The 72,089-nt window shown below is 31.9% G+C and overlaps 8 protein-coding genes and 2 long non-coding RNA genes across 15 annotated transcripts in view; 7 read left to right on the top strand and 3 right to left on the bottom strand.

The window, feature by feature from the left end:
• Positions 1 to 455: 455 nt before the first annotated feature.
• On the bottom strand, positions 456 to 4,041 carry LOC149487908 (dynein regulatory complex subunit 5-like). Its single transcript, XM_089695908.1, has 6 exons — positions 3,757 to 4,041; positions 3,498 to 3,665; positions 2,863 to 3,421; positions 2,524 to 2,651; positions 1,277 to 1,418; positions 456 to 703 (listed from the first exon to the last, which is right to left on the bottom strand). Exons 1-6 carry the CDS (start codon positions 4,039 to 4,041, stop codon positions 507 to 509), a joined length of 1,479 nt encoding a protein of 492 aa, XP_089552034.1. The 3' UTR covers positions 456 to 506.
• Positions 4,042 to 4,595: 554 nt separating this feature from the next.
• Positions 4,596 to 11,397, top strand: LOC149487909 (uncharacterized). Its single transcript, XR_016315770.1, has 3 exons — positions 4,596 to 4,914; positions 5,523 to 5,583; positions 11,044 to 11,397. It is a non-coding gene; the product is annotated as an uncharacterized LOC149487909 (long non-coding RNA).
• Positions 11,398 to 11,634: 237 nt separating this feature from the next.
• Positions 11,635 to 13,086, top strand: LOC149487910 (uncharacterized). The gene is made up of 3 exons (XR_016315704.1): positions 11,635 to 12,104; positions 12,231 to 12,292; positions 12,367 to 13,086. It is a non-coding gene; the product is annotated as an uncharacterized LOC149487910 (long non-coding RNA).
• Positions 13,087 to 19,736: 6,650 nt separating this feature from the next.
• Positions 19,737 to 27,757, top strand: LOC149487911 (uncharacterized). The gene is made up of 3 exons (XM_089696616.1): positions 19,737 to 19,826; positions 26,233 to 26,424; positions 26,865 to 27,757. The coding sequence occupies exons 1-3, from the start codon at positions 19,806 to 19,808 to the stop codon at positions 27,477 to 27,479; spliced, it is 828 nt and encodes a 275-aa protein (XP_089552742.1). The 5' UTR covers positions 19,737 to 19,805; the 3' UTR covers positions 27,480 to 27,757.
• A 2,769-nt stretch (positions 27,758 to 30,526) lies between these two features.
• LOC149487912 (uncharacterized) lies at positions 30,527 to 35,039 on the top strand. The gene is made up of 2 exons (XM_089695823.1): positions 30,527 to 30,583; positions 31,178 to 35,039. The coding sequence occupies exons 1-2, from the start codon at positions 30,527 to 30,529 to the stop codon at positions 34,931 to 34,933; spliced, it is 3,813 nt and encodes a 1,270-aa protein (XP_089551949.1). The 3' UTR covers positions 34,934 to 35,039.
• Positions 35,040 to 35,092: 53 nt separating this feature from the next.
• Positions 35,093 to 36,293, top strand: LOC149487913 (uncharacterized). Its single transcript, XM_089695824.1, has 4 exons — positions 35,093 to 35,159; positions 35,354 to 35,464; positions 35,599 to 35,723; positions 36,054 to 36,293. Exons 1-4 carry the CDS (start codon positions 35,093 to 35,095, stop codon positions 36,291 to 36,293), a joined length of 543 nt encoding a protein of 180 aa, XP_089551950.1.
• A 1,461-nt stretch (positions 36,294 to 37,754) lies between these two features.
• Positions 37,755 to 41,489, top strand: LOC149487914 (phenoloxidase-activating factor 3-like). Its single transcript, XM_089695909.1, has 9 exons — positions 37,755 to 37,863; positions 38,047 to 38,158; positions 38,655 to 38,798; positions 39,115 to 39,170; positions 39,475 to 39,564; positions 39,727 to 39,818; positions 40,134 to 40,419; positions 40,788 to 40,975; positions 41,265 to 41,489. The coding sequence occupies exons 1-9, from the start codon at positions 37,755 to 37,757 to the stop codon at positions 41,487 to 41,489; spliced, it is 1,302 nt and encodes a 433-aa protein (XP_089552035.1).
• Positions 41,490 to 41,535: 46 nt separating this feature from the next.
• On the bottom strand, positions 41,536 to 43,479 carry LOC149487915 (uncharacterized). The gene is made up of 3 exons (XM_089696625.1): positions 43,462 to 43,479; positions 43,151 to 43,306; positions 41,536 to 42,787 (listed from the first exon to the last, which is right to left on the bottom strand). Exons 1-3 carry the CDS (start codon positions 43,465 to 43,467, stop codon positions 41,846 to 41,848), a joined length of 1,104 nt encoding a protein of 367 aa, XP_089552751.1. The 5' UTR covers positions 43,468 to 43,479; the 3' UTR covers positions 41,536 to 41,845.
• A 5,167-nt stretch (positions 43,480 to 48,646) lies between these two features.
• The window catches only part of LOC149487916 (cytosolic carboxypeptidase 1-like), a 64,220-nt gene continuing 40,777 nt past the window's right edge, over positions 48,647 to 72,089 (top strand). For 2 of the 5 annotated variants that reach the window (XM_089696617.1, XM_089696620.1), the window contains exons 1-19: positions 48,647 to 48,786; positions 50,142 to 50,276; positions 63,077 to 63,159; positions 63,235 to 63,325; positions 63,489 to 63,569; positions 63,990 to 64,157; positions 64,745 to 64,876; positions 64,964 to 65,095; positions 65,340 to 65,483; positions 65,858 to 66,055; positions 66,305 to 66,569; positions 66,650 to 66,897; positions 67,295 to 67,490; positions 67,563 to 67,691; positions 67,895 to 68,015; positions 68,513 to 68,720; positions 69,184 to 69,356; positions 70,265 to 70,402; positions 71,407 to 71,585. In XM_089696617.1, the coding sequence (XP_089552743.1) occupies positions 50,150 to 50,276; positions 63,077 to 63,159; positions 63,235 to 63,325; positions 63,489 to 63,569; positions 63,990 to 64,157; positions 64,745 to 64,876; positions 64,964 to 65,095; positions 65,340 to 65,483; positions 65,858 to 66,055; positions 66,305 to 66,569; positions 66,650 to 66,897; positions 67,295 to 67,490; positions 67,563 to 67,691; positions 67,895 to 68,015; positions 68,513 to 68,720; positions 69,184 to 69,356; positions 70,265 to 70,402; positions 71,407 to 71,585 (2,813 nt within the window). In that variant the 5' untranslated portion in view covers positions 48,647 to 48,786; positions 50,142 to 50,149. Of the gene's footprint in view, positions 48,787 to 50,141; positions 50,277 to 58,419; positions 58,592 to 63,076; positions 63,160 to 63,234; positions 63,326 to 63,488; positions 63,570 to 63,989; positions 64,158 to 64,193; positions 64,365 to 64,744; positions 64,877 to 64,963; positions 65,096 to 65,339; positions 65,484 to 65,857; positions 66,056 to 66,304; positions 66,570 to 66,649; positions 66,898 to 67,294; positions 67,491 to 67,562; positions 67,692 to 67,894; positions 68,016 to 68,512; positions 68,721 to 69,183; positions 69,357 to 70,264; positions 70,403 to 71,406; positions 71,586 to 72,089 lie in introns of those variants that run through there. The other 3 variants (XM_089696621.1, XM_089696618.1, XM_089696619.1) reach the window with 3 other exon arrangements.
• nw (narrow) overlaps positions 71,854 to 72,089 on the bottom strand; it is a 14,314-nt gene continuing 14,078 nt past the window's right edge. For both annotated transcript variants that reach the window (XM_089696627.1, XM_089696626.1), the window contains exon 6: positions 71,854 to 72,089. This exon is cut by the window's right edge and continues 977 nt beyond it. The gene's annotated coding sequence lies outside the window, so the exon portion shown is untranslated.

The raw sequence follows: 72,089 nt of genomic DNA on the forward strand, positions 1-72,089 counted from the left end.
AGCATCGTGTGGAAAGGTTAATTAATGAAACTCATTAGGTTTGTAACCTCGTATAAGTATACAGTATTATTACATATAAATTACTTCATGAACATACTGTTAATTTTATTATTTCTGACATCATTTAAAGATAAAAAAATGTCTCGTACCTGCTTCATAGCAGGTACGAGTAGATAATGCGGTTTTTATTATAGGTATATGTATATATTTTAGAAATTCTTATTTAGAATGGGATAAATAACGTTAAAATATTTAAATAATCACGTGTAACGATATCATTTCGTTAAATTGTATTTCCTTATACGTATGTAAACAAGATCGTGACAATAATATTTACTTGAATATTTTTATTGATGAAAGGTAACAAATAATTCCATAAAATATGAATTTAATTAACATTTTTTTTCATATAATTAAAAATGTTTACAAAATAGATACAACAACACATTTAGGAAAATTATCGTAGTTCAAGTAAACGTTACAATATAAAAATAGATATGTATACATTATATTTCCGGGACTCTCTCTGGATATCGTCCAGGGATATAATCTGGGTTATTAGGATTGTATTCCCAAATGAGATATTCAGGCTCGTTGAGATACAACGGTGGTATTTCGTCGCTGGCCTCGGTTTCTTGACCAATCAAATTTTTGTTACGCTCAAGCAGTTCGTTTACCTTTTTCTGTGTCTCTTCTGAGATGTCTAAAAACAAAAAAAAAACATTTTATAATAGGTTTATATTGCATAAAGTAAATTTCATTTTATATAATCCGTTTCGTATCATTCTGTCCTATTTGTTCAACACTACGTTACGTGTTAGATATTTCTCTATAATTACAACATATTTTTTGAGAAAATTCATTCCTTTTCTCTGAATTATTTTAAATTTCGTTTTAATATCAACTATTCTTCCAGATCAGTTTTCTAACGGAAAGCGTTGCATAGTATTGCACCCGCTTTACGATCATTATCCGTTTTATTGTTTCAAATGCGTAATGTAGAGGCAAAAGAAAGCGTCAGATAATGAACTCTACTATAGAGTTGCAAAGCTTTTTGCATAAAAATTCCAGTCACCCTTGATTGGATTTTGAAAACCCAAAACGTGACGGTAAACAAAACAGTTAAATATTAAAACGATATCGATAAATAAATATGACATCTTTTTTATTTTATTTTGTTGAAACAACTTCCTAGTATAACGTTGATATCATGTTGTTTATATCAGAATATACAATTACGCGCAAACAATATTTTGTTACACAATTGAGTACTTACGAGTCCTTCGCAAATCGACTCTTAGCACCTTCCTATTTTGCTCAAGAGCGCGTATCAGCGTTGCCTCAGCTTCACCAGACAGATTGTTCGCAGCCATATCTAATCGTGTTAGACCACGATTTAGGCTTAGCAGACCAGCCATCTAGATAACAAATACAATAGAATATACTGTTTTATCTACGCTAATCTTAATTTTTATCTACTGCCATAACATTTAAATAATTGACATACATATTGTGACGCTATTGTCGAGTCGAGCAATAAATATCTCGAACATTATTTGTAAAGCTATTTTGAAAAGGACTTGAAATAAAAAAAATGTGTGCGTGTACTAGTTAGTGTACACTGTACACACGTAAGAAGTGAAACTTCTTTATGACCTTATTTAAAAAAAAATTACTATATGCAACTTTACAGAAATACGTCGAATCACGCGTGGTAGGGATAAAAAAAAAATGGCGCGTAACGGAAAAATGTCACGCGTAACGAAAAAATGTTACACTAAATATTTTTCCAACCCCGATACAGAAGTTTCACTTCAATTAGACGTCAAGCTACGTTGGAGATCACCCAATCCACAACTCAGATTGACGGCGCTTTCCACACTTGCTGTTGTTTTCAACAAATTACAAGTTCGGTTATTTGGGTCACTACTAAATGCGTCACATACATTGATTATCCTATAACTGTCGTTTTTTTTAATAAATAAACATAAATGAGTAATACATATATAGATACTAATGATACTTTAATCATTTATTTTTAACAAATTTTCCAGCAATTGCTTTTTCGTCAAGGACATTAAACGTTTATCGTAGATATTAATTTATTTGTATTTTATTGTATCAGCAAAAAATTTATGTAATTGTTCGAGAAACCAAAGATATATCGTTACGTGACTTTTATCACAAATTTGTTATAAAAACCACGAGATAATCAAGATAATTAATCATGTAGAGCATTCTAGAGTAGAATTTCCTGCAATTAAAATGTTCATATGATATCATGTAATAATGCAAGTATTTCGATAAATAAGCGTCATATGTGCTACATATTGGCAGTGCTTGCATAGTTCCCTGAACGTATATTGCTATAAACATATGACATGCTCTCAAAGTCTAGATTATGAATCCATTTGTGAATATTTTTTCATTAAACATTTACACAGAAACACCATTATACAAATGACTTCAATTATGACTAGCTAGCCTTCACCACTGCTTAATAAAACAGGAAAATATGGCGACCTTCTCAGCAGAGGCGCCGTGAAATCCACACGAATTGACGATTAGCGTTTGAGGTTTTTCCTTGCATCGAACGAATGCTGCGGCGAAGATCGTCGCACATTCCAGCGACATTGGATTTAAACTAAAGTCTGGAAAATATAGAAAGCATCATACCAGAATTAGTTACAGTTACGTAACATTAAAATCTATATAATATCATTTGGTGTCTATAATTTTAAAGGCCTTGAAAATTATAAACAGAAAGGCTCTATCGAGCCTCTTGGTCTGGTTAATTACTTATTAGGTACACATTTGACTTGCTCACATTTTTGTTTATCATAATGCGTTTTTTATCATTACCTAATAGTTCTATTGGAGCCGCAGGATTCATTTGTAGAGCATAAGCAATTCCCTGAACTCCGACTTCTTTGAACCTGTTGTTTGCGATTCTTACTCTTTTCACGTTCTTGTGCATATAAATGAACCCCCCCAGAGCTTTCATCCCATAATCTCCAATTTTACAATGATTGAAATCTAGTTCTTCTATGCTATCTTTCTTCACAAGATGTTGCAAAATAAGTTTAACTTTTGAACAATCTAAATTGCTGCGGTTGATTCTAAATATTTTAAGATGTTGTAAGTACTCCAAACCTCGACACATGGACTCACAGTCGCTTAAAGAGAACTCAAAATATCTTGTCAAGTAACCATCTTCTACATTATTGATTCCAAAAACTAAAGATATGTCTTGAAGGTTAAATAATTTCATAAGAACGGGTTCGAGAGGAATGTGATCGTACACTTTTGGAACGCTGAAAATACATGTATCTTCTATTGAGTTCTCTGAAGGTATTGGTGGATTCGGTTGTCTGACCATTTGTAATTGATTCAATCTTAATTCATAGATGTATGGGCTCACCTACAATATACACTTATTAAATTTCACATAGAAATACCTAGGTATACGATAAAACGAATTATTTTAAATAACTTGCCAAAGAAGCCAGTTCAACCGCATCTTCTTCGATAAATACATCTGGGTTTACATTTTCCAGGTAATCTTGTAAGCAAGCTGATAAAAATTTACCTTTCCAAAACGTGACACCTATTTCTTTGCGAGATGGAAATTTTGCAGAGAATGATCTTTTCCAATATTGCTCATCCTTAAAGTAATGTTTTTTTTTATTATTTCTATAGATATAAAAATGTTTAGGATATAATATATAGGTACACAAACTGTAAGCAATTAATTACCTTAATATGAATAACGCTATATTTCAAAGGTATAGTAGCAGGATAGAAGTCCATGAGAATATCGACATCCTTTTGTAATATTTTTTTGAGTGGGTTAATTCTATGGAAAATTCTGGATAGTTCTAGAGCAGCATAATATGTGAGAGGTGCTGGGCTAAAGTTGTCGTCCCATTCGAAATCTTCAGCTATAATTTTACGCCCAGCTTCACCTGCTGAAGCTTTCATAAAAGGTGCAGTTGTATAGGCTTCGCGCGCATTCAGCGATACTACATAAGGTATCTTCATAATTTATTTTTAAAGATGTTTTTCTAGTTATCAGTAACTGTTTCAAGAGTAGTTGTGGTTCTTGTGGTCTTTTATAGCGTTATGACATTATATAGGTAATTGTCATTTTACGACATGCGTACAATTAAAACTCATTTAATTGTATATCTATTATCTAATGAGATTTAATGTAAAACTCATACTGAAAAATAGTGGTTTCAAACAAACCACTATTTTTAATTGCAGCTTATTTTTTGGTAAACATAAATTCACACATACTTAAATTATTGAATCTTTCTTCAATATTTTTATTTACTTGTAAAACAGGAAAGTACCAGTTTAAGAAGTATGAATCAATTAAAATACAATTGAGAATTTTTAGTTTCGTATTTAATTCATGTTATTGATACAAATGCACCATGTTGTGTTACGGGTCATAATACAGATTACTAAATAGTTGATAGAGTCAATAGTTAGACTTGTTGATGGGGTACAAAGTCCAATGTTAGTAAACAGAAGTTCGTGCGTTTCCGCGCAACTTCGGGTGCCATCGTATCAAAACAAAGCTGGCTGACTCGCTTTGCCGCTCGTAGTTGTACTTTGTGGCAACTGTTTAGCATCAAGCGTGGACCGTCACAACATAACACAATTCTTTTATCAGATAGTAAGCTCGTGAATATTGCAATATTTAATTTAAATTTTAACAGAAAGTCTTTAGTGTGTAGTTTAAAGATAGCGTCATGGATTCCGCTAATAAAACTGACTCCAAAACCATTAATAAGGTTATAAATAATAATAACTACAATCCTTGGAATTTATTATTCAACTCAAGGCAGAGAACGGAGAGTGAGAACAGTGTCACGTCTAATTGTTCTAATACTTCAAGTGAATCGGGTAAGCGTTTTTTTATGTTCTATAAAATAAAATGATTAAAATATTTTTTTCTTTTAGAAAAATTAATTATTTTAAAGTGGTAGGTACCTATGTGAATGTAGGTAAAATGGAACATTATACATCATTATATTATAATATTTCACACATTTAATTTGTATAATAATTTCTATGGATTATGATGTTATAGGTGTAATTGTTATAATTTTATGTATTTTATTATACCTACATTACAGTGCATTTCTATGCACTTTCATTCAGAAAATACTTCATAAATTGCTTTATTGATGCCATGACTCGACAGTCGACACGCATTCTTCGATATGCGTGTCGCTTGTCACGCATATGCAGGTAGACGGAAAGAATTTTTACCTCATTTTTAACTTTAAAACTAGACACATAAAGTTCAATTTAACATTTTAACTTGGTCAATACAATGTGACAATGTGTTTATTCTTAAAATTATTTACAATCAAATTATAAATACCAAATCCTGAAATACGAGTATTTTAATCGAACGAACATATACAGCATTAAAATTGTGGTTCAGTCGTTTATTTTTTCATCGTTAATGTACATTTAATTGTAATAATAATGTTATTTTCGTTTAGGATCACATTTTGGTCCAGTTCAAAGGCAGACCAGTAAAAATGAAGAATATTTGTGGATGATGTGAGTATATTAGTATATATATTAAAAAGCAAAATATAGTACCTAACTAGTTAGTTAATAGTTAAAATAAAAAAAAGTTTCAATATATTTTAATGAATCAATTTGAAATGAAAAAACGTTTATGAATGAAAAATTTCATTCATTCATTTTTTTATTTCACATGGTTTGTCTATCGTTGATAGGAATAGACAAAATTATTTTTTTATCACAATACTCGCTGCATTTAAACAGTTCATTGATAACACATTTTTATGGCCATAGTTGTGTACGTAATATTGCCATGTAAAATGTTTAATCAATGGGTCATTAACAGGAATGTTGCTTGTTCAAAATATATACCTACCTAGGTAATATCATGCTTATAAAATGTCAAGGCGAGTAGATCTACTATATGCATGAAATACGATAACACTCTACCTTTCTAAATTATTATAATTCGTACATAGTCATGTTCTTAGTTCTTGTTTTCATGACGTTAGCATTGGTGATTTATAATTCTATATGAAACAATTAGCAAGACAAAAAGAGTTTTTATAGTACCTAATAGGATATTCTTTAAGTATTTTTTTTCTACTTAAAACTGACTGTTACTTAATTTTATCGCTTTTTTGTTATCGTTATCTAATGATTTTAAAAGATTAGGTAATCTGTTATCCTATAATCCTTGTAGGTATGTGCCTACATAATTTACAAGTCGGTAACGTACCTATTTGTACTGTAGTAAGGTTAGTAAAGCGGTCACTGAAATTCAATACGTCATTATATTATGTAAACAAAAGAAATAGGTATATATTTAGGTTATATTTGGACTCATTATTACAAGTATACTTTACATTCCGGTATTAAAATAAATAAAAAAGAAGTAGAGAGTAGAGACCTTTGCATAAATTAGATTTTTTTTGTATTACATGTACATATAAATGTAAGTTATTAAATTTATTATCTTCACATTATCATTCAGCCTTGTAAATCCCTGAATAAATATTAAATAGTTAAATATATTAATTTTGTTTTATGAACTCTACATTGCTAGTCGATAGATGCTCTATATTTATGCACGAAATACGCAACGTAATCATACCAAAAAGTATTTCTAACAATTCTTATTCAATCTTTGGTCTAATAGTATTTGGTGTAGGTTATAAGGTATAATAAAAAATACGATTAAACTGAAATTATTACAGTGCAAAGAAAATATAGTCTTATGTAGATAAATAAATAAATTAGCTTATTTAAACTGCAATTAATGTGATTTTATACCAATTAATAAGTCAAATAAATCAGTAAAAATCAATTTAATTTTGAAAATTTTCCATCATAATAAAAAATTACCTACGTTTTAAATGCATTTGTCACTCGAATTGTTAATTTTTTTTTTTTTTTTATTAACAATAGCCAGGCATTTGACTGCATCCTACCTGATGGTAAGTAGTGATGCAGTCTATGAATGAGCATGCCTGCCTAGAAAGAGCCTATTCACTTTTACCCTGAACAGATCCGGATTATAGGTTTCTGGAAAGACAGATGCGGGCAAGGCGTTCCAGTCCCTCGCTGTTCGGTTTATAAAAGAGTTCTGAAACCGTTAATTAACATTGAAAAAGCCTACATAACGCACAAACGCTACACTTCAAATGTGGCTCAAGGGGCCGATTGCAAAAGTCGAGCTTAACAGCAATAATGGTGCTGCAAGAAGGTCAACCACTAGTGCAACGTCTGTTGCAGCGTGCGTCTCGCTCATATACACCTTCCAACAGCTGAGGGAGCGAGACAGACTCAACTGGTTGGCTCTCGGTGTTGCAACCTTATGTTGCGTGCGCGCCACGCTATGCTGATCCGCTTACCGCAGTACACATTTAGACCCTACTATAACTTAGTATTGTGATCAGTTGAAAGTGACAGTGATATTACGATTTGAGCACGTGTTCTGTGACCTCTGGATTTATAGGATTACCAGCGAACGTGTATGCATCGGTTAGCATTACTTTTTTGTTTATATACCAACAAAGGATCGTAAAATTGCACAATTGCGGCATAAGTGTAGCGACATTAAGAGTATATTAAACTATAATATTAAATGAATGTAAAATTTTAAATGTATATTGCTTTTCTTTAAATTTTTATTGAGCATTAAAAGTGAGTGAAATGTTTAGGTATCCACTATTTACATCACGATAAATATTTTAAGTTTTTATATCGAAATACATAAACAAAGACAATGTTAACATCGTGTAGGTATGTGAAGCGGAAAATAACGTCATGTGAATTAATTAACCGTATTTCGCATGTGTTGCTTTATACATGTAATATTAGATACCTATATATTTTTTTGCAAAAAAATACCATGTTTTCCTTTTAAAATAAATAGGTTTACTCAAAGTTATAGGTAACCATGATAATATGATAATAACTATTAGTGTATCCGAATATTCAGGAGGTTGTGTTGGTTGTAAAATTCGAAAACGATAAAGCACAAAGTTTTAAGAAAACACATCAAATATAGACTTAACAATGTGTAAATAATAAAGCTCAAATCAATCAAATTATTAAATACATATTGACAATTATCCCCATAAAGATTGCAATTTGCGATAGGTGCACGAAAATACAAAGCTGATTGATGAAAAAAGGCGAATTTAATGAAAAAACATACACATGAAGATTAAATTCATATATTTGTTTATCTCAGTGCTGCCTTCTCATATGCATATATGGCGAAATATTAATCTTCCAATGTCAAAAAACGTCACATATGTTTATTTGCTAATATTGTAAACATCGACTCTAAATAAATATGAAAACATGTAAAGGCTCTATGCTTGCTCTATCATCTTTGTAAGTTTAAGTGTAATCTCTATATGTATATCAATATTTTGATATTCACAGAACTTATTATCTTTTATCTACTGTAAGTATTAATGCGAAGGCACTTACATTATTTTACATAAAAACTTTCTTTGCTTAAAATAAAATACTTCTGCTATACTTACCATTCGTGGCCTGCGACATCGTCGGCGTAGTTCTAGATTGCGTAGTCTTATATTCAAATGTAAAACTTCGTCTACAAAGTTTTATCTAAACCTTTTAAGTATTTTAAAGCTCGCAATATTTAACTTCTATTACATTCATAGGATTACTATATGCAGTTATAAATAGATAATAATTGAAGTAGTGGCATAGATATCGTCATGCATTGTTCGATTGTAGGATATAGTTTTTATGCCAAATACCAGGAATAGATTTCACTATTTGGCTGCAATCCATACATCACTTTTGAAATGCAATAATGTCGATAGAGTTCGTTTGTGAGTTTCGTTCGTTCGTAGTGTAGGTACCTACTTAAAGTTGCTTTGAATTTTCCCATAACTTTTTCGTTCAAAAGTTCTATTTCGCTTTGAGCCCTTGCTAGCGTTTAGCTACTATTATATTGTATTCTGTGCTTTAATATTGAAAACGCAGACTTCCTATTTGACATTACAATTTTCAAAACAATCATTTATTGATCACCATAATAATAAAATTAAATGATAAGTGTATTACCGTAATTAGAAATTTTGTATCTACAGTCAAAGCCAACGTTATTTATATTTGGATACATAATATTATGATTGAGTATTTAGCAGAAGGTACAAATTATACATAGATATACCTATTTCAAAAATAGTTAATAGTATTTTCTTAAAATAAATGAAAGTTAATATGTGCTTTAACGTGTAAATGAAGGTATTTAAATATTTGTTAACAAGTTACATACTTATGTATTTCAGAAATATAAATAGGTACTATGTATAAATATCAAACAATGTTTGCCTTTGAAGAGCTGTTGAAGCTGTTAACTGACCATTGAACTATTAGATAAGTGTTAGACATATTATATAATAACTAAGAAAATGATTAGTGATAACAGTGTCAAGTAACTGATAACGTCGAGTATCGAAACGAACTGTGCCAGTTTTGTTTATAAAACAATGTTATCGTGAACTCAGCCTGCAAATCATTGAGATAATATTATATAGGTTTTATAATATTATTTTAGGGTAATTATATCGAGAACATCGATAAATACAATTAAATTATCATCCAGGGGTCAATGAGCTTTTCTTTCAATATTTTCTTTTAAGAGCAAAATAATAAACTTCGTATCTGTCTCGAAGTTTACAAGAGAAGTTACTAAATGTTATTTCCTAAACATTATACATTTACAAATAAGAAGCTTGTTATATTAGTCACGACACGAGCGATTTCATCTCATTTCTTAATCGGTACAATAAGATCGATTCACGATTTATCTTTGTCTTATGCTGTAGGTATAATACAGTATTCTATGTATTTAAAAATATAATGAATATATAGCTAAATGGTTCTACGAAATGTCTTGTCCTACTGTAAGCGACTTATTGTTTACCGATTCTTGGGCCGTACCTAATTAAATATCGGTCATAACTACTGCTTAGTGAAAGCGTAGCGAACTATATAGGACGAGCTTTTTAGAGAATTTGCATAATATATGTAGTAGGTACTTTTATGTATATATAACTGTTTTTAAGACGGTGTAAGATAATATCAATACATAATATCGATAATATTTAACTACTTATAAATTGTTATTTAATTATTGAATGTCATATTTGAGTGTCCTTTGAAAATTAATAATAAATATTAAATCAGTGCCGTCTTTAGGATCAACGAGGCTATGGGCCAAGGTACTGGCTGGGGCCTATGTAAGGGATGGAAAATCCTTAAATTTTAACTTTATCATTTTTCAGTTTACAATAACGCAATAGGCTAAATCGTAACCCCGTCTCTTAACACCCCACATATGAGAGTTCAATAAATGTGTGATAAACAAGTGTGTGATTTGATATTTTTCTTATTATGTTATAAAATTTGTTGTTGTATATCGAAAATTTTCAGAATTGTGGGGCCCCTGCCTACCTCGGGGCCTCGGGCCAGGGCCCTGCGGGCCCTGCCTTAAAGACGGCACTGTATTAAATCCATGTAAAACATAATTTAAATACTTTATCATGCATAAAAATAGATTGAATAATATTAACTTCAATTAAATTCATCTCGTTGGAACTTTTATATTTGAGTTGGAAATTGACAAGTAATAGATTGCGGTTAATGTGAAGTTATGCTGGTGGCAATGCTATTAATATTCTGAGAACTGTTAAATGAAGAGTATTTGTGTTACGAGTTCTGAAAACGATGTTTCAGACTATTTCAAATGCATACAAACACATTTATCATAGTGGCAAATATGTAATTTATATTCTTTTAATTAAGGAAAACAAAGTAAAATATATTTCTAAAATAAAGAAAACGTAATTCTTTAAAGAAATCTTAAAATCTTAAATTGAATTGCTTCGCGCAAGAATGAAAGCTGAACATTCTTCATTGACAATAAATACGTTTTAAATGTGCTTCTTTGTTCACAAATAAATAATCGATTGTCTTTTACAGATGGCGTTCATAGTTGCACGCGGATCGGATGCTGCAAATAGTTCGTTTATAAAAAGTTCTAGATTTTACTACGCTATAGTTTAAAATGAACTTTGTGAGGACACATCGATAATAATGGAACAAATAGCGTTTCTGCCGACGTGGTTCTTGATGGCGTGGCTCGGATCATTCATACTTTTCAGCCCCTTCGCGGTATTTTTAGTGTTCTGCCTCCCGCAACTCCCCCTTCTAGTCGTAAGGAGGTTATGTTATATACCTTTTGAATACATTTGAGATGTTATGATGTAGAAAGTTTGTAAATAGCCTGTAAATAGCCATAAGTTATGAGTAAATATATGATTTGTGATAATTGTATTCCTTGTTTATCTCCTTATAACTTTTAACTTTTAACTCCTATAGAATATCGTAAGAAGCTTTAAAAACAGATGCTATTGTAAACACTTTCACTATTCGTAGTTTAAAACCATATATTAGAAGATCGATTTAAGGTGATGAATTAATTTTTCTAACATTTACGGCCCTTTTTAAACCTTCGTAATTTTTATATTATTAAAGTTATCGCGATGAAAATTCTTGACAAGAAAGTTCAACAGTAACACAATACGTCTACCGTTTTAGAAACATGATTCCATGATATTTTCTCGATAGAAAAAAAATACAAAGTTCTCATTGTTATTTTTTTATAATCTCTGGCATCTTCAAAATAACAAACGTAAAGTTACGACTTTTTGGATATTAACTATAAAATATACAACCTATACGTCTACCGATTTAGAATTTTGAAATATGCGATGGTTTTGAAATAAACAAGAAATACTTGAAATTAGCGCGCGACCAGCCAATATAGCGAGAGCCGCCCTGTACCTTCCTACCCCGATCGCTGCACGAGTCATTCCCGCTACGGCCGTCACACGGGGAACTTGTGTCGCTCGCGCAATCGTAAAAAAGGGTGACAACACGATAAGACAAAATGAGACAAATGGGGACAATAAAGAAAATAAGAACAAGAAACATAAAGGTTGGAGGAAAAAGAATGCTTACAATTGGAACAAATTAATGAAGTAAGTTGGTTTTATTTTAAATTTGATGATAATTGTATTATAGACGATGTTTGATATGTACCCCTGTTTTAAGTACATAACGAATGTGTAAGATTTTTTCATTTATAGCATAGATAATCTTTTCAGAAATCCGGAATCCAGAAGGAAAATAAACCCACTGATTGTTCACAATGTGAACCCACTCCTTCGTAAGTACCTTTATTCAGTCAAAAATGTATGTTATCAACGTTCTACTGGTTTTATCGCATGATTCCATTTTTAGCAAAAAGCAACAAAGTGCAAAGAAATAAAAAATCATGGTGAACTTAGTGGAAGTATGGTGGACATAATATGGAACAGGAGCTCATTGGAGTAGTATTATATTTAAAAAAAATACGAAAAAGTTTCAAGAATTACATTTCTTAGTAGGTGGTAGATAAGTATGTTGTATAAAGAATTTGATGTTGATATTTATTTCATTTATACTTACTACACCTGTGCGGGAAATTGCTTAGTACTAAAACAGGTTTATATTCATATTTACATAGTAATGTGAGTTTTCATTTCGAAAAATAATATGTATTAGCTAATATTATGTATTTTTGTTGTAAACTTAATTTAATGTTTATAATACATTATTATTGGTATAAATAAGCCAGTGTTCGTCTCACATTGCTGTACCTGCCTACCTACCCTACCAGAGCCTAACTTTGTTCTGGCTATTTTATTTTGATTATTTGTAATGAATAATTACAATTATAATAGAGTGCAAAAAATAAATACATGCGTCAATATATTTTGTGTTTTTTTTAAACAATTTTTTTATTTAAAAAAATATCATTCCGACCGCGGCTTTGCCCGCGTGGAATTAGGTTATATCGTGAATCCTGTTTTATCCCACAGAAGTGTTCAGTTCGGATAAAAAGTATCCTATGTGTAAATCCAGGCAATTAGCTATATTTTATCAAAATTAGTAATGTAGTCTTGACGTGATTAAGTAACAACTAAGTAACAAAAAAATATACAAATTAACATCCAAAGTTTCGCATCAGTTTTACTGTATTAGCGATATCTTCCACTCTTGACTTTGACTGAGAAGAATTAGGGTTTATAACTTCTTTCAGAAATAGTACCTTTCATTTCTGGGCATGATGTAATATCTACGTCAGCATCAAATTCTATCTAAATCAATTCAGTAGTCCGCGTTATTGAGTGTCTAAGTAGTTGTTGGAAAGAAGATTATTTGTTTATAAGCAAGAAAATAAAACCAATAAATCAACAATAATTGAATAAATGTATAACAATATTATAACCGTATGACGACTCCATACATGCTTGTCCCGAGTCGGACAGCGGCAGCGCGGCGAGTTTGCAAGAATGACTTAACGCACACCCGCGTTCGCGATAGCGAGCTATTAGACTCCGCCCGCCAAGCAGTGGATTTTTTTTTGTGTATCGTCTTAACGAAAGTCATTTGGCAATGATCTTTACTTTAATTTAATTGGCTTTAATTCGATATGTCTGACTAATAATAACTTGTCATTGTGAACAAGATTATAATACAATTTGAATTGTATAGTTTGAATATCTAAATATATACATTATACGTGTAGGTGCAGTTAGGATCTTATTTTTTAGCATATTCAGATTTAACTTCATTTGTGTTGGAGTGAGGCAAATGCATTTTACTTTTTTACAGTACGGATTTCAAATACAAAAAAGTTGTTCACTTGACTTTTGTGCTAGGCTTCCCTGTGACTGAAAAGTTTTATATTATTTATGAGTCCGAAAAAAAAAACGATGGACATCAAGGTAGCAACGCTTCTAACTAATGTACCATGAAAAGCGATGTAGTTTTAATGATAAAATTAGCTATTAAATTTCGCAAACTTGGTCCTTCAGTAAGAGTAACTTTTACACATACCGTATTGACTTCAACTGTATAATGGCAAACCGAACTTCTAAAAGTTTATCCATCCACAGATGTTACCTAGTTTTCATATTTTCTCCATTCGAACTTGAGATTTTATTTTACACTCATTCAATATATCATGCGAGTAATAAAATAATGTTATCAAAACAAAAATGATGTTACCTTTTTCATACATAGGTAGATGATGAAGAAGAAGAAGACTTTTTGAAGTTATTAAAATGAGCTTATACACTGTTAACAACTTCATCAAATCCCAGACATCAGACGTACATTTTTATGTCATTTATGAGCCTTATATTGGAAAAGTTTTAAGGGTATAAAGGGCAGCGTTATGAAAATATAAGTATCAAGAGATATTTAGGAATTGGGTATTAACTGAATTATTACCCAATTCCTATATATAAATTCAAGTTTATGACCGCTATTTTAGCAATTTGAACTTGGTAGTAGGTAAGCAACATGTTCTAGAAGTAGAACATTTCAATTATCGATGACTAAAATAAATAGACAACAAACTCCGAATTGAACTATAAATTAGAAATGACGACAATCTTCAATTACATACTATTACAGCATCAATTTAAGTCTCGTGCCATTAAAGCTCAGAGTACAAACAGTTGCGTATGTGAATCAGATATATAATATGTATATAGCTTTAATGAATGGTTTGAACTGGCGTCAAAGTCTAGAATCTAGATGATTCTTCCAGCAGTATGGACGAACTATTTGTATAAGTAACTACTATACGAGTGTAGCAACTATTTTATACTATAACGACAGTATATAAAGTATTTTGGAACAAATGAAAAACTGTTGTAATTTACGTGGAATATCATCGTACAATTTTATTTTTTTTTTCTGTAAGAGAGATTATTATGAAACTTTCTTATCTGGTCGACAGTCATTTTAAAATTTTAAACACGTTACTACCTACATGTTAACGGGGTTGAGTGGATATGCAGCTGAAGTTATATTTTTTTCTCTGTAGTCTCCTAGTAGTCTCAGAGGCCAGTATTACTCCTGAATTCATATTTTAGTTTATTGTTTCTACTCTGGTTTGATGATCTTCGTTTGTCAATTTCTTAAGACTGGGTAGATACTAGATATAGGTACTTATGAGTTATGACCTTAATACAAATCTGTGAAGTTTTTGTATCATCTAGCAAATTCGATACAAGTATCAGATATACAATTTATTTACAAAGAAAATGAAGGTACGTATATGAGGATTGGCTTATGCCGTTCAAAGTGAATGCAAATATTTAAATACACGTGACAAATTAAGTAATTATTCAAAAATTATTTTCAGATTAATGATATAATACGGAAACTTTTAATATTATGCAATTAATTGAGTAAAAGGTACACGTGAAATACAACGTGAAAACAAAAATACTGAACCAGTTTATATCCAGCTTGATGCGAGGAATGTGGTCCTCAAAATGAAAAGTCAGCAAAACATTTTTGGTTTATTTATTAGGCATTTCGATTTCTATGTTTTTTATAGTTCAAGGTTGTAAAAGTCTTGCCAACTCAACTATCTTTGATGGGAGTGCAAGTCTCTAGATATCTTGGATAGAACAAAGCACACTTTGCCTATGTATAGGATGTAAGCAGACAATGACTCTCGTCTTGTCGCGAAATCGAGATCGATTAAGTGATATTTTAAATGAAAGATGTTTCGTGTTAGCCAGTTTTTAAAGTGGCATTTGTTAATTATAACTATTAAGTACGTGTCTTAGTCCTTAGAATGTTGCTGAATAAGATTGATAAACTAATTATTTACAATGAATGATTAGCAGATAATGTTTTTTGTTTCTTTAGTGTCCTGAACCTGCCTCAAAAGTATAAATGGCAATGTAGGACTGAATACAACGTAACATATTAGATTTGATCCACATTGCACTTTCACTTTGGACTCGTATTTGCAACCGCATCAATCACTGAATAACTTCATGCCGAATGTAGAAGCTTTTTTGCGTATAAGCCTTCCATTTTACAGAGAATATTATTTTCTTCTTTGAGAAGCAACTGAGGTACCTTCTATAAAATTGATAGAAACTGCTATAACAACACTTTTTTAAATTTTATTCAATAATTCATTTATCAAGGAAAGATTCAAGAAAACGTCTAGTTCAATGTTATGTATAATTTATTGAAATTTATGATTCCTAGATAAATTCATCATTGTTTTATTATTTTTACCTTGCAAATACCTAACTAAGAATACCGATAATTACATTGAACTTATTTAACGGCAATTAAACATTATAGAAGTATTTGATAACCTTTGTTTCTCTGCAATTAAATTTAAATCAAAATAAATGATTATCTAATATTAACATTATTTATATTAACTATAGGTCATTTGGATTGACCTACACGTGATAGTCACAGCTTGTTACATAAACTATATAGATAGATATATATGGATAGTTTAGTTCTAGATATGCATTTTTAACTTATCACGTTTAAGGAGAAGAGAGTCAACGAAATAGATACCTAGTGGACAAAAAACTTCCCTGAGTGTGTAGATTCTTAGTTCGATGAATGCAATAAATATAAGCTAGTTTATCCGGAATGCATTTGTAAGATTAAAATTTAAACCAATTGCTAATTTTTGATAATGAATAAATAACTTATGAGGAATAATTTTTGAGTTTGTTTGTTTGAACTTTGAAATATTGGGTAGATAATTATTATAACAACTTATATTTTTCTGTTTTTTTTTATGTCAATAATTTATTAAACATGAATGGTCTTACCACAAAACAATTTAAACACAGTCTAACTTTAAACCAGGAATCTGTCACTTATTAGTTGCCTATGTGAAATACGATAAAACCAGATTAAAGAGAACCGCGGGCTTAAAGTTAAACCCTGTCTAAAGTTTTTTGTGGTAAGACAGTAACAATCCCGAATCTAATATTCTTCATGAGAGTTCCATTATAAACGCATTTTTGTTAGATGATACCTTGATGATACTTAGACATAGATCGATGATACGTTGTTGATACTTGAAGTCTGTGCTTGGAATATATTTTTTAATAATTTACTAATTATAAATACAGTGCGTACTCTGCCATCTAGTGAATATAGCTGAAACGACTACATTTTGTAAAAGTAGTGTAAACAACCTTCTAAACGTTTAACATTAACTTAAACAATATCCGATAGATGTCGCTTTAATAAAATGTTAGTGCAATTAATTGAAGCTATCAAATATTCCCAATTAGGCACATAAATATATGTATGTAATATAGATGGACATTTAGATGTATGAAATTTACATATTAATAAATAAAAAATATTATGTTAATTTGGCGTCAAACGTATCTACTTCAGCCTGCGTCGATTCATTGGATAAACTGTGTCAAAATAAATACCTTTAGTAATATCGGCATTCCAGTTAATAGATCTACCGAAAGTTGAGTCAGAGGATTAAAAGATGCATAGGTATATATTTTTACATATATATTTCAAATCTATACTAATATTATAAAGCTGAAGAGTTTATTTGTTTGTTTTTTTGTTTGAACGCGCTAATCTTAGGAACTACTGGTCCGATTTGAAAAATTCTTTCGGTGTTAGATGGCCCATTTATCGAGGAAGGCTATAGGCTATACATCATCACGCTAAGACCAACAGGAGCGGAGCTATGCTGATAAAACCGCGGAGCACAGCTAGTAATAGATTTACGGAATGCAGGTTTTGGTGGTGTGTCACTGTCTCGACTGATCTATAATACAAAAGAAATAAAAAAAAAAATTATTCAATTTCCTTTATTTTGAATCAAATCAAACAAATATTATGTAATATGTTTTTGATATTAGCAATAGGTATTCGAGAAAGTTACATAATAAACCTAACCTGTAATTTTAATAACAGCTCCTTAAATAAAATAATGCTGGCACTATACTAAAAATATTAAAAAGTATTGGTACTTAAGAGTTACTTAGTTGAAAATGAACACTTATAGATATTGATGAATAATGAATGACAATGATGCAGATGATGTATGATGACCATTTAAGTGCATTTCTTTGTTGTGCTTGTTTGTTCAGAAATCAGAATATTACCTATAATTAATTCTGGCTGGTTCTGCTGACCATGGGATAGAAACAGAAACATAAAATATTTCTTATGTCACTCGGAAATCATGAAGCTCTCTTATTGTTAAATCTTCTTATATATAAAATTCTCGTGTCACAATGTTAGTCTGCATACTCCTCCGAAACGGGTGGACCGATTCTCATGAAATTTTCTGTGCATATCGGGTAAGTCTGAGAATCGGCCAACATCTATTTTTCATATGTACCACGGGCGAAGCCGGGGCGGACCGCTAGTAATTTATAAAATTGATGGATTTCATTAATAGTAATCACCAAAAAATCCCTTACGATATTAGTTTAGATATCTGGATGGAGGACTAGTCTGAATATAGATTAGCCACTATGACAATTATAATTATCATCTTTGCTGATATAGGTAGGTAAGAAGGTTACGGTGTGAAATATTTCATTGATATAGGAATCTCCTTGAAATACGCGGGCAAAGCCGCGGGCCCTAAGCTAGTATAATATTATATTATTATTACCCTGTTGTGGCCATGGCAGTTAGGTCAGGAGAACTATGTATTACGTTGGAATTTTCACTTTGACCACCCGTCACGATTTAGAATTAAACTAACATGTTTATTAATTACCTTCGCTATTCGAATCACGCCCAATTAATGAATAAAAATAATTTATCTTAAAGTTCAGAGAAAATCTACCTATAGGTATACCACTGACTGCGCTTCACTTAAACATTTACAAAACTCTAATTGTTTGAACGGCCCATTAACTACATCGTATACGGACTTAAGATCTTTAACAGTGTTATCGTAATATCCTACGCAATGATTAAACAATGGCAAATAAGATTTAGCCTCCGCCAAGAACATTGTCTTTTATATAACTCGGAACGTTCTCACATGGTCGAAGGCGCGATCATTGTAATTCGCAAGCCGTGGTCACCTGCCCAAAAGGGGGTAATTGTATCTAAGAAGCTTATCAGTTAACTAGGACAAAGCACGCCGTTGCATTCGCCCTCAAGGACAAGTGGTATGAGTTAAATTTTCTAGAACCGTCTTTTTAAAATTGGATTTTAAGTGATGGAAATATAATTTAATACAAGTCAACTTTAAAGATATTTTATTGTTTGGGATTATCTCAATTCATTATTGAAAGTAATAAATAATGGTGAGTTTGAGGTTAACAGTGTCAAGAGAGCTTTAAAATTTGTATCAATATTATTGAAAATGCATTATGACCTTTTGGTTTTAAGGTTAAATCATTTGTTTAAAGTGATTATTTAAAAAACCGAAAAATATATTTTGTAAAAACAAAGTAAGAAGAAAGACATCTTAAATGGGCGAAGTTTTGCGTAAAAATAAAAAAGAAGTTAGTTTGTTTTGAATTCCGTATAGTTTACATGAGTTAATTCTATTTAAAAAAATATTACTTTCTCACGCAACAAAATGACATAAAACAAACGGATACCTAGCCAACGACTGCGTGCCATCCGGTACGTAATTTGCAATAAAAGTCCTGTGTCCATAAAAGGTGGTCCATACAAGACAATTTAATGTCACGGCCTTAGAACGGCAAGGAATATTGTGGGATAATTTCTCAGAAAAAGGAAAATTATGTTTACTCAGTTATTCTAGTACATTTAGTTCACTGTTGACAACCGCGGTGCGCGAGCGCAAGCACACCACTCCACGACCATTCGCCGAGGCGGACGCAATGGCGGCCAGCTATTTACTCGTAAGTTTACATTTATTAACATACTAATGGCTAATTGGTCGATTGATTTGTTATTTAAAAGTTTCGCAGTACACATACTACCCTAAAGTTATAGTTGAAAGTTTACAATAAATATTTACCTAACAATTTCACACTATCATGTCAGTGTCATTAACACGCGCCAATTTAACCATTAATTACCATCAATAATCGAAACATTATAATAATTTATATTCAATGTGTTTTTAAAAATGTTAATTTAGCTGGTTTGTTGTTAATAATTTTAATACGCTTTGTTAATTAGTAAATCTATACGAAGTAAACAGATACAAACAAGACTTGTTTTATATTGTTGTTACCTTAGTCCTATTAGATTTCAATGACTTACAACTCTTTGTATAAAAGCTAATAGGTACCTATCGGCTATCTATTTAACTCCTTCGTTTGATTTTATGTGTGTTAATAAAACTTAGGTATATTTAAGATTAACTTATCATTAATTATCTTAGTAGGGTGTTGAATAACTGATAAAAAATAATTACCTAATTATTAACAAATAATTATTCGTACTCATATAATTTTAAATAAGTGAATAAGCAAAATAAATTATTAAAAATTAGTTTTATATTAAGTATGCAGTTTTTATCTGAAATTAAAATACAATACAATGTTGGTTAATATTATTATTAGTTAGGATATATTAAAGTGCTTAACATTAGATAACTATGTCGTTACTTCATAAAGGTTGGTCCCTTGGCAAAACGACAATGAGGTCATTGACCCAGTGTTTGCTACGAATGCACAATGATGCAGCCTTAAATGTCGCAATGCTATCTTTCCGTGATGCGTTCATTCTGAACAACGTATAATCTTTTGAAAGTCTTGCGACCAGCATATATATTGCGAATGTGAATAATTAAAATCGAATAAATTTCGTAAATGCAAACCGCATTTGGCCTGATTGATGTTTTTACGATGCAAAGAATTTGATGTTTACTTTAATAGCTTTATCCCGCATATTAAGCCAAAGTTCAGCTAATCGTCTAAAAATATTTTATTAGTACCAATTTTTTTAATATAGCCTAAATTCTTGTTTCTATTACCAGTATTTTTTTAATATTTTATTTTACTAAGATCTAAGGTACAGCATATTGATATGATCACGTTTGCACGAGTATAATTATCACCAAATTATTTCGTTGTTAGTTTAAAAAATTGCCTATAGTATATTATGTACCAGTCCTAAATATTGTCCAATATATTATTATAATATATTTTCTATTGAATAGAATAATAGAATAAAAAATAATGATATCACATAGAAGGAATAACTACAGCCTTGATTTCGAGCATTTTAATTATTAAGCAGGCTTTTTTCTAACCTTTGAAATGTGTCTATCTTCTGGAATTGCATAAGCTAATTCGGACAATTTAGAGTTCCGTTTGGAGTTTATTAGCGAACACTAAACTGTTTTACAAAACAGCCGGACATTCATCTCGCATTGAATATTATAATTATTGAAAATAAAGCCCGTACTAATTGATCAGGTTTATTCGACTTCGACCTTAAACATTTCATTTCTTAGACCTTGGCCAGCGACAACACGCCCGATGACTGTGACATTGTACTCGATATGATCAGTGGCCAGTCGACCACTTCCGGATCCTACATGTACATACGTCATTAGTTTTAAGGGAATTTCTAAAGAGATTCCTATACGTAAAAGTAGTTAGGTCATTAAGGGATTTTCAAGAAGAAAGGCGAAACGTCTGTTTTGGGTCTCATTTCGCGTTAAGGGCATATTTTTAAGGTGATTTCAGATACGCGATTCAGTATAGTAAGTTTGTTTTAATTTTACATGTTAATTCAATGGTATTGTCAAAAATTATGTTCAATTTTCAATAAGTTATCTACCTACATAAAAATAAACGATCACATTGGATAAAATCTGGAATATTTAATCAATAATTTTGTATTGTCACCGTGAGACAATTTCGTTATTCATATTGATTACAATTGCGTGTAACTGAAACAAAAACTTATTATCTAATAACCGGAAGTTCTAATACTTATACCTTCTTAGATATTAAGATACCTTTAATCGGTTCCTACATAGTTTTAATTTACTTTCCTATGATTGAGGTTACTAATCCAGATAGTTTGAAATTTCACCTAAAGTGTAAAATTATAATTAATATGACTAGACGAAAAGTTATAGGCAATTTTTAAGGCTCATCTTTGTTTACTCTACACACGGCATTTAACATTTAAATATTATTTTTCAGACAAATCACTAAAATTATTACAGTACACGGTCATTGAGAAATAATTTTCATAAATCCATCGGAAATAGTGACAAATGATACCAATCAATCATAACACAGCTTATAGTTTTGAGATGTAAATTATGCGTGCAGAAAATATTATTTACGGTTGGGCAAATGATTGCGAGATCTCGGCAATGACCCGGCGCCGTCTGACCGTGTGCATTCGGAATATTCAAACAATTTATTTATGGCCTTTGACTTCTTGCAGAAAGAGTATTCATTTTACTTAAGAGTTTACTTATGAAACTGTTTGTCACATTTTCTTTAAGTCTGTAAACGGTTGAACTGGTACCTAAATATTAAAACGTAGGAGGTTTTGAATTGGTTCGCTTCGCCCATAAATAGTAGATTGTATGAAGTGTATGATTTTTAAAATAGTAAAAAGAAATACCCCTTAGGCCTTAACACAAAACAAAAAACAAACTTCCATGTTACACTGTGAACAAAGGGCGATAACAATATTATTTGCGTTGAAGCCGGCTATCAATTACAATAAGCATGTTTCGTGGAAAGTTTTCCAACAAGTCTTGCTTGAAAAATTTTCATATGGTCTATAAAAAATGCAAAACTGGGCATGCAAAGTGTGTCCTGCACAATATCAATCTTCTTTTGAATCAAACCAATAAAATTGAAGTAAGTACCTACCTATTCAGCTGGTAATAAATTGAAAATTATATCTCATCTCTTACTATATTCTTTGATCTTACCAACAAGTATATAATCAATATCGATTTGAAACAAGACATCTAATACTATGTTAGTGGCCCGGGAATATTTGGCCAATTAGCAACACTTCAGCTTCACTGCGTCTCAGCTATCCCGACCATTGTCCGCATGACAAATCAAAAACCCAAGGTCCGATGTAATTGAGAACGGCTTTGAAGTGGAGCTTGAAATTCATATTGACGAACTATTACGGCGAAGCGATCGAACCTGATTCTAGGTAGTAAAATGTGTTTCATCATAGATAAAATCGTTGCAAAGCAGATAAAGTTAGGTATGCTAAACTATACCTAGGTTATGATGGAGAATATAGGTATGCTGAATCCGGTGAACAAGGATCAGGAAAAATAATTAGTTACAAAATTATACGTAACAATCGTCAATCATACGTTATCGCATTTATAGCTTTTACGCAAAGATACCTCAAAAAGATTTGTTACATGGAAATTATTATGTTTAATATAATTTTATTTAAATGTTTTTACAACATTAAATGCATTAAAACAATATCACAGAATTCTACTTCAAACTTAAAAGTTATATACAACAAGACATAAGTACCTACCTACCTGCCTACATACCTACTTATGCTATTTATTTACTTAGGTAGGTATATCTTTAATTGTATATTTACTATAAATATAGTAGTTTATTTAAGTTAGAACGTGTTTTCGTTATCTGCCATGTGTTTTTGTCTATGAAAATTAAACAATTATTATTCCATATATAATATTTTACTTATAATTTATAGTTTTGTGATATTAAGGGCCGATTTTTCAATGCTTGGATAAAACTTATTCGTCGAATAATGTATAAAACTACCATTTTAAAAACGTATTCTAATTGCCCGAATTTGACAGTTTACGTGACATTTTTATATTATCGTGTTACTTTATTGGACGGATAAGTTTTATCCAAGCATTGAAAAATTGGCCCTAAAAATATTACCATCGTCGTGTTTTCCTGCACTAACAGATGGTAATTCATTTGACATAGTGATTTTCATATTACTATGGAAATTCATTTTAAAATTCATCGCATTTACAAGTCAATCAATGTTTATTACCTAACCACTGTATTATGTACAACAGTAGCGCTATTAACCACATTCTTATGTGTTTATGTATCATTTTTAATACCTACTTAGCACTAAGATATTAACGACCACAGTTAACGACCGACTACGGCTTTCCTCTAAATAAATCTCTATTAGCTGAGACTATTTTCTTGTTTCGTACGTCCGTGACGTTTTCGTAGTCGGGTTTTAGTTTTTAACCTACTTATATTTTTATTTAACTGTTTTTGGAGTTACGTCAATTCATGTTAGATCTTTACATATTTTAAATGTGCTTAGAAAGCTCTTTATTGTGGCTCTTTCATTTGAAATTTCATTTGACACAAGGTTTTTTTTTATTATTTATTGTAAGTCCCCTATAGGGCGACGTAACGTCACAGAATACCTATAATATACATAATAGCACTTCATGCAATCTTTAACCAGCAGACAATGCAATCTATACAGGTCAAAATCATAACTCCTCCTTTTGTTTCGCGTAGTCGGGTAAAAACTAACAAAAAGACTGCCTATCCGGGTGGAGCAAACCGCTTCTTTATTTTTAAATATCAGTATGAAATTACATTATATACCTATGGGTTTTGCGCAGTTGTATCATGTTGTATTATTGTTTACAAGAGTATCTATGTCGGGTACCTACTGCGGATACATTTCAAAATATAATTAATACCTATAGTACCTACAGTACCAACTTGTACCTAATAAAAACGTTAGTTATTGTGTATTAGTTATAAAAATAATAAGACTTAGATATATGTTAGAAAGCTTATATAAATTATAATTGACGCGAAGCAAAGAAGTTTATCTCATTATTTTTCAAAGCTTCTGTTCTCGGCTTCTTTTTTTTTTGTGTATCGGCTTAATTTATTAATTCCCCATATAAAATTCTACGATTTGTCAACTAAGCTTCAGCAAAATAATTCAACCGGCCAAAAACCTAAATCAGCACATTAATAGGTTCACTTCTAATATTTTAAACAGGTGTCGTTTAGTAACAAAAACAAACGAATAGGCATTTCAATATAAATATTTAGGCGTGGTCGATTCGGTACTTGCCCTAAAAAACATACCGAATGACATTTTAAACTCGCTTGACCAGCATGTGACATATCATTAAAGTCTATTATCAATATATCGAGTAGTTTTAACAATGGATACAATAAATATATTAACAATAACTATAATAACAATCAATATATTATTAAGCACTTATGTGACGCGTTTTTTGCAAAACTTCATTGGACTAGCTCCAGTCAATGTCGATAATTAAGACACAATTGTAATTATGCTTTAATAATTATTTATTAATAACAATAAAATTAACGTGATGATATAATTTTGGTAGTTAGTTCGTATAAAAACAAAGAGATATTACTCTAATTATGTACCTAACTAAAATACACCAAGATCTAAATATGATCCAGAAGCTTTCATGAATTCATTAATTTACCACTGGTTGTATCTGTGAAATGATAGTCGTGTAATAATATAATTTTGAATTTTAACTATTTTCGCCACAAAGATTCAAAACGAAATCCGTTAACTCACCCAGATAGATACATGGCACGTAAAAATTATAGTACCCCGCTTAAAAATATTTATGTAAATAACATTAGTTACTTATATCTAATAATAATAATTTAAATTATTTGTATTTTACCTGATTAAATTAATAACTAATTCACATACTAAAACTACCTAATTAAGTAATTACAAAAACACAATTTTTTTTAATTAACTTTGAGTTAAAAAAAACATACAATTAATTTATAATTTAATGTTTATCTGAATAATATTTTATTCGCATAATAATATATAACGATTATATATCTCAAGGTGATACGTGTAATTGTTCTTTTTGCTGTTAACTATTCATATAATTCATGCAACTAGTTCCTCCTATAGAGACTTTGAAAATTATACACTATCGATAGTAATGATACCTACTCTACTCAAGAATTAAGTTTTTTTCAATACATTTACTGCAGCAGAAACCTTTAGAATGAGTAAAAAAATGTTTATATCATTGCCATATCGATTAGAAACTGTTATGTATATTATTCATCAATTATCTGTTTTACTTCATAAATTAACTTATAATATTATGTGATTAATTCTTTTATTTTATTTATTTTGTAGTGAAACCATAAATACTATCTTATCCTAATAATCCAATTGTATTATTCATTGCTCATTGCAATTAAAAATTTAAACTACGTCACTACAACGTGATTTTTATGAAATCTACAAAGTAGATGGTAATTAGTACATTTATTTATCTACACAACATTGATTTTTCAGTTGCTGTGTGTAGTCGCAGCCTATGCTGAGCCGACTCCAGGCAGAATTCCAAAGGTGTACAATGCTCTCATCACGTCGAACCAAAACTTAGAACCCAGTAAAGCTTATCCAGTGTACCAACCAGTATTGCGCAGTGCGGCCTTCCCTTTCCCTTTACAATCTGTCTTCTACGGTGACTTACCATTGACAAATGTAAGTGCATGTCTATTGTCTATACATAATTCATGTAATAGTTATGACCTTAGTTATGACCTATTTTCTAAAGCTAATCTTGTTCTAGAATTTGACTGTATTAGGAGTTATTTTGAAGTCTCAAATAAGATTTTTTTGGAAAAGATCCCACAAGTTCGCATACCTCGGCATTTCTTAATTAGACCGGTGTGATGTGTCATCGAAACCTCTTACCATTTAACCTTACTAGTTACTGCAAGCTTTTGGAGGTTGTCTCCATTCTAATAATTATAAAAATGATTTAAAACTCTACCGTATTTGTTTCCTTACAAAAATGCAAAGATTTAGCAAATTCAATTTGATGTTAAATTGAGAAAAGCTAAGAGAACTGTGTTATTATTATAATATGTGTTAATTGTTGTGTTTCATGCATTTACATATTTTGTTTCTTATATTTTCAGGGTTTTCTACCTCCAGCTGCCCTAGCACCATCGGCTTTTCCGAAGGAATTAACACCAAACGCTGAACCTGTTCCTGCTGCATCGCCTTCATCAGAGAATCCTCAGGAAGCTCCTTCAACAGAAAGTCCACCAGCTTCTAGCAGCGCGGAGCCAAAATCGCCAGATTCAACAAATCAATCCACAGAATCCCTGTCTTCTCCACCAAAAACCGAATCTCCCATACCGCTTAACCAATTCGGACTACCACCACAAGTCATCCCACTCGGAAACTTCGGATCTGGCTATGAATTTACGCACATCAATACTTTCCCTTACCCGTATCCTGGACTTCGATTCTACGATGCTTACGATCCATTCTTGTTCAATCCTTACGCTAGCTTCCCATTATACCGGCCATATACGAATTTTCTAGCTCCATTACCAGCTGGTCCTGGCCCTATCGCCCCGGAGAATCCTAAGCCAGCCTCTTCTCCAGAAAGCTCAGAAGCATCTTCTACTCCCCCACCAGAACCTAGTGATCTTAACATTCTTAACTACTCGTCTAAAGATCCTGCTATACCTAATGTGCCTCCTCCGCCTTTACCCCAGGGAGGTTTGAAAACTGACGACGCGTAGGCTTCTATGAATATAATCTAATTTATGCTTTTGATAATTACTTAATTATTATTAAAATATGTGATATAAAAAAATCTCATTATAACGTATAATAATACTCGTTTATATAAGGACGGAAGAATTTGTATTCTAAAACAAAGTTCCTCGTTGTGATTATAATTTTTTTTGCTTTGTTTTAATATGTAATTCAGGAAAACATTAGATACAAAGTAAACGTATAAGTTTTTATAGTGACTAGTATTGATGATAAAAATATGTTAAATAAATTATTTTGTAAATATTGTTGTTTATATTTAATTAGATATACGTATTACGTATAAATAAGTATTAAGTAACAGGTTACTGTCGCTACATGACGCATTTTGCAGTACGAGTTAGAAACCTATTCAAGAGGGAGTTTTCAATTGTAGTTACTAGCGTAAGGGCAACAGTAGTTGTTAATTACATTTTTTTATTTATTTCTCCGTCAATACAATCGGTTGTAGTTAAGGCGACAAACACCTTCCAATTAATTCACATCCTGTTTGCGCGTGGCAATGTCACATAATTCTATTATACATATCAGTTATGGACTAAGAGCTAGTGATATAAATCCCACAAATATTTAAAAAGTAGTTTATGATTAGAATGTCATATCTAGGGTTATATCACTTGAACATTACGATCGATTCTCTATTGTGAATGAGCGTGAGAAGAAAACCTAACAAAAAAGAAATGTATCTTATAATGGTGACCTATTTATGAACAATTATAAATGGCCGCATTTTATTAATCAACTTGTCTGAAGTAATATAATATAAGTATTATAATGTAGTCTAATCAATGTTAAGGGATTAAAAATGGCAACTTCGAGAAGTAACGATTATATTGTAATAAAAGGAATTATTGTAGTTATTAATATATTTAGTATTGTACTACGTCAGTGAAAGGGATGCGATTGTCATTAATTATTTTCATACTGTCTCATCAATAATTGTGAGAATATTTTCTTAAATCGAAAAAAAGTATTGTAATTATCTACGCGCTTTAGTGACAATCAGTTACCTGCGCTTAAGATGCTTGTTAGTGATCGTAATAATGTGCCGTTAACCGAACATCTAATGATATGACCATAATAATACCATAATTTAATATTAAGGAAGTGTTTTAAGTACCCAAAATAATGATTAAGAAAGTTATTACATTGATAACGAAAGCAATAATGACAAATTTGTGTGTATTGAGATTTGAGCTGTGGAAAAATCTAATAACAGAGAGTCATATACTCAATATTTATTGACAGAGCTAAAAGCGTTATCAGCAGATTCTGTACTGATAAACTATCTTCCTGAATACAAATATCGGTGAAACTCATATGGATACAGAATCAATGTGTATGAGCTTTACGATATCCTATCGAAAGTGTTTTTTTGTGTGGGTAGGTGTCATGGTTGTTAATAAACTGATTACAGTTGTTACACATTCTACAGGATGTGCAAATTATAATTTGAGTAAAAAAAAAAAACAAAAAAAAAATAACCCGAGATTTTAAATCATCAATCATAATACGTATCTATCGTTACAGCGGATACCTTATTTATTTTGATGGATTGCCTTATAAAACGTGTGTTTTAATTTTAAACGGTAGAGTTAATGGAAGTTTTATTGCCAGACCAAGTTTGGAGGCCCATAAAAGTATAAATCCCAATTCATTCCACCGATGAAGTCGAGAGGTATGTACCACTCATAGTAAAAGTATTTATATCGATGTTTCGAATGGCAATACGTTATTCTTGGTACGCAAATTTGAAAATTATACGTTGTGCTTCTAAATAGATCTTCTTCGAACGCCATTGCTCGGAGGATGATGCAAGTTGGCATTCTGATTATCTTCAACCATCCCTAAAATGCAAGGAAATGGTTTTAAAGACGTTATTGCATTGCAATTTGCAATAATAAAAAAAGGTGGAGATAGGTTATCAAAACTACATTCTATTCTCAAAAACAGTACACTAACGCACTCTAAAAAGAGACAACTGAAGTAAAATGTGGCTAATTAGCCACATTTGGCGCTTTCTATTAATCTATCTATACTCTTTTACTTATAATATCGTTGGTTACATAGGACAAGATGCTTAACATCATTCATATTGATAAATGAGTAAGTTCCTAATAAAAACTTCAAGTACTCACTCGAACAATTACTTTTCCTAAGATTTCAATGTGGTCCTTGTGTACGTGAGCAAACAATTTTAAATCACGCCGTTTACAATTCCCAAAAGTGTATTCACTGTGCATTCGAACTGAAAATATTATGAAGTTTTCTATAAATTATTATTAGCTGTCCCGTCGAACGTTGTTCTACCTTATTATTTATCACTTAGGTATTAGGGGTATAAAAATGATGTTGTTCGATTTTCAGACCTACCCGATATGCACATAAAATTTCATAACAATTTTATATATAAGATTTATAATTAGAAATATACGTACAAACATAAATTATAATATACAAAAATAAATTTAATAATCGTATAAATTAAATTAAAAGTAGAAATTAAAATTTATTTGGACATACCCGGTTCTTTATCTGATCCTGTTAATGTTAAATCACCAATTGCTGTAAAATATTGCCAAGATGCACTTTTGGCTACTGAAAAATAAATTTAAATTCAGTGACACTTTAAAAAGTCCAAAATTTTTGTTTAGCAAAATTTGCCAATTATTTATAAAAGGAAAATAAAAATGTACACCGCATTAAATATAGGTAGATGCTGCCAACGTTACATGAAATAAACCTTACCTAAATTCAATAAGATATGTATATAAATTAATTTCATTCGCATTGCGAGAACTTGAATGATAACAGAAAGTCAAGAAAATTATAAAAGATTTAACAATCACACTCTTGTTTATATATTGGAATGCGTAGTGTAAAAACTCATATTATGATGAATGAAGCACAATATTTATAAATTAATTGAATTTTGTTTACTAACATTTCTTAAATAAGTTTATATAATAATTACTTAACTTATTAGTCAAGACTGAAGACACATTTTGAACAAATGAATAATACACACATACATTTTGAACAAGAATCAGGCGTGAAAATTCATGAAAGCGTAAGTAAATTCAGAGTATGTTCAATTTAAATTCAGATCTTCAATACAGAAATTATTACACTAATTGATAATTGCTTCAAGAATTTTTAAATTATTATTTGGATTTTATAGAAGAAATAATTAAGAACTAAATTTTTCGCAGGTATTTTACGCTTCCAAATTGAACACCATGTATTTGTACGCCTATCATTAATATTTACATAGGACTTAAAATAAAAGCAGGTCTACAAATCTCAGTTTGTTGTTAAACGTATCTGAGTTTCAATGTTCTGTGAATAAAATGAAAAATGTTTATATTCCGCTATTTTGTTCTGTGGAGCATAATTATTACATTATCAATTTTTTCGAGCCCCAGTTTACAGGTATAGTGATTTCAATAAAAACAAAATGTTGTAATATTTGTTTAGTGTTTATAAGTAACTTTACCGGGTTAAAAAGTAGCCTATGTCCTTTCTCGGATATCAAAATATCTCCATACCAAATTTCATGAAAATTGGTTCAGTAGTTTAGGCCTGATTGAGTAACAGACAAACAGACAGAGTTGCTTTCGCTGTTCGCATTTATAATATTATAAGTACGGATTTGTGATTGCAGAAATGTTCAGAAGAAGTGACTGAAAAAGGAATAGCTGTGCGATGGCCTGAAAGTGAAGAAGGCACTGACATTAAATCTGACCCCGTGTGCTACGATGCGCATGATATAATCACAAGAAACTGTGTTAACAACACTTGGATACCTACCACTAATGATCTACGGCCATGCTACGAAACCCTAATTATTTCAGACTTAGGAAGAATATCATCACTATGTCCGCCTAGTTTTGAGAGAGTATCCGATAATAATACCGATTATTGCTACCAACTACATCGTAGTTCGCCATGGAATTATCCGTGTTTAAAAAACGGAGGTGCTTCAGTTATTACTGAACTGAGTGACTATGATGTCAAATCAATTATCAATTCTCTTAAAGAAAAAAATATATCGAGATACTTTTGGTTGCCAGCACGCAGATCAAGACTTTTTAGTCCTATAGTGTGGTATACACCGGGACATATGTGGGGCAGAGAGGTCGAAGGTTACAACAATTTAAAGATGCAAACGTCTGTATTCAAAACTTGTCTTCTACTAGATATAGAGTTACAAGTAATAACGACAGAATTATGTCTCATAGAATATCCAAGCTTATGTTTTTATACAAATAATATTCATTATCCAGCAAAATGTCCAGAAAATTACCACGGTGTTAGGTTTACTTCCGATGCAAGTATTTGTTTTGGTATAGAAACGTCTTCTGAAAACTTATCATTTGAAGGATTTCCAAATGATACGTGTACTCCAATGGGTGATGAAATGGATAGTGATTTAAGTAGATATGTTTTTAAAGAAATAGCTAACTCTTATGATCTAGCGGTCAATGAATGGTGTTGGTTCTCGACATCATATTATGATCTCAAGGATCACGGTGACTTAGGATTTCTAAAGCCACTTTTTTCCGATTTCCGCGTAGCCGTTAATGATTTAGGGTCATTAAAATTAACAAGAAGGTCATCAGATACTAAATTACGTTGTATGGCTTGTCGAACTCAAATGTTATATGAGGAACCCCAATTGGATTTTGAATACAATGCCATTGACAATATAATATATTTAACTATTTATAATCCAACAAGCTTATGGAAATACCACATAAACGATACTGGTGTTCAGTGCTTTACAGATGCAAAAGGCTATGTACAGGTTATTGATGTAAATGAACTTCCTTTCATAGAAATAAAAGACAATAGTCATTCTATTTCACCCAATGACTCTTTAGTTATTGAAAAAATTGTATACATAATTGACCTTATAACGGAACGGTCAGCACAATATTGGTGTGAAGGCCATTCAAAAAACTTTTCGTTAATATCTACGGATAAAATTATTGTTAATCCTCAAGGCAACGATGTGCATGTATTCTCGTTGGCTATAAAAGTTTTTCTTAGTAACGCTGATGTTCAAAATGAATTAGATTCAAAGATGTTAGAGTTACGCAAAAATATAACAATTATTTTCAATGCTGATAAAGTACTTTTAATGGAAATTTTAGATTATGCTTCACAAAAGCTATTAGTATTGTTACATTTACATATTCCAATAGAAAATACGTATGAAGATAAAGGAGAAAATATTAAGGCGGTTTATGAAAAATTACAGAATATTGCCAAGAGTGAGTTACAAAATTATAATTACACTTTTGTTAATATATCAAGTTCAATGTATTGTTTGCCTTCCACTTCTTTTTCTGATGGTATGACTCTGGAATGGGAATTAACAATGATCGGCCACATAACGGCTCCTAAACAGTTCTGTTTACAAGCTAATGGATTGCCAGTGAAGAGACGATGTCTTGGATCTTATATTCTTGGTAGCGAATGGGGTCGCATTGAAGGAGTCTGTAACCAAAATTATTCTCCATCTCCTACTACCACATTTTTGTATGAATTTTTAAAAGGAAGGATCCCCGAGAACGTAACATTTCGCTTTCTTACTGTGGGTTTAGGAGAAGCACTTGAAGACGTCGGCTTATTAATTCCAGCGGATATATACTATTTATCAATTTCTCTAAAACACATTTTGACCATGGCTCATACTAATGAAAGTTCTATAGATATGGGTTCTATTTCAAATACTGCCTGGATCATGAACAGGATCATGATACTTGATAATGCATATCTTAGATTAGCTCAGACACTTAATTCCACAAATGTAATACTAGACGCCATTGGTGGAATAATTGAAATGTTAGCACAAAGAGGCGCTCCCAGGCTTTTGACTGCAACTAACACAGCATTTGAAATAGCAATACAACCTCATTTTGTAATACAAATATGTCATCCCTCCAAAAACAACATATCTGGAATTGCCATCCAGCATGCAAATGATTCCAGTAGTTTTATGGACATAGAAGTTATACCTTTATATAAAAACACGACTTATGAAGAAGTGTTGCAAATTAAAGATCTCGAAATTGCAACCTGGATTCCGGAAGATGTCTTAAATACGTTAAAATGTCTTAGAAACGATAGCGATAATAATACTTCTGTGGAGAAAGATATTCAAATAATTATTAATATTTATCATAGTGATGCAGTGTTTCAAGCACTTGATCCTACTTATTATGTTGTAAATAGTCGCATAATAGGTATATCAATACCGGGTTATTTGCCAAATTTAGAATATCCGATACCTTTAATATTCAAAGATATAAACTCTTCTGACTACAAAAGATCTTGTGGTTACTGGGATTTCGATGTTCATAAAATTATTCCTGGATTTTGGTCTAATAAAGGATGTTATTTATTACAAACAATAAATAAAACTAGCATATGTAAATGCTATCATCTGACACATTTTGGTCAATTAATTAATATCCGAGAGCGGGTTAATTCTGATGAAGATCCGAGGAATAAAATGAATACTACTCCTTTAAACATCATTTCATTAATTGGAAGTTTTTTATCGCTATTGGGAATTGTCGGTATTTGGATAACAGCATTTGTTTTCCATGCATGGAGAAAAAAGGCTGGCACAAAAGTACTATTGCATTTAACTGCAGCTATTGCGTTACCTTTAATACTTATAGTTATTTTTAATTTAGATGATTCTATTTTTATTGAAAAAGAGGGAACATTTTATATGTATGAAGACAAGGCAACGCTATGCATTTTCCTTGGTGCGTTATTACATTATTCTGTTTTAGCTAGCTTTATGTGGATGCTAATTACAGCAACTCTACAATTTACCCGCTACGTTCGTGTTTTGGGCGTACATCGTCCTTCCAGATTTATGATAAAATTCACTTTAATAGGATGGGGAATTCCTCTGATTCCTGTTATTATTATTCTGATTTTGGATAAAGAAAATTATATACCAAATCTGCCTATGGCCAGAAATGAGTATGCCATATGTTATCCTACTGGTTTTTTCTTAATTGTGACTGTCGTTGTGCCAATATGTATAATTTTAATGATTAATATAATTTTATTCATTTCTGTGATCTATGCGATTTCTCATGGACCTGATGGCAAAATGAGAGCAAACGATATAGATCTTATAGGAGCGCAACTGCGATTGTCGATATTTTTATTCTTTCTTTTAGGACTTACTTGGATATTTGGTATATTTTCATTTACCTCTAATTTAATATGGTCATACTTCTTTTGTTTAACGTCCACATTGCAAGGTTTTGTATTATTTGTATATTTTGTAATATGTGACCCTATTACGCGTAATTTGTGGGTTACATTGATGAAACCACAATTTAGAGGTAACACACCAAGAGAGAGTATTACAAGTCTTTCAAGTACATAGTTGAAAATGTTTTTAAATTGTACAATATTCTGTAGTTCTGAAATAAAGCACTGTGTACATAAAAAGTGTTTGTTATTTACCTAAATTTGTGTACGAATCCATTGCATATTTGGTCAATACAATTCACTTGAAACGCTGAATTGAATACAGATCATCGTAATGACCGTGTTACTAAAAAGGAATTGGACAATCACTTTAAGTTTTATCCACATTTTTCTTCAACTTGGTATGTATTTTTATGTTTTAATCAACAGTATTTTTAAGTACGTAAGCATGTTTGTATGTAATTTTTATCTATATAATTTACTCGTAATATGTTATTTCCAATTAAGTAATTTTAATTTTCAAGAACGCTGTTTTCATTATTTGATCATGTTTTTCGAACATAGTACCATTACAATGAATTCAATGTTTATTTAGTTGACGGCTGGAGAGCTGTGCCTGCAAACCAAGCTAATTATGCATTAAGATCGTATTATGATGACGACCCGTCGCAGGGTCGAGATAAAAGTGATGAGCTTTTGCCCAGAAGTAAGTAGCCCTTATGCACAAAAAAACCGTAAGAATATTAATATTCAAATCGTTTACATATTTTGCCATAATATAACTGTGGATATAGACATATAAAATCATTATAAAGTTTCTTATATTATCTTCTTTTTCAGATTCCCTAAATAATATATACAAATTTGGATACTGTACCCGGGATATAGTAAATCATCGATATCTAAAAAAGTCCGTGAATATAACATTCCCAGACTGGAAAAGCACGCACGTCACTTACATTTACGTATGTATTTTTCATGCTTTTTTTATAATTAAAATACTATTTAGAGATATAATATAAAAAAAAGATAATGCTAGTTTCAAATGTTAATTTTAAACTGGTATAGGAAATAGGATGTATAGGATATGTGGATTGTATTATAATTAGAAGCAGAGAAATATTAAAATGTGTAGATAAAAAGGAACAGCAAATGCATTCTAATTCTAATTAATTACAATTAGACTACCTTCATTATTAATACCCTTACACTACACTACTACACCTCTCTAGTCTTTCCCGTTTGATGACACGAAAAAGAAGACATTTGTGTACCTATTTTTTTATTTATTACAGCTGTTAGCAAAGAAACATACACAGAAGTTTCGCCATCAATGTATAGTCATGAAGATGTACGTGCCTGCAAGATACTTATTTTACAAGAGCCGCCTCCCTCTATACTACTGTCAAGGAACTGTTCACTACTTGATGATGAATACGATCAACAGATATGAGATACACGAGTTCTATCTCGCTAAAACATTGCTGGTTCCCGCCAACTTCGTGTTTGAGTTCTACCATTTTAACCGATTTTGAACGATTACATACACATTTTATAATAAAGACTAGTTAAATAATTACAGTTGTTTTACTTCATTATGTATATTTTTTTATTCGAGTAAATGATAGAGTTCCTTGCATAATTTTAAACCCTTACTACGTTAATGATACCTAATGTGCATGATGGAGACAAAATGATATTTATAAAGACAGTAGTTACAATTGCGTGATATTTAGAATGCAGGTAAATCCATACTAATATTATAAATGTGAAAGTAACTCTGTCTGTCTGTCTGTTACTCAATCACGCCTAAACTACTGAACCAATTTGCATGCAATTTGGTACGGAGATATTCTGATACCCGAGAAAGGACATAGGCTACTTTTTATTTCGAAATATGTACCACGGGCGAAGCCGGGGCGGACCGCTAGTTTTAAATAAAGTTAAGAAAGAGAGCTCCTGTCAAAAATTTGCAAAGCAAGTGTTTGCTTAAAAATTGTACTTAAAATTCGTAGTGTATCATATATGTATTGCCTAATCTTTAGCTGATTATAATCCTTAAAACAAAGAGTTAGCACAATTCCCGTTGACGATTACTCTGATTTCAATGATTTCATTTAACATTATGATGAGATCTATCTTTTATCTGGCACTATTGTTCATTTAACGAAAACACAATAATATAGATAAATATTATGCAATATAAGTTTTTCAACATAACCAAGGAAAAATAATATTTAAGATCACATGGATCCCATTATTTTAATAAAACATGTTGCTTTTTCGAGCTTTTTGATCTTTTAGACTGAAAGGTAAAAGCCAAATATAATGTCGGTTACCGTTTAAACTTGATACTTTTGTTATATTGCAAGTCTATCCAGGTCCTAAGTTTTATTCAAATTAATCTTAAAATTAATTGTCAAATCTTTACAAATAGATAGCTTCATCATTTTGGTGCTTATGGTTAGCGTGGTTTACAAGAATAAGGAAACTCGAACATTTTCATCAACCAACGCCCAACTTTGATTGATAAAGTTTCTTGAATAATTTTCACAGTTTTCCTTTGCAATCGATAATGGCGGACAAGTAAATATGGCAAAACATCTTAAGATATTTCCATTGTGCACATAGCAAACTGCTCACAACAAAAAAATGTTTACAAACGATTGAATGCAATCTTACTCGCATTCTTTCAAAATTTAGTGAGAATCAATGCTGCGTATTATCACCGTAGTATTGTGTTAGTTTCTATTTTTCACTAAATTTAAACTAGATAGATTATGACTTATGAGATGACTTGATTTCATAATCTGGGTTACCGTAATAATTTAATAATTTTTAAAATTTAAAATAATTTTTATAGATTCATTTTTGTTGGTTTCTTCTTAACTTGTAGAAAAAACTATGATAGACCGATTAATAGTAAAGAGGAATATTCAAAAATATATCGAAATGTATCGAATGAATTTTCAGGTTACATTTTATCAACAAAATGTATGGTGCGCGATTTCTCGACGTGTCATGATGACTTCGGCTTGAAGCCTCCAGACGGTGTACTTAAAGAGCGGACATTCCCGTGGCTTGGCTTTGTACAGTATCTTCATGGTAAGTCTTTTTAATATCATTATAACACATACTAAATATTACTTTTAATGAAAAACCTTTTTTCATACAATATTTTTACTAGCATTACCACGTTGAACATTCAAGACGTCAAGAGATTCTAAAAAATTACTCTACATATAACATTTAGTGCAAGTTTTTTAGTGAATGTTATTTTCTGTTCAGTAACCACAGGCTTGCCGCATCATAGCAAGGCTCCGAGAGTAGTTCTTGTACACAAACAATTTGCTATCGGCACTGCCACTGACATGCTTCTCTTACCCAAGAATTATAAACTGTAAGTAAAAGAGTATAATCGATGACTGCTATTATTTATAAATTATTCTGGTACCTATTATTTAATATATTAGCAACACTCAAACAATCTTAATGCCTCTTTCCACAGTTCGAACGATCTATATGTGGTGACCAAATCTTGAGAATATCGTAAAATGTTCGTGAAATTGCCAAAATTTGACTATCATTAAATCGTGAACATTTCGCGATTTTGGCATCCATGACTGGCCATATCGTGAAAACGCTTACCAGAACCGGAATATTAATTAGGAATCTTAGTAAAATAATAGATAACCTTACAGAATTGTATTCTTTAAATACTCAACAACATAAAAAGCACAAATTAGTAGAAACCTCCAGAAACTTCTTCCATTGCTGTTCATAATATTTGATCAATTCATATAATTATGAAAATAATATTTCTATTTATTTACTTATTTTCTACGTGTATAAATGAGAATATTTATTATTGCGTAATTACTAGAACATTTTCCCAGGGGCAATGTTTTATTCGGGGAATACGTTCGAGATGAAGAAGATTGCGGCCTCACTCGGTCACAGACGAAAATGGGAGTGTCGTGTCCAAGAGCTTATCTGGAGATCCCTCTCATTGATATCAGCCCACATCCTGAGTATTCTAGGTATATTGAGTAATAAGTCAGTCATATCAAAAATGCAACTAATACATTTCGCTAAAGCTGTTTCACATTTAAAAATAAATGTAGGTATGTTTGTGTTTGAAGACGAAATCTCAGTATTTACGTATTTATTCATCCTGTCTAATAAATGTATTTTTAATTCATTATCCCAAACTCATATAATAACAGCTTTATAAATGTAGAGATGTATCCTCTATTAAAAATTTTCCTAAAATAACCTTATTTGTTTATTTAAGGAAGATTTTGTACACTTAACCTTAAATATGTCATTTATTTGAAAAAAAAACATCTGCTACAGATTTGGAGTTGGCAACAGCCTCGCTTTAGTGAAGCTTTTAAGGCCGGTTAAATCGGGTAAGCTTTATCTTGTATTGCACTGTAGGTATCATATAAATGTAAATAATGTTATTGTTTCTCTACAATATTATTTTAGGCTATATATAATCTGTAGTAAAAGCTTTTGGATTTTTGCGATTGTTAAATATGTATTATGTAAATTGTTTTAATGCATGAACTCTTTTTTCACAAAAGTATATTATGCTCATGATATGCGACGAGTGTCGATAAGACAAATATATTTATTTACATGAAGAATAATTTTAGCTTATTTTTTTATATTGCCCATTTTTATATTTTATTGTTTTTGTGTAAATTTCAGAATATATGATACCTATATGTTTGCCCTCAATTGACGAGCGTGAAAAGAAACGAAGGAACAAATTTGTTTTCATGGTTGATTATTTAAGTTGTAAGTATACCTAGTAATTAATTACCTATAACCTTAACCTTATTGAATGTTTAATTTAGTTAGGACTACATACTTACTTTATTAAGATTGTGATTATTTTTTTATTATTTAAAATTCTTAAAAAACCAGAAAAGTACTTACTTAATTTCTTATGTTTTATAGCTGTACCGAGGGACTTTGACTCTGAGAAAATGGCAAAAAAGACGTTAAAGTTTTATACGCACAAAGAGTGCAGAAAATTACGAATGCGCAGCGTAAGATTTTTGAAATACTTACACACTTAACATACTTTCTTACAAACCTCATTAGAGAACTAGCAGAGAAAATATATTCTTTGTATTTTTTTTATAAAAATTCTTCAATATTAGTATTAATTCTTCAAAGATTTCAACGCCGCAAGTAAATTTTAAATTACCTATTTTATTGCATTTATGAAATGAACGCATTAATGTAATCATTTTAATGATTGCATCAGTTTTGTTTTGTGATTTTGGATTTTTAAGGCCAATATCATATTATATACTGTTTCCCTCATTGATCTTGAAATAAAAAAATAAGAACAATTGCAGAAACTGGGCAGCGAAGGTGTCACCCACGTGTTATGTAGTTCTGGATGTGGCATTCGTCCAGGGGCTCCCTTAGTCACCCACGCACTTGAAGGCACCTTCCAACTCATGGGGATTGCCGCTGGTGGAGCCCCATGTAACCGACGTTCTATGAGGAACAGACTGAACAAAGAACCACCTCTTTATATTGACGTTTATCCATACGTAAACTGGATTATTAATTTCATCACCGCTAATGTTTTACCGCGGCCATATCCAGAAACTTTTCAGTTAGTTGATGGCGGTCCTGGTGAGTAAAATTGCTAACGGTGACACGAATGCATTCCATATTTTTATTATAATATTTTAAAATGTCTTTATTAATAACTGTTGACGGAAGTCTATTCAAAATTATGTTAATTTGCTGAATGCATTTTATAAGAGCCTTTCGTAATTTGAACCATTGTTGTATTTAGTACATATTATTTAATCCGCCTGGGAATTAGATAAAACAATAACAACATTAGATCTTAATTTATACATGTGACTGAATTAACATCCAAACAAACAAAATTTTTTCACAGCTACATTAATGTAATTAAGGCAACAATTTGAGTAACTGCATATATAAGGTATACTATAAAATAGCCTTACATAATAAAATAAAAATAATTTTAGCAATGGGAATAAACAAAGGATATTTAAGAGCAAGAAAACCTCAAAGATCTGGGTGGCGTGCGCGAACATTTGTATCGGGAAATATGTGTTTCAAAAGCTTAAAAAAACAAAGCACTACAGCATTCTTTTATTCCGAAAACTTTGAAGTAAACGCTGATCCTCCTGGGAAACTGAATATCATTATGAAGGTAACGAAACACAAACAATGTTCTTAATCTTAATTGCACATTTGTTATGTTAATGGACCTTTTTAAATGAATTAATATTGTTTTTTATTTGAAGGGCATTACTTACATTTAGATCATAATTTTTTCTTTTTCATCATTTCAAACCGTATTTTTTTTTATTTTATAACCGTAGTTTTGTTGCTGACCTGTTTTATTTATTTAGGCTTAACTTCTGAATGTGAGTCGATTAAGTAAATAAAGCCTTCGACGAATAATTGTGCAAAAATATTTATATGGTGTTTTATTACAGATATCAGCTGGAATCGAGTGTACAATTGTGTGTGCACGTCTTTTAATGCCAAATCGTCTGGTAACGCCTAAAATAGAGGGAGTCGGTGGATACAACTTAACAATTACTTTCGACACTGAATGGTTTCCATACACTTTCTATTTTGGACTAGGTCTCAACGGCAAGAATACCACTTTCAGAGACTTCTCAAAATGGATAGTAGAGCGTTCACCTGGTTATTGGTAGTTTTAATATAAGGAAAATAAAAAATATATTAAATGTTTTATCAGTATATTTATGATTTTCATTCATTATTATATTGACTGTAGTACATAAAAAAGTATAAAAGAGTTCGAACTTAAGGTAATTAACCTGCAAATGCAAATTTTAATTCGCCAATTACTTAAACATAAGTAAGACGTGATTGATTCTAATCTTCTCACTAGAATCATTATTTAAAATACTACTTTAAATTCAGGCCATATACGCGGCAAATGTCAATTGCATTATTTGAACAGCCTAGAAACATTAATAAGTTTTAATGTCTCAAAACAATAGCAATTACAACACAAAGCCTCTTATGGATTACTCGTCTGTGCGCATTAGACAGATTCTACAGATATCGTATCTTCGTCATTGAAGTTTTGGTTTCCATTTGGCGATGATGGAAAACCACTTTGTTGCTGCTGTTGCAGTTGCTGTTGTTGTTGTAGTTGCTGTTGTTGTTGCTGTTGTTGTTGTAGTTGCTGTTCTTGTTGTAGTTGATGTTGTTGTTGTAGTTGATGTTGTTGTTGTAGTTGCTGTTGTTGCTGCTGTTGTTGGTGTTGCTGTTGTTGAGGTGATTGTTGGAAAAATGGGAACGCAGGATTCTGCTGGAACGGAGGGTTGGGTTGGAACTGCGGAATCTGTGGGTTCTGTGCGAAAGGCTGATTAGGTTGGAACTGTGGGGGCTGTGGCTGGCTGATTTGGGGGAGTTGCGGAAAGTGACCGATTCCAGAAGAACCAGGAAATTGTGGATATGGAGGATATTGAGGAATTTGTGGAATCTGTGGTGGCTGTGGGGCCTGTGGGATCTGTGGGACCTGTGGGACCTGTGGGGCCTGCGGTGCTTGTGGTGCCTGTGGTGCCTGTTGTGCCTGTTGTGCCTGTTGTGCCTGTTGACTATTTTGATATTGAGGAATTTGTGGGTATTCTGGCATGTTCCTTGTATCATAAGACTGCGATGATTGCGAAGATTGTTGGCGTCCAGGGCTGAATTCTGCTGAGTCAATTACTGCAGTATCTTCATCTCCAGCGTCCTGGGAAGGTGGGAATGGTGATCCTTGAGGTTGTTGTGGTACCGATGGTTGGGATGGTGCACTAGGGAATCCGGCGGGTGGTTGGATCGGGTTTGGAGATGGAGATGGTATCAAGACACTGGAGCCTGGGTAGTAAGAAGGTGGCAGTATTGGTTGGTACGATGGCACACTCGGGAATGAAGGATAAACTCCATACTGTGGTATTTGGTAACTGATTTGTGGCTGGTAGGAAAGGTATGAAGGTGCCTGAAAATAAAACAAACAAATAAGAAATTACTTAAGTTATAGTAATAGGTACTTAATAACAAAACTTAAACTTATAAAGCTTAAAACTTATAAAGCTTTTTTGTTAAGTATTTAATTACACTTGAATTTAAAGGAAAAATTCACATTATTGCCTTCATAGAAGATATAAACATCAGAATTTGTATTGATCGTAGTGCATTATTTTTCCACTATGATCAAACTGGATACATTAACCAGCTAGCTATACAGGTATCAAAAAACGTATTTATTGGAATATTTTCTGTAAAATAAAATAGTTATAGTTAACTACGGAATAATTACGATTCAGGCTAACACAAATAAACAAAAACAAAAAGTACTTACAGAATTAATGTATTGGCTGGTCGAATAAGCAAATCCTTTAACTTGTGGTGGGATGACAGTTTTGACAACGGATGCGCCTAAGTGGATGGCTCCAGGCCACGCCACGGCACTACCCCGCGCGTAACTAATCGCAGCACACACCAGCAATATTATTCCCTAAATAATCATAAAAACATAAATAACAAACTCTTAATTATCACACATACATATTAACACTTCAACGAAAATTCCCGAAGAACATTTTATTTTATAATAAACGAGTTCACATTCTTAACGTAAACGGAGCAAGTGTCCTTTAAATGTTTTCGTACCTTCATCTCGGAGGCACAATAACGAGATGTGTACATGCATTAATGACGACTCTTTTATATCTACTCAATAACACCCACCCGAAACGTAGAAAGAAAACACCTAGATATGTCTACAAGATTTGTATTCAATATACTTGCATCTTGCATAACGTCAGATGTGCACGTACCTACTGAGATTATAAACGAAAACAAAACAAATTACCGACCCATTTATTTCACAAGTGCTTCACATACCTGTACATTTAAATTTTATTTGGCAATATTTTTGTACGAAATATTGTGCATTGTTGTTAAAGTGAAATACAGTTATTTTAAAAGGAGAAAAATATAATTGACAATTAATGTTTGCAAGTAGAGTGATCATTTCTAGCATAGACAATATTTTTTATATCCATGTAACATCGGTATTGTAATATTCATTTCGTGTGACCACATATATCTTAAAATTAAGATACATAGATTTCAGGTTACAGACATAATAATTAATTACGCAAATATAGTTACTTCATAAAAACAATTATTCACTGTACCTTACATACATACGGATGTATACCTGAAAACTAGGTAACATATATAAGAACAATACAATTTTTCACAAGCATCCTACAAATTGTTTTAATTTAATCATTAGAAAAATTTCATCAAACATCGTTATCACAAGCAAAAATCATTTGGAAATGCTGTAAGTGTATAAAATAGTTTCACTAATGAACTGAACTTCTTTTGTAGTTTATTCTTTTACGTATAACATTAAGACAAAAATACCTATATGGATAGTCTATTATATACAGCAAATAACATAACCTATAGACCACAATCCAATACGGTAACATTATATACATTAGCCGTTCTTCCTTGGGTCTTCTCCGATGTGAGGAAAGAAGTAATCGACGATCCTCAGTTTGTACAAGCTCACAACCGCTTTAGGGACGTTAGGGTGTAAGGGATGAGAGCCTCCAACATACGCGCTATCCCAACTGTTCTTGAAAAGTTGCAAGAACATGCGCAAAGATTTTATGTTTGATCCTTTTGCAGCTTGCGCGAATTTACCTAAAATACATTAAATCCTATGATAATATTATATTCGTGTGATACACTTAACTTGAACTCACTTTTGTTTGAATATGGAAAGAATTGTCTGATTAACTTAAAAAAAAGATAAATTTTACCTCTACAATAAAGTTATTTCACAGTTACGTTCAAATACTGATCGGATTTTTAAAACCGATAAAATACGAGTAGGATAAAAATAAACCTTTTATAACAAACAACTATACCACTTTTAAATAGTCAGAACTGGAAAAAAATTAAATGAGGTCAACTGGAAGCCACTAAAAAAATAGGATATGAGCAAAATAAATATGGTAGCTAATCGTACCTGCACCATCGCTTGACCTCTTAACACGAAGAAGGGGCTTACTCATTTCTGTTTCATTAATTTCACCCAATCTCTCTATTGTTATTATGGAAAATAAGTGGACTGCTTTCTCTGTTTCATTATGCTGCAAATGTTTAATAAATAATATTTACTTATGGCATAATATAGTTAGGCTAAGGATAAATAATTAGAATTTATCTTGCCTTTTTACAAGAAAAACCTTATCTTAAGTTGTCATCATCGGAAATAGATAACAACAATATCACATAATGTTTTAATACTAGTTTTCTATTGGAATAAATCATATAACTAAGGAAAGTATAAAAGCTCAATTTTCAGGTTAGCAAATATCTTTTAACTCCTAAGAAAATATCATCCAAATAAGTTCATCGTTTCAGTACATAATATCTATCATACTCACGTAAAATGTACAATACATACATATAATACACATACAATCTATACATTCATAAAATACTGTTGACTTCTCAATTACCAGCATTAAAAACTAGACAAATGCAATCCTAGAGCTTAAAACTGATACGCAGACGAAGGACATTCACTGATTGTGAAATCGGAACTAGACGATATCAATATACAATATATTATTATATACGTATTAAATTAATACTGACCTTTAGATTCGTAGATCCTAACGTTGCGATGGAGTACACTATGCGGTAACAACACGATAGGATAATATAGAATAAAATTAACTCGAAATTAATCATCATTACAAATTAAAATATAATTCAAACACAACGCGTACATACAGTACCTACATACTATTTTTCTGTAAATGGTTATTGCGTTTGAAAAGTCAAATATTTTATAGCTCAATAAAGATAAACATTGTGCATTGGTATAATGGTGTGTCGATTGTAAATATTTTCATCTCAGTTGATATTGTTCTGTATTAGAAAGGACAAACATTAGAGACAATAACATTTTAGAAATATACCAGTATGTATTTGTATATATGAAGTTTTAATGAATTAAAAAATTTATTAAGATACCTATAACCATGCCCTTAACATTCGGAATCTTTAATCAATTTTTGTATTTCTTGCGTCATCCCAATTTAGTCAGGGAAACAAAACAAGGCTTATAATAATACTTTCGCCTTGTACATACAAGGAAACAGGTAGAATACCTACATATATTATCATTTACATTCTATTTTCGTATTTCTTATTATTTCAAAAATTATTCATGAATTATAGTTTATTATTAATATAAACAGCATATACTTATTTTAAAATATTAATTTATATGCACTTGTTATGCCAATGTTATCCCATTAAATCAAAATTATTATAATATCTAAACTCTATATAAAGTGGTGTCCTAAATACATTGAACTCATGGTCACTGAAGCCTCCCTTGAGGCTGCTCTTAAATATGATACATATAACTGATATTTGCTACCGGCTGCAGATCTAGCTGACATTTCCACCACAACTCGTTCGAACGGTATCGTAATAAAAATTACTATGTTTTTGGTTAGGTATAACTTGATTCATTAAAATAGAAAGTGATCCATTACTAATAAATTGCATAAAGATGCAACCGGTATAATAATAAAGAATAATTATTCATAGTAGGTACACATTAAGTTATCTATTTATAACACAACTCGTTTTGAAGAAGTGAAAAGTGCCCAAAAAGAAAAATTATAATATGTTAAATGTTAAAAAGCGAGTTGAGAGTAATGTTCGTCCACAATAAATATAAAATAAATACATTTGTTGAAATGTAAATTTATTTCACGATTTCGGCGTTGTAATTAGGTAATCCCTTTCTAAGAGACTCAGAAGACAGAAAATAATATATCTCAGGTATTAAGACAAATTTTAATATCAAAATACCTTTATATAAGCCTTTATACTAATTACATTCTATGATTTACTTGACTTCAAGTTCATACATTATTCGGTAAATATGTTTTTAATTGAATAAACTAAAACCCTTATAACTCTATATTCTATGCTCGCTATCAGCTACGCTTCTCCCATTTTTAAACGTGAGTAGGTATACAATAATAGAGCCCGTAGATTTTTATAAAAACTCTGGAACTGAACTGGAAAGCCCGTAGATTTTTATAAAAACTCGACGTTATAATCTTCTACGGCTATATTTCAAACTTTTATCTTATTTAGATGGGACATTATTGAATTGTTATTGCTTGAATCAATAGATATCTCCAATCCACCCAATCTCAATGGTGACTTTATTTATGTGATTTTATGTAGTACTACTTTGAAAACACTAGCAATCCTGGTTATAACCGCAATAAAAAGTAAATCGGACGTCAATGTTTTGCAATGACATTTAAAATACAGGTTATAATAAAATTCAAAAACTATTTTATAATCGGAAATGAGTGTGTGGCAGGACGTTAAATAACAGAAATATTAAACAAATATTCTTCTGTAATGAATGAGATATGTCAGGTCAGTTATATGCTTATAAACAATGTTCTTTGTTTGTTTCCGGAAGACTAAAACACACGTACACCGAATCAACATCATGCTTTGAACCTTCTTTGAACTATTCATTAAAATAATACAAATTAAAATTGTGCATATTAATCGTATACTGACTTGATTTTAATATACACTGTGCTGTGAAAGGTTTAATTTTTTCAGATTAATTCCACTCTATTTCGTTTATAGTCTCTATCTTTAAAACATTCTTATTTTTCTTTCATTTGTAGGGATACATATGATGCTAATATTACATAGAATTCATGGAATAGGTATATATATAAAAAATTAACATTATACATGATTTTATTTTATATGTATTGTTTGTTATTATTTTCAAAGTACCTAGTACTTTAATATACAATTATGTTACAGGAATTGGTGAACGCGACCGATTCGTCGGCTCAAACACACGAAATTAAAAAAACTAAGAAAAAATGTAAGCCTATCCTAAAATATTATGTAGCTACTTAATAATTAAATAAAACATTATTCCTATATTTTAAATTTATCTTTTTATATGAATGCGGTCTTTTATAGGTTCTTTTGTACATTATTTAATCATGTAATAAGCCAAACAGGTCTCCTTTGAGAGATAAATATCAAAAAAAGATAGGATAAGCTTTTACTTATATAGTAATTTTGGTCTCAAATGCAACCACGCATTGAATTACAACTATAAAATTTTGCGTACAGTAAATATTTATAATTAATGATGCGTTAGTGAAATCAAGGATAACTCTATTGATAAACTCCATGATAAATTAATCAACACCTTCGTGAAGGTCAAAGCTTAATTACAATTTTGACAAATCCAAAACCTCTTTCAAATATTGGTACAATGTTTAATAAATAATAGAACTTTATAGTAATAGAATCAGTTATAAAAAATGCCCTTTATTAATACATGTTGGATTTTTTAAGATTTAGACTTTATAACAACGACTCTACCTGAAGCTCTCCTATATTATAGTGACGTTGGTATTGCGCTCTACTATGAAAGTGCAGAATCATTGATTATGTCAGCACCAAATACAATTAATTTTAAGGTAGCATCGCTGTAGCTTAACTATAGTTCGCTAGAATAATAATTAATTAAACATATTTGTCTAAAGTGATACCAAGAGCATGGAAAATTAGCACATAAATTATTAGTTAAGTCTAAATTGATGCTTTCCTTTAACGAAGGGAAACTAAAACGCATTTCGTTTGTAAGCAAATAATTTTAATCGCTTTAGTAACCCCTAGTATTATTTTCAATGTTGAATTATGTTTGCCGTTGGCGTCATGCGCCCGCCCCCACATTTTCTCTCGAGTCTCGACGCTCGCCGCTCAGTCGGCCGGCAGCCGCCGTCAGGCGCTGTATTCGCGACTGCATTCAAACATAACACATTGTTTATTTACAATAAAATCATTTTTATCACAGTGAACAGGACAAAACAACGCCACGCACTCACGAACGTACGTTTATAATGTTTACGTGACCATTTATGCTAACCCACAGCGATTCATAGCTTGATCTGTCCACACATTGTTTGTATACATTTGGCCTACATTCATGACAATGCTAATTTTCTGTTTATCGCAAAATATCGCGATATATGCGCTTAGTAACAGCTAGATGATGCATATCGTTGGTAAAGGTAACCTGCATTCATCCAAGATAGTCTACCATATTATTCTAAAAGTCATTCCTCCTCTTTTTCTCCTAATTATCTTGTCACACTACCTACTCGTATTGTTAATGCATCTGCTGTAACTATGTGTATATTTTCAATTATTCTGAAACAGATCCTGTGTAATTCTTATAAAATTATATTTCTCGCTGACTCATTCTACATACTTTTATAAACTTTTGTTGATATTCATTCCTGAAGAAATGTTTTAATTAATCGATTTTCCCCGGTACATCTTTACATTGTAATCAAATTATTCACTCAACACCAAAATCTTCATAAAAATTATACCTCAATTAAAACACAATTAAAACTACATCTAAGCCATTTTCCAACCCTCCCTCCTATACATATCTACTTATTGGGATTAATCGTAGAGTGTTACTTAAGTTCCAAAAATCTGGTAAATGAAAACCATAATATATTGTAGGTACTTAAATAAAGAAAACGAAGATATTATTAAGAGAACTGAGTCTTAAAAAGTATTTAAATCCTGAAAAATTTATTAGCCTCATAAATTACGTTTAGTGGTCAGAACCAATCTAACAACGAATATATTACCGTATTTATACATAACATATAATATACTTTCCACACAATAAACACAACAATGAAAACTAAACTACAATGGCATAGTTTATATTAGATTTATCACTTATCATGAACATTTTCCAACAAGCGTTATTCTACGAGTACATCTGAAAAAGTTTGATTAATAGTTTCATTGAAGGAGTATAATGAACATCGAACCATCCATCATATGAAATAGCATGATAAGCATATAATATATCATGTAGTATTAAATCACGGTACGATAAACTGTATACGTTGTATTTAAATAAAATATAGAGCAGTGTAGAGTCAGTACTTTTACACATTTACCTATTAGCCTTGCTTTCATCGTTATCGAAAAAAAATTCTTTCTATAACTATAATAATATGATAAATTAATCTAAAGAACTATCTAGCTTTCAAAGGTATTTGTGAGATGATATAATTTGCAATACATATTTCGTAAATACAAGAAAACAGACCTAATTTGGAATTTGTAATTCAAAAAGTACAGTTACAATTTCTGTTCAATAATTGTTGGGTATTTCAATAGACAAGCCTTTTTTTCAATACTGATTACGGTTACAGCATACCGCATGGCTGACGAGGCGGCGGCGGACTGCCTGTTCGAGCGGCTCCGCTTGCACCAGCAACGCGCGCCGGATTCCACGGAGGTGGCGAGGGCTCTCACGGCCAGGATCAACTCCAGGCTCACCTCCCATGGTAATTTGTGTTCGAATGGAATAGGAGTTGTTCTTGTATTGTATACTTGTATTGTATCATGATAAACGATCGCAAATGGTGATTTTAGTATGTAGTTAAGCGTAAGTTTCAAGCCTTTTAGTGGCTTCTAGGATGACCAAATAATCTTATATACCGATTCAATGGGATAGGAAGAAAATATTTCAGCATGAGAGATATGTTTAATTTTCATGATCTAAATGGTAGCTTGAGAAATATTCTGTACCATATATTTATAATACGACTGATATCGGTCAATTAAGGAAAGCTGGCATGTTCACAGTACTCACACTTATGCAATTTCACTTACAGTATGTTCAAAAATAAATGCGACTCTAGTTTCATTTTAGACTTGAATTGTAAAATGGGTGCGTTGTAGATAAATATATGCAAATATAATTACATACTTATGAAAGCTCTCATAATTTACCTGTAAAATTATAATTTAAAAGTAAATCAATTGATGAAGTTAATTATTTATTCTAATAATAATCAATTGGATAAAAGTATTAGTAATCATTCAATTATCAAATAATAATTAAATTTCAGGTCATAAAAACAATACAAATAACACGTGCGCTTACTCCCAACACACGGATGGTTGTTTTGATAATGATTTAAATAACGGGCGTTTTTTTAATAATGTGATAACTCTGATTATTAATTAGTAATTTGATTTTTGAAAAAAAAAAGATGCCGATTTTAGTCAAAATTTATATTTTTCTAACAAGATCCTTATCATCCAAATTTCCACCTTAGTGGGAAAAATTGACATATTTTCTGATGAAAATGAACAAAAAATTAAATGATTTTATTAAATACTGTAAAATAGTCTATAATTCTTCCATTTACTGTATCACAAAATTCTTCATAGATTTTTAGATATTCGTACTACACCAATTACATCACCCTGTATTTATAAACAATTGCAAAATATGACACATACATAGGCCGGGAGATACTGACACAAAATTTCGGGTCATTTGTAACAGAATGGCGGTTCTACAGAGGTCTTATTACGCAATGACTAAAAGAAAAATGATGGTCAGAACTCAGAACGCTGGTACCGGTGGACTAGTCGCGTGGGCGTTAGTCGAACTCGTCGGATAAATAGCGAAAGTCAAACGATTTGTAACACAAAAATTTTAGAATTCACCGATAGCCCATAAAAAAGATGTAGGCGGTAGTGTCATGCCATACTTTTCCGGTGTAACTTACAGCCCCCCATACCGACGCGATGCGTTGATTAAAAAAAAACAATTCAAACATTTGTACCAGGCTATCTTTTGCACAGGTAATCATCATCGTTCAGACATTTACGAAAATCGCCATGCCATACTTTTCGGACGATTCCAAATGGCCACCATACCGCCGAAAATCTGCAAAAAAAAAATTTTTTTCGCCAAACAATTTGTACCAGTATTGCATTTGGATTTTTGGAGAGTATTTGATAAAATGTGACCATTATTATATTTGCCATACTTCTAGTAGGGGGAAAAAGTGCTGCCATACTTGAAAATTAATTTATTCGTCACGTTTCAAAAATACGACTGTACAATACGTAAAATATTTTTTTACAGTATGGGATATCGCAGATTGCAAACATGGGGCGGATGATTGTAAGACTTAAGCCAAAACGTAAAAAAAAATGAAAAGAATTGGCGATTTGTACCAGTACGGCATTTTTGGAAAGTATATGATGCAACGTGACCATTATTATATTTGCCATACTTTTAAAAGAGGAAAAAATTAGTGCCATACTGCTACAAATCGTTCAAACTACGAATAAAATCTTACAATAAGAAAAAAATCTTATACACATTCGCCACCTCCCACAGGTATGGCATTATCACACTTCTATTTATAATCATTCAGGAGTTGTTGAAAAAAAATGTAGGGTGGTACAAATCGTTTGGCGAGAAAAAAAAAATTCAAAAATTTGCAGATTTTCCGCGGTATGGCGACCATTTGGAATCGTCCGAAAAGTATGGCATGGCGATTTTAGTAAATGGCTGCACGACGATGGTTACCTGTGCAAAAGTGAGCCCGGTACAAATGGTTGAATTATTTTTTTTAAATCAACGCATTCACGTCGGTATGGCGGACTGTAAGTCACATCGTAAAAGTATGGCATGACACTACCGCCTACATCTTTTTTAAGGGCTATCGGTAAATTCTAAAATTTTTGTGTTACAAATCGTTGGACTTTCGCTATTTATCCGACGAGTGTGACTAACGCCCACGCGACTAGTCCGCCGGTACCAGCGTTCTGACCATCATTTTTCTTTTTGTCATTGCGTACTAAGACCCCTCTAGACAGCCATCCTGTTACAAATGACCCGAAATTTTGTGTCAGTATCTCCCGGCCTAACATGTGCAATGTGTAAATGTGTTGACGTTCCAGCTCTTCTTAATATACCTATAATAACATATAGGAGTGAAATGGGAATAAGCATTTATGCGATTGAGGGTACAAATGTTTCCGATCTCCAATTTTTTCATTATAGGTAATTGTTTTGTGTACAGTACACGCTAAAATGAAACATCTGCTTCCTCCGCATCGATCGAATGTTTTATGTTCTGTTGTGTGTTTTGCACAAAAGCTATTTAAATGTACATAAAATGTATAAAATAAAATTGTAAGATCTTCAACGAAAGAGACATATAAATAAAATATATTAACAAATTATTGTGCGAAGTAAATGTACGGCTAATAATTTCTAGAACTCTTACCCTTATCCCAATAAAGTGAACCTGGAGAAGGTAAATAAACCTCAAGGTCAGCTTCAGGGTGACCGTCGGCCAGGCACCCGAACAGAATAAACGACGAATGTCTGAAAACTATAACTATAGCGAACGTTTTATTGCTTAGATAAAAATAATATGCCAGATACTATTATAGAAGTCACCTTCATTTGAGAGTTACTCTATAATGTGGGTTCATTTCGAAATTGAATTTTTCTAATAACCCTTACAGTCTATTTTGACTGTCCATCAAATATTTTTTATGAAGAAATTCAGATAATGTTTCTTCAATCTATAATATTTCCTATTTATTTGCGTTTTATAGACCTGTTAAATTAGCAGAGTGAATGCACAATGAGTCAGACAACATACAAAAGCTAAGTCCGACGATATTTTGTACATTGCAATAAAATATTAGGTTCTCTACACTTTCGATGCATAGATTATGTAAGCTGGTACAAATAAAAACTTGCCATCTTTAAATTTAATCAATAGGAATAAAGTGAAAGATTATGTTTAGACTGCGTCCTTTACAAAATAAAGGTAAAAAAAAGCATGACGATTGTTCGTCAAACTTTTTCTGAAGCCCATATAATATTTATCTTGACCATTCACAAACAATTTTGTTCCGTGTATTTAAATTGACCTAGTGCTCTAGAGTCTAGACTACAGAACACCACATACTTTGCAATTGTTAATTCGCTACTAATGGATTTACGACATTCCCTGACGTACTTTTGTACGCGAATAAATGTAAATCTAGGAACAACGGTAGTGAAACATCACAATAGTGCGGCCTCGACATGAAATTTAGTGCAGAGCTAAAATCAAAATGACTATTGAATTAATTTAAAAAATCCACACTGCACTTTCGATCCTTTATATTATTTCATTTTGTAGGCATACACCTTTTGTACTTATATTATTTTCCCTAAGTACCACCATTCCTTTTGGGATAAATAAAATGTTCATAATCGTTTCGGGATTGATTAATAATTTCTAGAGTACTTATTCAAAATTGCCCATGAAATAATTTATGCATTATCCATTCATTTAGTAGACAATTTTGTTCCACACCATGTACATTGTACAATGTACATTTACCACGACAAAGTGTCAATAGCGTTAAATAATAACATTGTAAATTGTCAAGTATAAATGAGATATATTTTTCACGCTGGCAACTATTCAATATGTCTATAAAATTGACAGAATGCTTAGTTGCCATTAGACAATGCTGTGTTCAGGTGCCGAGTTGCCGACCTCGTTGTAACTACGAATAAACGCTACTAGAATATATTTACGAGTTTCATCAATGTATATTATTATGTAAATCTATGTCCAAATAATCGGATTATTCGTATCCAATAATATGGTTGCGAATACTGAACAATTTGCATATATACATATGTATTTCAAAACTGTCAGAGTTCCTGCCTTAGAATAGTAACAAGGAAGTAGAGCAGTTTCAGTAATATGTGGAACCTCGTTTGTTTCGTTTTTGGTTTTCCTGTTAAGTCTAAATTTATGAATATAAAGGCACCCTGTACACTGTATCCTGTAGTTAATATACCTATTATGTAATATATTATAATACTAGCGACCCGCCCCGGCTTCGCACGGGTGCAATGGCGGCCGGCCGGTACCGCCGCAAACGCTACGTCCCGCAATTTTTAAATCTGTAATATCTTCGAAAATATTCACTTAAATCATATGGTTAGGGAGCCAGGTGCAAATTTGGTTAACTATTTCCTCTCAAGAGATAATTCGTCAGACGCATGAGAGTATCTATACTAATATTATAAAGAGGAAAAGTTTGTAAGTATGTATGTAAGTATGTATGTATGTATGTATGGTTTTCACGCAAAAACTACTGGACCGATTTCAAAAATTCTTTCACCATTAGAAAGCTGCATCTTTACTGAGCAACATAGGCTATATTGCATTTTCAAAAAAATTAGAGATCCTTACCAAAAATGCAATAATGTAACCCAAGGTGTAAAAAAATCCTCAATAAAACTTCTGTCATCGCGTGCGCTGCGGAATCTATTGAAGATAGAACAAAAAAATGTTCTACGGTATTATAGAATGGATCAATATCTACAAGAAAGTCCGCGATACCATATGTCCATCTTCAGTAGTTATGTTACTACAACAACTTTTTTACGTTTTCAAAGTAAATAAAAGTGCCGACAGTAATCAAACCATGTTATCCATACACATATATTAATCCTTATCCCATTAAATGATGTTTTATTATAGACTGTTTCAATACCAGCAAAATACTTTTTAAATGAAAAGAATTGGATATTCCATTCAAAAGATATAACGAATTTTTAAAAGTGTCAATCTACAGAAAATAGTAGGTATACTGTTCGAGCAGGCCGTAGTGCGGGGGTCACGGAGGAATTCTACCAATATGCGTCTTGACGGAACACAGTGGGGTTTTGGCGACATAACCCACGGCCCCACGGGACGGGGTAAAGGTGATTTTCATGTGATTAAAAATTAAACCTATAGTCCGACCTATTTAGTAGACTTTTCACTGTAACGATATCGCTATCTATGCGGGTGAAACCGCAGGGCATTGCTAGTAGTATTATAAAGCCTCGTGAACGTCAGCTGGCGCTCGGTTGGGGGGGTGAGCGGTTGTAGCCTCCCACGCACATAGGAAAAAAAATACATTCATTCATTCATTTCCTCTCAGCTAAAAATTTGTCAAATTGTAGCTAACCCAATATCTCAACGAAAAAAAATAGTCAGCTGGTTACAACATGGTGTATTATACGTCAGCTGGTGTCTCGAACATGAAAGTTAAATTTAAAGAAAAATTTATTTTCCGTTATTTCCTCTCAAACAAAAATTTACCTGATGATAGCTTATATGTAACTGTGGATAAATATATATGTCAGCTGGCTGTATCTTGGTGGAAAAACCGTCAGCTGATACGGGAGGCTACAACCGCTCTTCCCCCCAACCGAGCTCCAGCTGACGTTCACGAGGCTTCATAATACTATACTTTGATGCATTTTACTAATTACCGCTTGAGAGGAACTTGGTCATAAAATCTGCTGCTGGCTCCCGGACCAATACGGTGTAAAGGGCCATATAGATCTATATTAAATGAACAATGTATTCAAGGTATTTAATTCGTTAAAGATTAATGCTGTATTGGTTAAAATCGCTTCGAAAATTAACCATTATTTGTCGTAAAAAGTAAATGACAAAAAAAAGTTATTGTGGGTTATCCATAAGAGATAGACATATACTATCGCGGACTTTTCTGTAGACATTTTCAATGTGTACAATACTTAGTTCATTATTTTGATAAAACTCGTAGGATTCAGCCTGCGTTTGCAATGTAAGCGGAAAAAATGTAATTTTTTACGACATCACATTAGAAACCTCAAAAATAACAGTACTTCTCCACTATTTGATGGATGTTATTATACATATAAACATTTCTCTTGAATCACTCTATCTATTAAAAAAAACCGTATCAAAATCCGTTGCGTAGTTTCAAAGATTTAAGCGTACAAAGGGACATAGGGACATAGGGCCATAGGGACATAGGGACATAGGGACAGAGAAAGCGACTTTGTTTTATACTATGTAGTGATATCTCCTCAACTTCGTTTGAGGAACATGTTTTCCCCATTTTTGCTTCGCTTCAGGTCTATTAATTTGACATAGGATAATTTTGTATACCTACGCTTTAAACTTTCCTTGGTAAATGAATTAGGTATCAAATGAATTTTCAAATCAAACTGCACGGGATGTGAAAATGTGTTAAACCTCTGAAAACCCTACCAAATGATAAAAACCCTTACTAAATGATTTATATATACACAAAATTTGCATTTTAAAATATATTTTATGGATTTAAATTTAATGTTAAATGTAATATGTATTTGTATCTATAGATCAAAGCTTATGTGCAAAGTAAATTTTAATATTAAATTTATTACTCACGACCAAAAGATTATTATAAGTTAAATAAATAATTTGCATTCCGATACTATTTCTAGAATATCGCATGCGAAACATAGAATCGTGTCAATAATTTACAAATCAAATTTAATAAGTATTGGGTTCATTTTGGTTTGAAGTTATCGCCTTTATTTTACATTTTATAGTAATTTATATTTCAAGTTCAAATACGATTACTTTAATGCTGTAATTACTATACTAATAGTACAAATAAGTTTGTAATAATACCTATATAGATCTACAACGGCACATGCGCATACATCTTCCATTTTTGGCGTATTTCCAAACATTATTTGTGTCAATATCTCTCGTCGCAACACAAAACTTTGAGTAGTGATAATTGAGCAATTTTTTAAATTTATGAAATAATAATTTGCACGAATCGATTTTAACACCTAACTAGTGCATTACAGACAATTATGTTAGAATAATAATATGTGTGTATAGTAAATATTATTATTGCCTAAATTTTATTAAAAACTGTGGCCGTAGATTACTGGTAGTTTAAATGATTTCACTTCTATTTTATTATACAGAAATAATATTTTTTAAATAAGTCCTGCGTTTAAAACGTGTAGTAAGATGTGTCATGCCAAATTATTATATGCATGGATTACATTATGTTTACTGTAAGAGCACCCACAATTAATTCAGACGAATCTAATTAATCAATGCTTGATAGTATAAACAAGTACAAACAATCACGTGCAAACATGAAATACAATTAATAATGTTTACTTTCTGTGAGGAAGAAGTAAAAAGTTCATATTTATTCTTTAATGAATACATTTTATCAAATAAAAGATAAGGGATAACTAAATCTTATAGCGTGACAAGCGACAGTTAACCGGAAAGTTGGCAAGAACACTCCAACTGTTATATTGGATAGTTAGATGTTAGTCGGCTTGAATATCTTCATCGGCACTTTTTCTAAACTTATTTAAGAATTCGGTATCGTAACTGGCACGAAAATTTCTCAAACCATAATTTCCATCCTTATTAACCTCACTTGTTTTTCTTTCGAGCTATTTTATTGGAGCATTATCAAGGCATATAACTGAACCAAAAAACAACACGTTCATAAATCTGATAACTCATATCATAGTAGTTAGACGTATTATGAAATTTATAGCCTTTATATCACATAATATGACTGGAAGATTAGACTGTTTTTATGAATGCTATATTAAAAGCTCAATAAAACGTAATCGCTATAATAAATAAATAGGATCAATATGTAATTTCTTCAGTTGTGGCTCGAACTATAATTTCAGAGCGTTGAATATTATTTGTAAATATCCATTGTAGTCCAGAAAAATGTCAAAAGAAAAATATCGTGCTCAAACCAACGTGTTCAAAATCCAAAAGCATACTCTTTCTAAGCTCATCAACAATGTACAGCGTAGTGGTTCATGGCTCTATGTTCAGGGCAGGAATGTGTTTCTCCTTATCTAAAGTGGACTGATGCTGTTGATTTTGTAACTTTACATTGATCTCAAATATAAAATGATTCATCCTCCAACCAAGACTTCTGCAAAACTCCTTAATCTATAAGTAAAAAGGTACCTATGTATGTACTTCTTACTAAAAAGGTATAAGTATAATATTAGAATACATAGCTAAACTTTTAAGTGCCAATGTTTGTGTTTGGCCCACGTATGGTTTCCAATAGTAATGTGACGTCAACATTAACTAAAGTTTAAAATTGACGTAGCTGCATAGTGATCGCGTGCTCAATAAGCAATAGTTCACTATGGCAGGGGCAATTGGCCCTCTGACGGGGTGTTCGTGCCTTCCCCAAGTGTTACCATTCATGGAATACTATCGGAAATACTTCATTAATATGTTTTTCTTCCTTTATAATGGGACCTAGCAGGAATCTATTATTAACAATTTTTAGGTTACTGTTTAATATGTTCACTAATTCTTTTTTGAAGTCGGAACGTTGTATTGTATTATTTTCATCAAAAAGAAACACATTACCAGCTACGATTACTTAAATTTAAATAGTTACAAAAAGTATCTTCATTTAAGTACCTACTTAATGAAACAAATTAAAAGTAATCTATTTACTTTACTGGTTACTGCTTCATTACTTTTATGGTTTCTGTCCTACGTTTAGCAGTGTTTTCTTTTTCTTTTTTTGGCACGTTAAAGGTAAGCTTTTAATTGTAGAGCGCAAGTGAGTTTTTGATTCACTGTATTATTATCAATTTTCTAACTGCAGTATCTTTACAGATTAATACAAACTACAAACTGGATCTGAACTGAAAATACAAACTGGATCATTACATAGTCCATTAACACTGTGTCAATGATTAATCGTACAGTCGCCTCCATGAACTTTTCTCTGCATCATATATTCAATATGTCCACCCGACTACTTTCAGCACTTATTTTGTTGTCGATTTTTAAAGGTCACGGTTGCTTGTACTCTGTCAATCTCAAGATACACGCCATTAAAGTTTACATTAGCGATCTATTTCTGATAGCGAGTCGCAAAATTAATCCCCAGTCGCTAACCTGACATTGGCCTGAACGGAAAGCGGAGCTGATTATCAGCGGGTTTATATTTATAAGCGTCTGTGCGGTAATGAAGAGACCTATTAATCTAATTTACTAGAAAAACATGTAGAACGTCGCGTACAACTCTGAAAATACATTAAGTTTCGCCTTGACATTGTATCGCGCTGTGGTCGTTTAATCAGTTGAGTTTATATTTAACTAAATAATTAGGAACTAAATTTTTTCTGGACATTGCTTTGTTATTTAATTGGTCATAGAAGTCTTATTAAAAAATTGCGCCCAATAGATAAATCTAGGAAATAAATAAATTCATGCATTCAGCCCATAAAATATTTCTAAACAAGATTTATTTCCTACGCAATAGGATTTTTAAAATGTGAGTTATTCTCAAAATATCAGTCATCATTTATGATGTGTTTATGGAGTACACTTCGTTTGATTTTGTTTTTAAATCATAAATTACTTTAAATTAAATTAACGTTGCTTTAATGAAAATATTTTCATAATATCTGGAGTTTTGCCAAATTGTAATATTATGGATATATAAATAGTAAGTCTAGTAGTTAACACATTGCAATCAGGAAGTGAACCAGCGGCGGAAATAGTCTCATTCGGAAAGTTTTTTTTTAAGATATAACTAGCATTGATGATTAAACATACAGATCTGGAATATAAACGAATCAACGTTAGTAAAAATACGATGTATGTGTCCCTATATCCGTGTTAACAAAAATTAGTAAAGTGCACTTCATATTATAGTTTTGAATCTATACACAATATGATATTATGTGTGTATCTATAGTCTTCTTTGTTTATATATTTTGAATTTGTAAGAACATTTCATAATTCAAAAAATTCAGTGACTATCAAAACACAGCCACCCACATATTTACCTACTACATATACATGTATAGCACGTCAATATAAATTCACTAAACATATTTTCCGAGAAAACTCACCAAGGATTAAACTAAATCCAATTGGATCAAACGCAGATCTCGCACAAAATATGAGTGACAGCGGAACATAGTGCCAATCTTGATTTTTGATAATGTTGTTCTTTGGTCAGCTGGAAGACATGAGTGTTGCCAAGTTACATGGCATTTATGACGTGCCTGCAAACGCAAACGTCAAAAGTTCATTACTGGCCGTCATTCATCACCTAGTATATTTTTTCCGTCGTTTTGCATTTTGCTATTTGCTATAATAAGTAGTGTGCTTTATTGCAGCAGCACATTTTTTGCATTTCTATTATTTTAGACATCAGCTTTATTTAAAAAAAATAAAATTGCCGACTATGCTACAAAAACAATAATCGATTGCTCCGTAGCAACTAGCAAGATGACAATCTATCATGATCAATCGAAATATTAATTAAATATTTTACTGATGTAGGTACATATTTCAAAGCCAACACTAAAAACCTATAATAAATGCATAATTAGTCGGATATAAAAGCCAAAATAACTATATATGTACGGAAAAATTAAATATTTAGCTATAAAGAGGTTTAATTAGGAACAGATTATAAAAGTTACTGGCCGGTTAGATTACGGGGATTAAAAAAAAAACAAAAGAAGTTTTTCTTGTTATTAAGTTCATAATTTAAAAGTCGTTAAAGTCTTATGCCATTCATTAAAATATTGAATAGTTAAACAAATTGTAAAGAAAAAGTTCGAGAAACTTCCAGAAGTGATAAGGAAAAGCGCGGTAAAATAATTTTAAATCTATTTTCGCGCGCTGTTTGACTTTATCATGGGAAATGTATTCTAAATTTAGTTATTTTTTCTTTTCGTAGTTATAGTTTTCTTGTTATATGTATAGATGAGTAGATATTAATGTAGAGTCGCGCGTGGCAAGCTGGCAAGACTCCAACGAATGCTAGACGACCTGTCACGATAATATCATTTGTAATCAGTCATTTTCCTCTGCCATCAATTTTAAATATTGTCTTTGAATGTTACTGATGTACTCAAATTGCTAAAAGAATAGTCCATAAAACATAACAGCCTAGTTTAAATAAGTCGACATTAATTTTAACTGTCTTGTTAATCGTTGTTTTTATTACTATAGACACATTTTTATTTGTTTCAATCCAAATGATATAAATTCGTAATTTATATTGCGAAATGATTCACTATAATTAAATGCTTACCTGTGAAGACCACGAGAATCTTATCTCGTAATTACGTTCACGAAGCTGCCAAGATATTTTATCAGTGAGATTTAAATAATGACATGTTCATTGTTAACCAATTATAGCAAGCGATGGTCTGTGATCTTTTGTGACTTTTCGGTTGATTGTTGTGTTGGAATTTTGGATTTGAGTTTTTAAAAATTCATTTATATAGTCAGTATCCAAAATATTAATTATCCATGATGATTTTGGTTACACTGACGATATTTTTTTATGAACCACATACTAGCTTTTCGCGCACGGCTTCACCCGCGAATAAAAATAACAAAGGAACGAGATTTGCCTATATAACAAATAATAATAAAATATAAACAAAAAAAACACTTTCGTATCTATTATCTATACATATAATAAATCTGTAGAAGGGTCAATTCTGTACATTGAAAATATTGAAAAAATAAATAGCAGGGGGTGTTACTGGATCGATACCAAACCCAAATATGTGATTAAAAAATTTTTGTCTGTCTGTCTGTCTGTATGTGAAGACATCACGTGAAAACTAACGGTTCGATTTCGATTAAACTTGGTATAATTATACCTTATTAGTTATTATCCTGGGCGTAAAATAGGGTGCTTTTTATCCTGGAAAAATACGTAGAAAAAAAATTAATCTTTATTTTTCAGTTTTATCCATAGACGTTGTTCTGTAGAACCGCGAACATACGTTGCGTATTATTAAAGGCCTAGCCGTATTTGGGTCCAATCACAGGGTCCAATAGATATTTATAAGATGTCATTGTCAGAGTTACTCAAAATGGAGAAATAAACCGTCCACGCGAAGACCCACATCCGCGCGGACGGAGTCGCGGGCGGAAGCTAGTTTATAATATGAGTAAGGTAAACGGGATGTTGTTTATGTAGACATTAAATAAAAAATATGCACTTAAAATATCACTTGCAGGCCTTCAGTATGCCCCAGTTGATTAAAATGCGAAGAATCTCAAAAAAATAAATTTTTTACAAACCGATGAAAGGATAATTTTAACAAATAAATTAATTATGGATACAGAATCTTTCACTGAGAATTAAATTAATAACATAGTATTAAATATATCGCATTACAGTCGTTATTAATAACATCGCTGAGGTAATTTTATATGAAGAATGGAATGGAGTTATTTATAAGTTGTTGTTTTTTGTTCGTATTTAAGGTAAAGTACTTAACTATATTAATTTTTTATAAAAGGCTTTACATTCTTATTTATTAAGCGCTTAAATAAAACATCAATATGAAAATTATGAACTGTATTTCATAATGAAGGAAGTAAAAAGAAAAAAAAATTCGTAACATCTAATTTAAAAATATGTTATTTTTCTATTTCAGACAAACATGTCAGGCAAAGTACTCTTGAAAAACTTTGGAACAAACAGACAGGGGCTATTCAAATGCTACTCTCCATTCTGGAGGTAATTAATGAACAAATAAAAGAAATTTTAAATTTGAATGTAAAAAAAATATTAAATTTTAAAATTATGTTTCAGAATTCAAGAGACACCGCAACTTCTACTTATATTACATCAATTCTAAGAGAAGCATTATGTTTAAAACAAGGCAAAGGGAAAAAATGCTCAGGTAAACTGAAATTTAAGTGATAAGATCCATATTCTACTACTTTATGTAATCATCATAAACCGTTGGTGTCGTCGTCAACATATATAATATTTGAAATAATTATTGTATTATAATTAAATAATTATTGTATAATTTCAATTAATATTATTATTCAATAAAATAGTCATCAATGAGACATCAGGTCAAAAGAAGAGAGAAATTAAAAAGACAGGAAAGGAAAATAAACCACCACTTAATAAGAAGGGTATGTCGATGTGTGCTTCGAACATGCTTAACGTTTGAGCACATAAATACTAAATGCACGTGCTTATGCACTTATACTAAACAATAATAATAAAATATTATTGAAACGCACTTTAAATATCTTATCTGTGATTAAGAACAATCAATAACACCCTTCATTGATTGTCATTCCGCCTCAATGTTCCGCCTACTAACATTTCGAGACGATCTCGTTTAATCTGGCATTGGAATACTTAAACTGCAACCTCGTTAATTGTAATGTAACATTTGAATAACATATACGGCGTGACATTTGTTATACTAACATGTAACATTACGAAACCGCTCTTCTTTTTGCTATTGAAAGCACAACTGGAATACAGAATTAAATCGCATTTGATATCGATGCATGTTAGGTAAAAACGTATGTAAAAAATTTCAGCGAACAACATCGCGAGGCACCAATGTGCTCAGCATTTCATTTCGTTAAATGGGACTCAGGTGATGATTCGTACAATCCTTGCCACGCATGGGAAGCGAGACGGGAACGTGGGCACAGAGCTGATGCTGCAGGACCTTGTCTGGATAATCGCAGCGTTGTCGCCGAAAGGTAGGACAGACAAGTAATTGCATTTGTTCTTTGCAGCTAACAACGTGTCTCGCCACCAATGTGCCCAAGAATTTATATCGATGAAAGGAACCCAAGCTATAGTAAGAAGGGTGGTCGCTTCTGTTCATGATAAGCACGAACGGCACGCTGGTACTGAGCTAATTCTCCATGACCTGATATGGATTCTTGCTCCTCTTGGTACACGAGGTTATAAAAATTGATTCAGTCCATATTTATATGATAGGACTTTATGAAAAATGCCGCCACAGGAAAATTCGTTAGATTTTATTTTTGTTTCAATGAAGTCTTTTAGCTTCAGTTTGGTTGGCAATATCATAAACAAAGCTCCATTAATATCGGTTTAAAAGTTTTGAAGTCGTGTTACTTTAGAGAGGTTTTTAGAAGATGAAGTAGGTACCTATTCCTTGTTGTGCCAGAAAAAATTGTTTATAATAAATATTAAATAATAACCAGTGTAATCGGTTTATCATAATAAATGTAAAATGTATCTTTCATATATTTTTGAAATTGAAAGATTAGTAGATTCATAGTAATGAACATTAACGAACATGTTTTATTTATTACAGATGGAAAATTTGCGATGAAAGTACGAATGTTAGGTTGCGTAAGAACGATGCACCTGATACTAAAGGGTCACTTCACGGATAACAAGCTTATTTTCCCGCTCTTGGTTATTATGAAGCAACTAGCCAAAAATCGTAAGTATTGAATAACTTTATCATCGTCATAGATATAATGACTAGCATAAAGATTGTTTTTAAAATGATTTAAATGCTTCATTACAGCTGTAACAACATCTATTTTAATTCGTGACGGCGTAATCGCGACGTACGAGCGGGTGTTAGTGAGCCTCGGGTTTATACCCACCGCCAGACTGCGCCTGTGTCTAGACGCTATCGATTACTTCAGTAAAAACAGTTAAGTGGTCACTTATTATATCGTTGTAGCGCCATCAACAACGAAAATGAGAACATTGTGCCTTAAAGTTAATTAATTTTAATTGTTTTTCTAAGAAATTATAATAATGGTTCATGAATTTATAATTTTACACCTATACAACAAAACTATATTTACGTTATCACGCCTCACATTATGACTCAAAAAGCACACTTTCCACTATATTGTCCAGTACAAGTAAAGTTACACATACATAACTCACAGAGGTATGCTGCATGCAGATCGTGAAGACAGGGCTCTGTAGCGTGCTGCTGCGGGTGTTCGACCGCTGGGACCGATACGAGGGACGCATGCGACTCAAGATCTGTGCACACATCCTGCAGACACTACAGCACTTGTGTAATATAAGTGGGTATATTTTCATACTAGCTATTATATCTTATATTAAGGACTTAATTTATTGGCGCCGATATGACCACTTTTAGTTAAATTTCATGTAATCTTTAATTCTGCCAAGAAATACAATCGCGTACCTACCAATATTAAGAAACAATGAACGAAAAAAATATTTATTTGATTTTCCTTGTGGTAATTAATTATGTTGCGATGAACCCTTTTCACCTTGAATACCCTCCGCTTCAATAATCCTGAGGGTATAAAATATAAGCCCGACTAAGCTGATGCTTTGAAATTTGATGAGTAGGTATAGATTATAGGATGTATCCTTAAATATTAAATTATCTTATATGCGTAATTTGATGCCCCGTGTTATGTAATTACAGAAGCCGGCCGCAGAGCTTTATGTACCAAGAAACACGTACAGACTCTGCACAGGTTCTGCTCTCAGTGTCCAGACGAGCCAGAGTTTGACGGCTTATTGGCTAGAGTGTGTTCCGTCATCACACTGTGTTTGAAACATCAAGCACTACCAGTACCAGTAACTAGCCCTGCATCATTCAACCTCAATCCAATTCTAAAAGGTGAGTTCTATATAGAATTTAGATATTTTTATTAGGAGTATTTTCTAAAAAGTCTAGGAAATAGAAATAAGATGAAAAGCAATTGAGGTAATATTGCACAAAGAAAATTCTTATTAAATACGTCCAATTATTTACAACACCTAATATCATAAACTCCGATAAAATATACATGTAAATGGAAATTTTCATAGGCATTGCAAACGGTATTATTAAGTATAATAAATTAATATATTCCTCCTTATACTTCAGGTACAAACACTTCATGGCCCTGTCATGATGACGAAGAAGAAGCCGCTAACTCAGATTCGAAGACAATCAATTCTGATTTAGATGAAGATGGTCCCGATACGGATGTTGAAGGAATTGATGAGTTTCCTGATGTAGAGTTTGATGAAACCGAAATGAAACCCGAAGGAAGTGAAGAAGCTTCCAAGGGACAAATAAAAAGTGGAGATAGTTTACAAAGTGCCCTCTGGATTAATCCAAATGAGAGAGATTTAGAAGACTTAAAAAAGTAAGATATTTCAAATAGGTATGAATTTAAACTGTGTTGTTTTATTAATATGATACTAAACAATTTCATTATCTTTTCAGATACTTTATATTTTTTAAAGAATTTGGTTCCTATAATAAGCAAGTTAAATTAGTCAAAAGTCGATCTAATTCACGTGGATCGATACTTGAGGATTTCCTAGTCTCACAAAGTTCCAATAGAAACGTTATGTCTTCTCTTAATTTATCACTTACTACTAATTTAGGAAACATTGAATATGAAAATTTAACTGGGCCTTCACAGTCGCCTTCTTTCCTACAAGGATATCATAGAATCCATGAAAGTGCTTGTGAGTATTCAAACAATCTAAATGTAGTGTACAATTATGGGCAGACGGAGAAATGGTATTTAAATAAAAAAAAAGACGGGTTGCACTCCGGGAGTGCCGGCAGAAGTGAAAACTTGATTATTAACGTTGAGCATGTTTGATATCCATCCGTCTTACGCTTTTTCGATCAGGTCACGTGTCCTGACGCGAGTTTAAGATTTTATACCCAACGCCGCTAAAGAAGTTCTCACTTCAAAAAGTCAATACAAAGATAATATAAATATATTTCTGCATGACACTTCCTTTTTATTCACACAATTTTATTGTTTTGTTTCATTCCCGAAAAAGATTGCGCCTGCCAAAAAAATTATTGTTGTAATTTAGAGAAATTATCCTAATAAAGTCATTTTCCCAACAGCAACGACATCGTGTTCGTCTCTAAAAATCCACAAAGATATTTCCAAGTTTTCTTCATTCCCGTCAGTATATTGTACTATATCGTCTAGAGTAAAAAGTGTCATTCCATTCGTGAAAGTTGCGTATCCTGATATGATGGGAGGGCAAGGAACTAGCCAACCAGAACCTTTAAATAAAATGGAGAGAACTGCTTGCAGGTATATAAACGAAAATATTAAAAAAATGGCCCAAACTATGCCTCTAAGGTTCAATATGAAATATTTTTTCAGGAATAAATTGTTATCATGTGTAGACAGAGCAATAAATCCAGAAGCGTATATGAATGAAGTTGTGTATGATTTAGATTCATTAAGTTCGACGCCCAGCACTACTAACGCTGACTCTACATCACAAAAAAGGTAAGGAAAATAAACAGATGTATAAGTCATTTATAATCTGTAATGTACTTTACTAGTAATCTGCTTCCGTTCCATGCTTATTACTTTACAGCTGTTGTAACATAACAACTAATTTATTAGTTCAGTGAAATATGTAGAGTTCTCACAAATTCGTTCTTATTGAATATTGTTTCGACTTTTTTATTATGTTTCTTCCATTTCAGCTCCGAAAGTCTATTCTTAACAAATTTGGATGAGCAAGAAATTACTAAAGTCAACAGTTTCTCATCACGGCTGAGCTTTGAATCCAGATTTGAGTCAGGAAATCTACGTAAAGTTATTCAGGTAATATTTTCTCCTTATTAGTTAGTTATCATTATAACATGAGATATGCAGATTGTTTTTGTATTTTTCTTTGTTGAAATAATTTAAATCTATTGACATCCCTACTAATATTATAAATGCGAAAGTAACTCTGTCTGTCTGTCTGTTACGCTTTCCCGCTTAAACCTCTCAACCGATTTTGATGAAATTTGGCACAGACAATCTTTAGACGGACCGCTAGTATAATTTATCAAAGAATTGCTAGATATAAACTTGACTAAATTATGTTATAAGTTAGTTATTGCTTCCAACAAGAAAGTTTTTAAGTCGGTTCATAAATATTCAAGTTTTGTTTCGCCTTGAGCTAAAATAGAGCAAACAAATGTTAGACCGTAGATCTAAAAACCCAGAATAGGTAGACCCATCTTTTCTGATCTCTTACTATGTATTTGAAGTCAAGAAAACATTCGGTATAAGATATTACTTTTTCTTCATAACACAGATTTGTATAAATTTAGACAGGTCCAAGAGAATACGAGCTGATATTGATGCCCGATGTAAATTCGACAAAACGTCACCAATGGTTTTACTTCGAAGTGCGGAATATGCAACAAGGGCGTCCGTACATATTCAATATTGTGAATTGTGAGAAATCTGATAGCCAGTTCAATTTCGGCATGAAGCCTGTTATGTATTCTGTGAAGGAAGCGGTTCTAGGAAGGCCCGGTAATTATTTATGCGTTATAGATTGTAATATACAGTTATATTTGCATTCGTGAGAACCTATTTTATTTTCATTGGTCAAAATAAATGAAAAGTTGGATAAGAAAAAATCAATAGCGTGATTATTAATTAATCTCTTAGCTTTGTAGAGAATCAATTGGTCAATTATAATTTAGGCACATACTGCCTGTTTTAAAGAATCGCAGAACTCTCCATGTGGCTTCCTCGCATTTAAAAAACCTACTCGATGCATTCCTTACTTCTTAATATATATAAATCTCGTGTCACAATGTTTGTCCTCAATGGACTCCTAAACCACTTAACCGATTATAATAAAATTCGCACACCATGTGCAGTTCAATCCAACTTGAGAAATAGGATAGTTTAAACATGTAGGTACCACGGGCGAAGCTGGGGCGGACCACTAGATTGTTATATAAAATCTAACATATTAATACTTTTTCAGGTTGGGTACGTGCCGGGTCTGATATCTGCTACTACCGCAACAGCTACCACTACGCGAACCAGAAGAGCCACAACAAATGCTACCTCACCGTCACCTTCAATATTGAGTTTCCGCACACTAATGATGTCTGCTATCTTGCGTATCATTTCCCCTTTACGTATTCTATGATGTTGGTAAGTAAAGTATTTATATAGTGGTTTTTATTGAGACTCAGCAAATTTTAAAACAGCGCTAATTTCTAAAATTCTGCTTTTATTTGGAAATCGTAAATTTTAACATGACTATCATTTCTGATAAGTCTATTCATTCATATTTTGGCTCCTATGCATTACTTGTACAGTAGAATCCGTTTATTATGACTCCGCTTATATTGACCAACCGGTTATTATGACGTAATTACACTACGAAGTTTGGTTTTCATATAAAATTCTTTATAAAAAGTCGGATATATTGACTTCCCTTACAGTGACATGCCGCTTATTATGACGCATTTTTAATAAATTATGTCTGGTTATAATGACCGGCATGATTCTTTACACGGAAATGTGGGAAAATTATGTTGTCATTGATAGCGATCTCCTCACATCCGAAGTACCCACCGATGAAAATATCGTACAGAACATTAGTGCTAAGGAACAACTGGAAAGTGATGGGGAAGATGTTTCTGTATTAAAATACTTAAATACATACATATTTACATAAAAAAGATTCTTCATTTCACATAACGCTTTGTATGACGTCCGCTTATTATGACGTGTTTGTCGATTCCCTTCGATGTCATTATAAACGGATTCCGCTGTATTTGCATTATATGTTCTTTTTATAGTAGATCTAATCTTTCGACATTTGTAACCGACGTTTAAAGGGATATTTTACTTTTTTCCAATATTAATTTTAAAACGATCCGAACTCATCAGTAATCTGTAAACCACAGACCATTGTCGCATTTAATTCCATTAGGTATCAAAATAACGTCTTTGTTAGGTGCAATGAATCGAAATGTTACCATTTCCAATCTGGCAAACTTGATCCTAAAACATTTTATTTCTGTTTTCAATTAAATTTAAATAATATATTTCAGACGCGCATCTGGCACTGGAGTACACAAATGCCGGTCGGCTCGTACCTGCGCGTGGAACCACTGTGCTACTCGCTGAACAATAATGAAGTACCGCTTCTGACGATATCTGCTGAAGATTCACCTTCGAATCCTATAGTGGTATACTACATAAATATTTCTCATTAAATTTGTTTTTCTCAAACTTCTTATACAGTAGTTTCTTAAATTATTAACTTCCTTATTAACCACACTTGTATTTGAATTGGACTGATTAATATTGTACTAGAGGACGTGGATTCAATTGCCTCAGAGGAAAAATACCGTGTCCATTATGTTTATCAACTGACTGTTTTCCAAGAACAAGATTTATTTTATTTTCTGACTAGGTGCCAAATTAAAGATTAAAACGTTAAGTTGAATTTAAATAAACTATCAACCCTTTATGTCTCGTATTTTCTACGTCCGTAGGTACCCAGATAAAAACAAAAATAACTCTTTATTAAAGTGTAGTTAAGATAAATTCTATCTCCAAGGGGATAAAAGATTGTACCTACCATGAAATTTCATTTTGACCACGCAAAGCGGCGTTCAACAGTATACAATTTTAACCCTTTATAATTTATATCATACCGCTTTCCTACCGCGGCTTCGTCCACTTTGTCTAAAACCTAATAAATTATATACTACAAGCTTCCCTTTGAATGACTCTATCTATTTAGAAAAAAACGCTTCAATATCCGTTGCGTAGTATTAAAGATTTAAGCATACATAGGGATATAGGGACAGAGAATGCGACTTTGTTTTATAATAGGTATGTAGTGAAGTGTAGACTATATGTTATAATCAAATCCCGAAACACACAACGACAATCTCTTCGTGGAAGGACTGGTTTGTCTTAGGTATGACAAAAGCCATCGGGCAATCCTTGAAATACATATGAATTTCGACCTTTGACTGAAGGTAGCAGCAGTCTCAGGCGTCAGCAAACGCAGCGTAGGCATCGCACGACGAAAACTGTTTAGTAAGAGGTGGTAAAAGGCCGAAATATCACATTTATTTGGGCTTTGACAAAGTCATTATGACAGACCTGAGGTTTGACCAGTCCAACCTAGGAGTGCCCGAGCTTCGGGGTTTGACTATAACATATACACCATCGTGCCCAGGACCGCGAGATAATATTCCTGACGGCGCGCGTGCACCCGGGCGAGAGCAACGCGTCGTGGGTGATGGACGGCACGCTGGGCTGCGTGCTCGCGGACGCGCCGCCCGCCGCCGCGCTACGGGCCAAGTACGTGTTCAAGGTCGTGCCCATGCTCAACGTGGAGGGGGTTGTTAACGGCTGGTGAGTGCTATATGATATGTGTTTGATTTTTAATTTTGTGGCACACATGATTTTACAAAAAATAATCATATATTTTCATGGTGGTACTCTTCTGATTTTTTTGTAATGTAGCTAGCACATTAATTAATTTTGTATGATTCAATAAGTGTGAGATCAAATGACACTGAATTTTAAACGGTAAACCGTTTAAAATTCAGTGTTGCAACTCGCAATGGTGTGTAAAATATTGTTACTCATGTGCATAAGGACAGGGAAAATAAAAATCGTATTTATTTATTGTTTACAATTTATTATCCTCGCTACATCACTATTCTTTAAATTCTTGAGTTTCAACTTACAATACTTAACTAGGTACGTCAAATATTACAAATACTAACTTAAAACTAATCCGAATGATATGTCCAGACAATGCTTTATTTATTCAATTTTACTTACATTAAAATTAAATATATACCATACAAACGAAATCCCGGAGATCTTGAACATGCGTAAATTAAAATTTAT

The sequence above is a fragment of the Colias philodice genome, chromosome 6 (assembly GCF_061535455.1).
Source record: "Colias philodice isolate Cphi_HAF_F1 chromosome 6, ilColPhil1 Martin Lab GWU primary, whole genome shotgun sequence".
Classification (NCBI taxonomy): domain Eukaryota; kingdom Metazoa; phylum Arthropoda; class Insecta; order Lepidoptera; family Pieridae; genus Colias; species Colias philodice.

Coding starts and splice junctions, on each gene's coding strand:
- LOC149487913 (XM_089695824.1), top strand. CDS start 35,093: ATGACCGTGTTACTAAAAAGGAATTGGACAATCACTTTAAGTTTTATC. Junction 35,160..35,353: donor CCACATTTTTCTTCAACTTG/GTATGTATTTTT, acceptor ATGTTTATTTAG/TTGACGGCTGGAGAGCTGTG. Junction 35,724..36,053: donor CGCACGTCACTTACATTTAC/GTATGTATTTTT, acceptor TATTTATTACAG/CTGTTAGCAAAGAAACATAC.
- LOC149487908 (XM_089695908.1), bottom strand. CDS start 4,041: ATGAAGATACCTTATGTAGTATCGCTGAATGCGCGCGAAGCCTATACA. Junction 3,422..3,497: donor CGGTTGAACTGGCTTCTTTG/GCAAGTTATTTA, acceptor TGTATATTGTAG/GTGAGCCCATACATCTATGA. Junction 1,419..2,523: donor ACGGCGCCTCTGCTGAGAAG/GTCGCCATATTT, acceptor TTTGTTATCTAG/ATGGCTGGTCTGCTAAGCCT.
- LOC149487911 (XM_089696616.1), top strand. CDS start 19,806: ATGGCGGCCAGCTATTTACTC. Junction 19,827..26,232: donor TGGCGGCCAGCTATTTACTC/GTAAGTTTACAT, acceptor TTGATTTTTCAG/TTGCTGTGTGTAGTCGCAGC. Junction 26,425..26,864: donor GTGACTTACCATTGACAAAT/GTAAGTGCATGT, acceptor TTATATTTTCAG/GGTTTTCTACCTCCAGCTGC.
- LOC149487912 (XM_089695823.1), top strand. CDS start 30,527: ATGAATAATACACACATACATTTTGAACAAGAATCAGGCGTGAAAATT. Junction 30,584..31,177: donor GCGTGAAAATTCATGAAAGC/GTAAGTAAATTC, acceptor TTGTGATTGCAG/AAATGTTCAGAAGAAGTGAC.
- LOC149487915 (XM_089696625.1), bottom strand. Junction 42,788..43,150: donor CCAGCCAATACATTAATTCT/GTAAGTACTTTT, acceptor TTTTATTTTCAG/GCACCTTCATACCTTTCCTA.
- LOC149487914 (XM_089695909.1), top strand. CDS start 37,755: ATGGTGCGCGATTTCTCGACGTGTCATGATGACTTCGGCTTGAAGCCT. Junction 39,819..40,133: donor GAAAATTACGAATGCGCAGC/GTAAGATTTTTG, acceptor GAACAATTGCAG/AAACTGGGCAGCGAAGGTGT. Junction 40,976..41,264: donor AACTGAATATCATTATGAAG/GTAACGAAACAC, acceptor GTTTTATTACAG/ATATCAGCTGGAATCGAGTG.